Genomic DNA, 72,089 nt, shown 5'->3' with positions numbered 1-72,089 from the left:
ATCGCCTTTGGCTTGAACGCAATGTAAAAGAAAAATCGCTTTACTTACGTGTATGCGTGGCTGACAGAAAGAGAGACAAAGATTTGATGCGCAAGTGGCTCGATTGAAATAAAGAAGTTTGACAAAACACCAAACGCTTGTCACTACACGTATATAAATACGCTATTCTACAGGCACAAACATGCTAGGTTGTAATTTTCTTCGTGCTAAATTGTAAAGCCTATATAAGGAAACACAAATGCAACATCGGTTGCACTTCACTCCGACGTATTCGTTCATTCCTTTTTCTCCAAGTTGAAAATTAAGATATGGTAGTTTTATGCAAAATACGTTGGGTGAACAAACACTCGCATAGATCGCCTTTGGCTTGAACGCATTGTAAAAGAAAAATCGCTTTACTTACGTGTATGCGTGGCTGACAGAAAAGAGGGACAAAGATTTGATGCGCAAGTGGCTCGAATGAAATAAAGAAGTTTGACAAAGACACCAAACGATTGTCAATTCACGTACATAAATACGCTATTCTACAGACATAAGCATGCTAGGTTCCAATTTTCTGGTGCTAAATTGTAATGCCTCAGGAATGGAGCGCAAATGCAACATCGGTTAAGATTATGCACGTCTACATGCATGCCAAGCAGGTTGGCATGCTGCGAGACGTGCAAATATACAGAAGAGGGCTTAACTTGTGTGTATCTGTGAGAAAGGATGTGAGTGTAGATAAAGCTGAGAAAACGCGAATGGAAAACAGAATATGAAAAGTAGCCACGCGTGAAGGCGTGGCTAAACACTCACCAATATTTGACGTACGTACTCTTGTAAGATTCCCTTTTGTAAGTGGCGAACCACCGGCTGCTGAGTGGGGCAAATCATCGTGGCGATAGACAGCGTGGACAGGTACCGTGAGACCGGCATTATAGCCTACTCGAACGTCAGTGCAGTTTTTTGTAGCCGGAGAAACGAATACCTTTATGAGAAATTGAGTTCCATTAGTTTTACCTGTGCCCTTAGAAAAAGTTGCTGACAGTGAGCTGTTATTTATAACTTGACGCTGCCCACAGGCGATAAAAGACAAGACAGTGTATGACATCGTGACATGATCGCACAAACACAACATAGTATCGCGTGAACATGCTGTGGTGTCCAACATTATTGAAATGCATAGAACAACTTATCATTGTTACGGAGAAGAAAAAAAAGTTTTCTTTCAGAAAGAAAAAAAAAGCATACAACAGTAATGCGAATGAAATTGCTTTCGAAGGCGGAAAATTAAAACACTTCTACAGCTTTCTCAGGTCATAACAAAACTGACTTTGAGGCATTCAGCGAATCTCAGAATGAGTTTAGCAAGTCATTAAATCATCAAAAGGAGCACTCGCAGAATTACACCTCGAAGCTTCATGTTAAGTGTCTCGTCAGCTGCCAGCGACATTTTCCACTAAATGTTCTGCCACCAGTCCTTCCGCATCTGCATTCGGACACTATAGCACATGAGCTATGTGTTATCGCTGAGACTACAATGTATCCGGATTAGCACAAGACTAAAATATCTTGAAATAAAATAAGCTCGGCCATACGCGACGTTCGCACAGGTGACTTTAGAGCACGGTTTGAGATGTTTATTTGCCACTACACAACTGAGTCTGACTGCACCGTGGGCTGACGTGTAAAAGGCTTCGACATAATGCAGCTAATGAAGGAGAAAAATACGTCAATGTTGGAAAGGAGGAAAGGTGAGCATGATGCACGTGCTTCGGAATTGCTACTCCGCACTATGTGGGAAGGGGAAAATGGAACACGTAAGAGGAGAAGAGGTAGATGATGATAAGGAGGGAAGGGGAAGAAACAAGTGCATGAAAATACAATTTGTATGTCTGCTGGCTGTCGCAACAATTCTCTTACTATGCGGTGGTGTACACAGCCTTGCCTGATTGTTCGGTAAAGTTGACTTACATTTGCAAGATGAACGCTAATATCCGCTAGGGTCAACACGCTTACTTGTTATTACACTGGCGGCTCCTGCCACAATCGCTTACGTCGCGGTTTCTGGTCGAGCGATGGTGCTCAGAAAATGCCATGACCAGCGTAGTGAACACCTGCACAAGGAGCACGTAAGAACACGATTTGTATCAGTAGTTCATAGCGCGGTGTCATTGGCCGCAGTGTCCTTAAAAATTCACCGCAATGGTAATGCAACAGTTCACAACAAAACGCTATCGTGCCAATACTGGCGACGCTTCTATAACAGTTCAATATCGATGCAGAAGGAATTCCATATTTCCTCTATGTCACTGTATTCTTACGTGTGTTTTTTCTGGACTACGATGTCAGAACTGGTAGGTTAGTTGTACCATGACCAAGAGAGAGAGAGAGAGAGAAACTTTATTTTGGTTCCTTCAAGGATTTAGCGTCTCGAGGTCTCGGTCGTCTTGGGCGCCGGCGACTTGGAGCCTCTTCCAGCAAGGGAGGGCCCCTATTCCAGGGCTCCACTGAGCCTAGCTACCTGACTAGCGTGCTGCACTAAGGCCCTTTGGGCCGTGAGCTCGCAGCTGGTAAGCCGACTCTCCCATTGCTCCGCACTCGGGTTATTGTGTTGGTGGAATGATTTATTGTGTTTACATTCCCATGTGACATGGTATAGTGTGGGTGTGGCCCCGCACCATGGGCAGGTGTCTCTGTATTGTGTTGGGTACATTTTGTTCAGGATGTATAAATTTGGGAAGGAGTTTGTCTGCAATCTGCGCCAACTCGTTGCTTCCTCCTGCGTTAGAGCTTTGTGGGGTGGGGGATATTTCGCTCTCGTCCCTCTGTATAAGTTTAAGATTTCTGTGTATCCTCCCTCACAAGCGTGTGGGTGATACTCCGGGGCGCGCGACTGCTCTGCTCGGCACGTGGTCTCTCGAGCTAGGCTGTCTGCCCTTTCGTTACCCTGTATGCCTGCGTGGGCCGGAATCCAAATTAACTTGTGCGTAACGTTCCTCTCGGCGAAGTTGGCTCCGCCAAGAATTCTGAGGGCGGCTTTGCTAATCCTGCCCCTCGTGTAATTTCTGCACGCTTCCTTTGAGTCTGTTAAGATGTTTAGAGGCCTGCCTGTCCTATATCCTTCTACTGCCGCCAGCGCCACGGCAATTTCTTCGGCCTCCGCTGTGTCGGCTGCCTTTACCGTCGCACATGTGATCAGATTCCCGTCACCGTCCACCACCACCGCCGTGGCCGTGCGCTTCCCTTCTCGCGGGTACGTGGCAGCATCCGTGTACACCGTGTTCTCTAGTAGCGCGAGTGTCTTTTCCACGTATTCGGCTCGCGCCTGCCTTCTGCCCTCGTGGAGGTTGGAAAACTTGCTTCCCGTCAGGCAGGATGCAAGTGAGCGTCACTGATGTTCCACACTTAGCAGGAAGACAGGAGGCCCTAGAGGCCACTGCGTAGTACTTGGCAACGTCTGCAACAACTCCTCCCGCTGTGCGACAAGACGAAGATGGTCGCTGATAGCACGTTCGGTGGTGGAAACGCCACCATGGGCCCAACAAAGCATCGGTGAAAGTGTTACCAGGAATCCCGTGTGATGTAACAAGAACGGTGGATACCAAAAGGGTACCCACTGTACTTCTAGTGAGTGCTTCATGGTAAAATGTTCATTTACTTCTGTTGCTTCTGTTGATTATGATAGCGATATATAGGGGGAAATTACGCCTAATTCAGACACCTTGAGGAAGCACGCGAAAAGTCGTCAAGAGAGAGGGAGTGAGAAGTGAAAGTAGATAGAGGAAGAGAGAGAATGGGGGCTACTAGACTCCACCATTTGCAGAAGCCGATAGGTGGCCGTCTTGAGCATGCAGGCAAGCGTTGTAGCAGGCGCTAACAAAGTACCTACTTACAAACTACAAGCTACCTTAGCGGCCGCGACCTTAGATTAGACTAGACATTGGCTAGGGTGCCTACTCACCTCCATGTGCCCGGACCGCCGAGTGGTTAGTGGCAAGGCTCCCAAGACGCTCCCAGCGTACGGCCTTTCCAGGAGAGATCGTTCCACGCTCCTGCGCTTACGGACTGGCTGCACCTGGACGGCGGCCCGACTGTAGGCCATGGGTCGTGCCACGTCACCTGCCTGCAAGAAGTGATGAGACCCCGAGGCTCTGGTTTCCTGGCGCAACAACGCTCGACAGTCATCACCACCTACAGACGCCAGTGTTTTCCAACGGCCACAAAGACTCAATGGTATGGAATGGTATGGTATTCCTTACGCGATGGCGCACCCCCATTGTGGGGGATTGGCCAAGATTTGGATGAAATTAGGCAATCTTTATTAAATACTAATACTGGAGGAAATGAACAAAAATAAAATGTTTAGCAATTCAAGACAATCTCTTTGTAGCAATTATAGATTCCTCCACGGTTGAGCAAATATCCCTGTGGCACTTTCCAAGAGAGGAGGCTCGCAGAGAAAGGATATCTATAATTGAAAAGCTTTAACCAAGCTGTGTAAATCTTGATTCTAGAATATTTTTTCTTAAAGAAGTAAAACAGCGGAAGAATATGAAAAAAAAAAGATCTGTTGTTTCATCTTCTCCACCGACTGGGCACAGAGGGGAGGGCACTAGATGACCCCTGTGACGATAGAAGTTTAATTTTCGTATTCGACAACGAAATTGGGTAAAGATGACTTCAGTTTTTCGAGTGTGAAAGGAATTTTTGGGGCAAGGGAATAGGAGGTATCGATATTCTGAAAAATTAGCTACAGCTGGGTTCAAAATGTCTTGACTAATTGTATATCTCCTGAATCTAGTAGTCGTTAGGTAAGCTATTGTAGGAAGTAATGGTAATACAGGGCCACTGAGGGAAGCTCTCGCGAAAGTGTCAGCCATTTCGTTCATGACTAATCCTTAGTGTCCAGGCACCCAAAGCAATCTAATTACATTTATGTGGGCAGGCAATAGAATATGAAATGTGCGTAAAAGGTCAGTGACCCCATTTGATTTGAGCGAGGAACATAAGGATAAAGAATCTGTTATTATTACTACCGCCGATATTGACGAATGTAGTTTGCGTAGGGCTAGAACTTCCAGCTAGAAATTCTGCCAAAAATACGGAAAAGAAGTCCAGAATCCTGATTGCAAATGACCAGTCTAGAGCGGGAGAGAAAATGCCAATTCCAGATTTTCCTTCACACTGTGAGGCGTCTGTCGCAATGACCGTACTTATAAACTCAATAAGTGGTCCTGTAATAAGCCGTTTAGTATATTATACGAGAGAAGTTTTGTGTTTTTTGGGTAGATGTCATCATATATAATTTGTAGGTTCTCTCGCACATCACAAAAAGTTGGTACCTCCCAGAGACGTACATTTAAGGGATTGATCAATGTTTGTACGAAGACCGCCTGTGGTGTATGAAAACGATGCCAGTGTACTCCGAAGAAAAGTGCAGGCTGGGAAATGAATATGTATTCCAATCTTGTTATTGGGGATTCATGCAATTTTAAGACTGTTTGCACCATCAGTAAACGAAATCTAGACAATATTGAGGGCAACCTGACTTGGTGTAGTATACTATTGGCAACACATTTCGGTAATCCGCAACACAGTCGTAGGGCTTCCCGCTCAAGTAGAACAAGGGAACGTAATTTATAAGCAGGAGCACCAGAAAATAAAACACATCCAAATTCTAAAATGGGCCGCGCATACATTTTTTATATCATTAAAAGTGGATCTCTCCGCTTTTCGGACTGACTGTTGCACAGCTTACGTAGCATACCAACTGCTCGCACTCCTTTTTTAACTATATTGTCAATATGGCCGAGCGAGCTGAGGGAACCGTCATATACTACACCTAAGTATGTGACCGACTCCACTTGAGGTATAGTCTCGAGGCCTTTGGATATCGATATGTTAACGGGAGTGTTAAGAGGGAAAACCAATATCGAGCATTTTCTAACGTTGAGTGAAAGGTGAACTTTGTTTAACCCAGTTTCTATGGCGTTGAGGTAGTTCTGTAGTCTATAATATAGTGAGTAAATATCACTGTCTGATGCGAAGAAAGCAATGTCATCCGCGTATACGTATGTTTGTACATTTTGATGAACAGGAATGGAACACATCAGAATATTAATATTATAGTAATGGTGAAATGACAGCTCCTTGAGGAACAGCTCGTGATTGATTATATATACTCGAGGAAACGCCTCTTAGACTGCAGTAAAATGTTCTTCCATTTAAAAATTCACTAATCCTGTTTGAAAAATAATTTGGAATCTTCTAGATTTCGTAATATATGTAATAAAATTAAGTGTTCTACGCTGTCGTAGGCTTTGCAAATGTCTAATGTCACAAGAGCACCTATTTGCCTCTGTCGCCGTGCTAATTTTATTCTACTTTCTAAGTCCACGTGAGCATGCCAAATTGAACGTGATGGTCGGAATCCAATTTGGCAGGGGCTAAGCAAGTCTTTGTTCTGTATAAATTTAATCATACGGGCATATAGAATTCGTTCAATTAATTTTATCAAATTTGAAGTTAGCGCAATTGGCCTAATGTTATCGATTGTATGTCCTTCCCCATGATTTTTAATAATAGGGATGATTTTAGGAATTTTCCACACAGACGGAATTCATGAGAACAGAATTGAGTAATTTACAATAGCTAAAAGGTCATCAGAAGCTTCCTTAAATAAAATTCTGATCATAGTAGATGTTACTCCATCCACACCGGGAGCTGAATCTGGAAGTCGCTCCGCGATTTCAGCCAATTCTAACACGGAGATTTCTGTAAAATCATCTGATGCCCTTCGTAAGCGAGAACAACTTGACAAGACAGAAGAAAATCTAATTTCTAATCCCTTCGCGATTTCTTCTTGTGATTGTTTCATTTCATCGCTAGTTAAGAGAATAGAGTCAATATTAATTTGACGCGGAAGAACTTTTCTACCGCGGAGAAAACGGAACAATGCACGCTTATTTTTGTTGTTGGACAAGAAATCAAAATGCTTACAGTCGAATTCATCTTCGGCTTTAGAAACTGCATGTTTAAAGACAGCTCGAAAAAATTTATAGTCACTCCAATTTATGGCAGTCTGGTTATGCAAGAATTTTTTCCAAGCAGCTTTTCTCTTTCGGTAGTCTCGAGTGCATTCTTCATTCCACCAAGGACTGTAAGAATTTCTTTTATTCAATCTCATCGCAAATTGAGCCTCCTTTTTGAGAACTTTCCAAAGCGGAACAGATAATCGTGGTTTTTTGTTCTGTAGGCGCATCAGACAGAGATGAAAGAACATTTCGTAAGTATTTTTTTTAAATGTTGCAATTTATGAAAGTTCTAACCTGGTCACTCATAAATGTTACAGGACGTGCAACGTCAAATACTATTAGAAGGTGATCACTGCTTGTCGAACAATCAATAGTCGACAAAGAAGTTACGGAGAGACTCGGGCCACAGAATGTAAGATCTAGTGAAGAGTAAGATCGACCTCTCACAAACGTAATAGATCCGGAGTTTACACTCGTTAGTCGAACGTTTAACGACCAGTTCCACAATCGGGTGCCACACAAATCTGTTCTTAAACACCATGAGATATGGTGAGAATTGAAATCACCTGTGATTACAATGTCACGTCCACAAGAGTTAATAACACCATCCAGTGTGCTAGTGTCCTGTACGCCAGATGGAAAATATGCATTAACTACGGTTAAGGGACAACATCCCGGGAGAACCAGCTCTATCGCTAGGATTTCATACTCTGGAGTAGAAAGTTGAAATGAAATTTTAGCCTTATGGCAAATTTTAGATGAGATAAATGTAATGAATCCGCCACCTCTTGTAGGACGGTACAATCGAAATGATCTGTAGAACTTCATTTGAAAATATGTCTCAGAATTTAGCCACGTTTCTTGTAACATAATTAAATCAGGATTAAGTTCAGAAGTTAGACAAGTTAAATCTACTGAAGCAGAATATAAAGAGCGGCAGTTCCACTGAAGCACTTTCATTGACCCTATTTTTTGGAAAGTGCCGCAGTCGAAACTGCCTTCTGCAGAATGTTTTCCTTGAGCACAACACTGGACGGACTTTTCTTAGCTTTTGAGTGAGGACCGTTGGAGGAGTCTTCATTAATAGAAGACATGGTTCTTTTATATGCTCGAGCATTTTGTTCCACCTGTGTCATCTCCAAATCTGTATTAATCATATTACAAGTTGTAGGGCCCGCGGAAGAGGGAGTTGAAAGTTCAATATCATTATTGCAAGGATTGGCATCTGATCTTTTATGGTTGGTTTGGTGCTCAGGATCAGCTGTTTGCGTTGTTACAGGAGCTGGGCAGGTAGTTTGCATCAAATGAAATAAATGACTAGAAACGGCTTGTGAGATACATTCACCAAGGCTCATTGCCAACCTTTCCATAGCTTTTGTAACTGCCTATCCCTCAGCGGCCTCTATAATTGCAGTAAGTGACAGATCCGTGGTAAGATTGTCTGCCTAGTATCCCCGCATAGCCAGGTGGCCTTTTTTTCACAATGTTTATGGCCTCCATCCTAGAGCAGCGTCGTCGATCAATTATTTCAATCACCTGTAATTCTTGAGCCCTAAGAGAACAGCTTAAATAATTGGCTGGATGATTTCCATCACAGACACACTATCGCTCTTGGGCACTACTGTCACTTTGAGCGTGTTCTTCCCCACATGCGCAACAACGCTGTCTTGATTTACACCCTGCCATACCATGGCCGTATCGCCAGCAATTACGGCATTGAATCGGACGCGACGCCAGGGGTTCAACTCTGAACACAAGGGGCCACACCTTTAGTTCTGATGGGCAGGAAGTTCCAGCAAAAGTTGCGATCAGCGATTCTGTTGGGACCCGCTTATTGTCTACCTCTCGATTGCATCGGTAAACAGCAATTACTCCAGTCCCAGACAATCTCTCTAGTGTTTCAGCGGGAGAAAGATCAGCATCGACACCTCTGACTATTCCCTTAGTGCAGGCGAGGTGAGCAGGGATGTAGGCACTCACCGGTAATGACGCGAATGATGACCACTTAAGCAAATCCACGACACAGGACTGGTCTGGCGATCGGCACACGATACCTCCGCGGCCCAACTGCCTCACCTCCGTGATGGTCTGGTATGAAGAGGTTGCAGCATGCAGAGATTTCTGGATCGCCTGGGGGTTGGTCAGACGTATCAAGCCTCCATTTGAAGGAACCAGAGCCGCCGGGATGCTGCTCACACCACTGCGGATGAACAAATCTAGAGGTAATTCAGCCGATTCCAACGGCTGAATTACAACGGCTGAATAGAGGCCGCCCATGGGGAAAAACCCCTGCCGGGGAAGTTTATGGCCATCAGCCTAGGATGAAGTCGGCGTTAGAATCAGTGAGAGCTCAACAAATAAGATTAGTAAATTCTAATATCACCCAAAACCTGGCCAAGTGACGGAAGCCGCAGCGAACGACGCGGAACGTTCTTCTTCTTCTACTGCTCGAGCCAGCTCCGGAGGAGCTGTTGTTGTTGCTGTTGTTGTGGCCTGTGATGCGTGTGGCTCCTACCCACGGTGGGGGATTGGCCAAGAGATGGGTGGATTATTCGAAATTATTATGGAGCATAAATTTCCTAATAGTTATTGAAATAGCATTGAATAGCGCAGAATTGCCTGTTAAATAACATCAGGAAGGTAATATTGAATTGGTAATAATTAACTTAAAAGTAAAAACAAAAATAAAGGAATTTAGCAGGGCATTCGTTTAGATTCCATAAGGAATGTGCGGACAGCGTAGCATGCATCAGTGTGGCTGAATCCCAAAGTGGACGCTCCGAACGAAAGAATTGCAGGTTCTGTCAAGTCCAGGCCAATTCTTCGAAAAGGTATTTCCAACCATCTTTTTCTAAGCGCAGTAAAGCGGCGACAAGATAGAAGAAAGTGGTGTATCGTCTCTTCCTCATTACAAAAAGAACAGAGGGGGGAGGGAACCAAACCCGACCTGTGTAAGTAGAAATTCAGCGAGGGTATGCGGCAGCGTAATTTGGTGAGGCAGACCTCCAGCATCTTTGTGTCACAGGATTCGCTATGCCAGGGAAATGCCAGGTGCTTATACTCTGGAGAAGCAGTCAAATGTGGGTTTGATAAGGCTAATCTTATTGATCGCATCCGAAATCTTGTCGCCGTGATCTGTGCTGTCACTGGTAGAATAGGAAGAACAGGGCCGGATAGTGATGCATTTGCCAGTGAATCAGCAGTTTCATTAAAAAACAAACCTTTATGCCCTGGCACCCAAATCAAATGAACACATCGCACATGGGCAGGAACTAGTAAGCGGAATAGTTTTAGCATGGGTGACTCATTAGTAGCGGTAAGGCAAGAGCATACCGAAAGGGAGTCAGTCAGAATGGCAGCCGTTGTAATAATTGGGTCTAATTTACGTAAAGCTAGGATTACTGCTAACAACTCGGCCAGAAAAATAGGCACAAAATCAGGCAACCTTAAAGAAAAAGACCAGTCGAGCGCAGGACAAAATATTCCAATGCCAGCTTTTTCCTCGCACTGTGAGGCATCTGTTGCAATGATAACGTTTGTTTCTAGGCTGCTCAGGTGGTCTTGCAACATGGCGTTTAAAATGCCGTAAGGGAGGAGTTTCGCGTGGTTTGGGAAAATGTCATCAAACCTGATCTCTGGGTAATTTGAATGCGTATTATCATGAAGCACCTCGCGAATGTGCACATTTAGTGGTTCAAGTAATGTTTGCACAAATATAATCTGTGGTCTATGAAACCTGGGCCAATGAATAGGAAAAAATAATTCTGGATTAGAGAGGAAAATAATTTGAAGGCGGTTTAATGGGGATTCATATAGCCTTAGGAAAGTCTGAACCGTCAGAAGGCGAAATCGGCATATTATGGGTGGGATTCTTGCCTCCAGGTATAGTACGGCATTCGAAACGAATTTTGGGAGGCCTAAGCACATACGTAGCGCCTCTCGTTCCAACAAAACTAGCGGCCGAAGCTTGTATGCTGGGACACCTGAGAATAAAACGCATCCAAATTCTAACACCGGACGAACATACATCTTATACACCATCAAGAGGGATTTTCTCCGCATACCTGTTCTTCGGTTGCTCAACTTGTGCAAAATGCCCATTGAACGAGCTCCTTTTGTCGCAATATATTCAATATGCGGCCGCCAGTTAAGATATCCGTTGTAAATCACTCCAAGGTATTTTAGTGATTCTACTTGTGGGATATCTTCGAGATGATAGTTAAGCGATATGTATACTGGGTCTTTAACGGGAAAAACGAGGATAGCACACTTATTAGCATTCAGGTTTAAGTGTAAGCTATCCAGCCAGCCTTCCAGTTCCCTTAGATACGACTGCAGTATTTCGTAAAGAGAGTATATGTCGCTAGCCATACCAAAAAAGGCAATGTCATCAGCATAAACGTATGTACTGACAGCTGGGTGAACGGGGATTCTGCTCAGTAAAATATTAAATAATACTGGTGAAAGTACCGATCCCTGAGGAACACCTCTTGTTTGCTTATATTTACTGGAAGAATAGCCGCTTCGAAAACAATAGAACTCCCGGTCTTTTAAAAATTCATGCACCCATGCTATTATATAGCCTGGAAAGCAATGGCTCTGTAACCGATTCGTTAAAATTGTATGTTCAATGCTGTCATAGGCTTTGCATATATCTAAGGTAACTAGAGCCGCGTATTGTTTTTCCTGTCTGGCGATGTTAATGCGACTTTCAAGGTCTACATGCGCGTGCCATATTGAATAGCCAGATCTAAATCCAATTTGACACGGACTCAACAATCGATTGTCGTCAATAAACTCTAAAATATGTCCGAGAAGCACTCTTTCAATAAGTTTCACTATGTTTGATGTCAACGCAATTGGTCTGATGTTGTCGATAGTATACCCTGCCCCTGGTTTTTTAATTAACGGAATAATTTTGGCGATCTTCCATTCTTGTGGAATCCATGCATTACTAACAGAGTAGTTTAGCAACTTCAGAAGCTCACGTGGAGCTTCTTGAAAGAAAATCTTTAACATTGCATTTGTTATGCCGTCCGGGCCAGGCGCTGTAGTTGGCAACTGTAACATAACCTTTGCTACTTCCGAATAGGATATCTCCTTGTAGCCTGAGAATGCAGGAGAAAAAGCAGAAGGTTGAAGACGCGTTGCGAATCGACTCTCCAGTCCTTTAGCTAGTAGTTCTAAGGACTCCTGCATTTCCTGTGAGGTATATACGACTGAGTCTACATTAATGCTCATTGGGAGTTTGTTTCTAAAACGAAGGTAATTAAATAAAGCACGTTTGTTTTTGGAATTAGATAGATAATTAAAATGGTTTTTATCGTACTCATCTTTTGCATGTTTAATAGTACGTTTGAAGGTTGCCGAAATAAATTGATAATCTTTCCAATTTTGTGGGCTCTGATTATGTAGAAGTCTTTTCCAAGCAGCTTTCCTTCTTCTATAAACTCGTGTGCATTCGCTGTTCCACCAGGGACTAGATGAGGAACGCTTAGCTGTCTGAATTACAAATTCGGACTTTTGTCGGGACGTCTGTAATGCTGAGCAAACATTCAAGCCAATTTCTTCGTCATTATTATTATTTAGTGATGCAATGGTGGACCGCAAGCAGTCTTTAAATTTTTTGCAATTAACAAATATTCTGCCTTGTCGTTCAACTGATGTCAAAGGGCATGCAATTTCAAAGTATACCGGGAGATGATCACTGTTTGTACAGAAATCAATCGTTGTCCAAGATGTCACAGTGACACTTGTGCTAGAAAACGTCAAATCTAACACTGAGCGAGATTGTCCGCGGACAAATGTAGGTCCACTGCTATTAAGGCATGAAAGGTTTTTATCTATGGTCCAGTTCCACAGACGTGTCCCACCTGAATCTGTTTTGTAACCCCAAGACACGTGATGCGAGTTGAAGTCACCAGTAAGAATGACTTCATTTTTGCAGCTGGCAAGCGCACTATCCAATTGATATGTACTGTGTACGCCCGTAGGGAAATAAGCATTTATAATTGAGAATGTACGGTAGCCTGGGATACTAAGGTGCACTGCCAAAATTTCACATTCCGAAGACATTAACTTGAAAGCTATTTTCGCCTTATGGCAGAATTTAGATGACAACAAAATCATTAAGCCGCCTCCTTGTGTAAGGCGATCTAATCGAAAAGATCGAAAATCTTTAAAATGAAAATTTTTCTCAGGAGTAAGCCAGGTTTCTTGTAAGATTATGACGTCAGGATTAAGATGAGCTGTTAAGCAATATAAGTCCGTTGAAGCAGAAAACAGGGAACGACAGTTCCACTGTAGCACTTTTAAGGAAGCTATGGTGATGATCTAACTGATATAGTTACTTCAGCGACTACCGTCGCAATGAACTTTCTTGGACGCCAGAATGAGAAATTGGATTACCCTTTTTGTTTTTGGTATATGGACAAGAAGCAGTTACTGGAGACCCAGTTCGTTTGTGCGGCCTGGTATCATGACCTGTTTCCATGTCGACCTGCGAGTCTGACTGACGCGAAGAACAAGGATCGGATCCAAGAAATGTTGGATCCGATGTGGTACTCGGCACCAGGACTGAACTGGCTACCTGTTCTGCAGCACAAGCAATTGATTTTGTGATTGGAGTTGCAGCTGTTTGCAATAGCTGTGTCATCTGCGCAGTAAACACTTGGGAAAGACAGTCGGTAACACTTGTGACAATATGCTGCATAGCCTTTGTCATTGCTTTTTCTACGGCTGATTCAATGAGCTTCGATAAGTTGTCTTCCTGTAAAATAGATTGCCTCGCAGTGACGCCAGCGTATCCAAAGGCTCTTTCCTTGACGACTGCAATAGCTTCTCGCCGCGAACATCGTCGCCTGTCAATTACCTCGAGTACCTGTATTTCGTTAGCTCTAGCCGAGCAGTTTGCATAGTCAGCCGCATGGTTTCCTCCACATAAGCAGCAAGTTTCGGCTTCAGCTGTGCACTCATTGGGAGAATGATCGGCCCCACAGGCGCGACAGCGTCCATTTGATTTGCAGCCTCCTGCACTATGGCCAAAACGCCAACAGTTCCGACACTGAAGTGGACGGGAAGCGAGAGGTTCCACTCTAAAAATAAGCGGCCACACTTTCAGTTCAGAAGGGCAGGACAGGCCAGCAAACGTAGCGATAACTGATTCTGTGGCCACTTTTTCTCCATTTACCAGTCGGTTACACCGGTATACAGCTATGACGCCAGCATCAGACAGTTTCTCCAGAGTCTCAGTTGGGCTCAATCGAGAGTCTACGCCCCGGACAATGCCTTTAGTGCATGCTAGATGAGGAGGAATAAACGCACTCACCGGGACAGATGCGAAAGTCTTACACTTTAGGAGGTCTGCGACACAGGTCGAATCTGATGACCTACAGACTATCCCACCTCTTCCAAATTGTCGGACATCGCTTATCAGCTGGAAATGACGCGTCATGGCCTGGAGCTCGGCCTGAACAGCTTGTGGGTTGTTCAGCCGGATGAATCCACCGTTCGAGGGCACCAGCGCTACAGGGATGCTGCTAACACCGCTGCGGAAGAAAGATTGCAAAGGCAAATCATCAGGGGAAAGGGAGGCTGACCAAGGGCTAGGCCCTTGCCCAGGAGAGTTTTTAGACATCAGCGTTGTTTCAATTACGGATGAGTCCTACAAAAATAAGATAAGTAAGATAACAAGGTGAAATCCACCCAAAACTCAGCCAAACCCCCAAGTAAGTTCCAACTTGGGCACACCGGGGCGGAGATCGAACGCCGAGCACCGCCGAAGATCTATTGTTGCAACATAACTTGCCTTCTCGAAACAAAATTAAAAGCTGCTGCGGCTTCTTCTTCTTCTTCTTCCTTCAAATTTTGTCACGTACCCACGAGGGGGGCGGGGATTGGCCATGGTTCTCAGCGGAAACATAATATGAACTTCTTGCTTTCTGTTAATTTATTGATCTGTACTATTCATGTTTCATCAATAGTAAATACAAATTACTTTCTGTTTCCGTTTCTTCAATAGTGGTCATGCGAATTATGACGAAGATGCTATAGTATATAAATAACGCAACTTAGTGTTAATAATGAAGAAAATGTGCTTAACGTGAAAGTCTCCCAGTCGCAAACACGTAGTCGAGTAACATCTGACACAGTTCCTTTGGGGCTCAGCCAAGGGTACTTGCCCCACAAGATAAAACGCTAATCACCTAGAAATGGCGGCCCAACCGCGATATGAGATGTTCTAAATAGGTCTTTCTTTCGGAATTATATTTTTGACAAAATAGGAGGAAATAGTGCAGTGATTCTATATCCCCACATGATGCACAAAGGGTCGATGGTGCGATCCCACAAGTACTCAAGTACAGATTAAGTTGCGGTATTCGACATCCTAATAATGCAATGAAAACTTCGCATTACCGAGAGGGACAAGACCGAACATTCCAGGGGAACGGTAAGTGTTCGTAATCCGGTGCAGCAAGAAGGCGCTCATTTTTTCTACCTAGGACTTGTCACCATCAAAATCTTTTTATCACTAGCAAAGTAAGGCTGGGCAAAAAGAAACTCACTCGCCCACCAAGCGCTGCCTTTGCCTAGCGGTTCGCCATCTCTTTAACTGTTAGTCCACAATGCCCCAGGTACCCACAAAAGCAGAATTTCTTTAACACGATGTGGAATAAAAAAGTGTAGCGATCGGTGCAATAGTGAATTATTTCTACTTTATAGCGACATAAATTGGAGTGTATTAGGGAAGACGGACAGCAAAGCTCCGCGATAGTGTTTGGGAGTAAATGCCTGCTGCTGTTTTCTCATATTTTATTGAGGCGTCCGTGGGCACAACGTTGTATGAGAGAAAGCCTCTTAATCTTTAGAATGAAAACAGGAATAGTGCAACACAGGACGAGCGAGTAAAGAGCACAGGACCTGTCCTTGTCCTGTCCTCTTTACCTGTCCTCGTCCTGTGCTCTTTACTCGCTCCTCCTGTGTTGCGCTGTTCTTGTTTTTATCCCTCTATATTGTCGCCCACTTTCAATTTCCTTTCTTTCACAAGTCGACATTTCAATCAAAACTGCTAATTCAACCAATCTCTTCCTTGACGTGCTTGTCACTTTCCTTCACGTGATTGGGACTTGTGAAAACATGCCTACTTCGTTCCCCTTATCCCCGTTCCTTACATAACATTCCTAAAAAACAGAAGTTGAAAGGAAAGCTATTATAGGCAATTTTATTTATAGCACAATGATGTCATACAATATACAATGCTGTACAAGCAGCTGCATAGAGAAGAACAACTCGTGTGCCGATGGCCTCTGGCGCTCTCGCAGGCCTGCCCCTTCACCGCAGTGCCTACTATGATGCCCCCATCCTGTCGGAGAAGATGCCTATGCGGTAGATGACGAATACCTGCACAAACAAAGGCCGGTGTGATTGTGATTCAAACCAAATGCTGTGAATCTGGTACAGAAAACGCTCCTCACTTCATTTTTTTTTACAGATTTCGCACTTCTACAAGTAGGAATCAGCAAATTATGTTCAACTGTTACAGACAGGGCCAAACCCTGCTTATCGATGAATTTACAAGCGCAAAACGTTGTTGCGCCGATTTTAAAAAAATTAATAAATGTGAAACCTATCCGCCAGATACAAAACATATGCAACAAACAAATGGCAAGAAAGTAATCTGTGCTCTGAGTTATTGTGGAGCGGCAAGATTCCCAAAAGACCTGCGAACGGGATACAAAAAAAAGCATATGGAAGTTGTGTGCCATTTAATTGGCCGCTCTCATGCGATATCTCCAACGTTCTTTCCGGCTCGCGGCGAGAAGGTAATGAAGATGGTACTACTATCCCGGCAGTAGCGCTCTCTCCATGCTGCCTGCATAAATCGCGTGACGTATTTCGGCAGTCGTAGCTGTGTGGCTGTCGCATAGTTAAGGTATAGCACAACTCAGCAGAAATTCAAGCAAGGAAGAGGCTCCCAGTGAGAGGCATAACGAAATTATCAAGAGTGGTGTGACAACAGTTGGTGTTCAAGACATAAACATGCACATTAGGGTGATATATGCTTACTCATACGTACTAACTGTTACTTACGCAAGATACGCGCTCACTAATACTCAAGGGTAATGGCACTTCTAAGGCTAGGTAATCGCTCGCATCCAAGTGTGCTCACACTCGGTTCGCTCTGACTTAAGTATGTAATCGCGAACACCCATGCCCGCCAGTACTCACTAGCGTTCGTAGTCACTTTCATTCGCATTTACTCGCACACAATCCCGCTTATATCGCGTTCACTCACACACACCAGCGCTCATTCACTAGCATGCCTACGTCCAGTCACACTCGGCAAAATTCAATGCCGTTCACACTCATATCCACACACACCCTTCGTCGCTCATTAAAGCTCCGTCTCTCTGCTATGAAATTTGTGTAGAGCGAATATGAATCAGTGCACTCGTGAGTATGCCGACGTAAGCCCTGTGACCAACGTTTCGAATGGGGACATCTCTTCGTCAGGGCAAGAATTATGTTCCACAGCAGGATTTACATAACGCGCTCTCCCTCACCTGCAATGCAAGAGAAGGATAGGAGCCAGCTTATTCTTCTCGTAGGCATGGTTACAGTCTAGCAATGTGTGTGTGTGCGTGTGTGTGTCTGTGCGTGTGTGCGTGTGCGTGCCTCCATGCGTGCGTGCGTGAGTGCGCGCGCATACAATGAAGCAACTGACGGTGGTATGTTCCGGATGACCAGCAGTGGCACTTTCCTCTTCGAAAATGCAGGAGTTGTGTCGAATGAGCTCTCGATCACTTCGCAATGTGGTGAAGCGGGAACTCATTGATCTGGGAACTCAGTCAGGTGCGACGTAATCTTAATACATTCACCTCACGCTTACCGCTACATCGCCTCGATATTCTTTTTTTCTTTTACAGTCTCAAAAATTCTATCTTCACGAGTTTCTTGCCATCTGCAGTCGACATTAAAGCGCCAATTTGTCACGGGTGGTGCTGCACATTGACAGAAGGTGAAATTAGGCTTTTTACACGCTCTAAAATTTTGTTGCGTGTGACCTTGATTGAAGACAACTTGAGGTCGGACTGTTATGAGTATAAAATAATACGAGTGGGTTCCTAATCTCTTATAGAAAAAGAAGTGATACCTGAGCGATGAGAAGCATTTCGTGCGTGAGAACATAAGCGCTAAGTATGCGTCCTTATCTTAATTGCTAGACGATGAGCAAAACGAGAAGGAGGTGAAAGCACGAGCCAACGTCTCGACAAGTGGACTTGCCTTCTCCAAGAAGACGAGTCTACTTGTCAAAACGTTGGCTGCTGCTTTCGCCTTGCTCTCGTTGTTTACTCATCGTCTTGTATTTCCATCTCCCACTTTCCCCCTCCTTTCCCTGGATTTCAATTGGTAGATAATTTTCATAAAGGATAGTGTTATATGACCCCGCTGCCCAATTCTACTTCATCGTGGCTGCCTGTAAAATGAGCAAACGAGCTAAAACATCTTGCCTACACTAGTACACTGTAGATGCCGCATGTACAGACATCGTCATTTTTAAAAGTAGCGCGAAAGCATTATTGGGCGTGCGTCGTTCTGAAAAGGACGGGGCAGCAGACGACGCTTGCACTGGAGAGTGCCGTCTGCTCCCTACGGGTACTTCTGCAACTATCACTGATTATGGCCGTCGCAAGGCGCTAAACTTGATTACGGTTAGTGCCCCCGTGACATCGTTAAACATGTCGAATGGAGCACATGTTGGGTTGTTTCACTCCTGTTCACTCAATACCGTTTACACGAGCATCGTCTTCCAGGCTGTCCCAATATAACTACCATTCTAAAAAAAGAAACAGACTCTTCACGGAAACCTTCGAAGGGAAGGAATTTTTCATTTGCAGCACTATGAGGTACAAATATGGCTAAGACACAATTAATCTATTATTTGTTAATGAGGGCATGGTAAATTCAGATGTTTCACCTCACTAAAGCAATAAAATCTCTGCGCTGTCATGGAAACAGCTCTTCAAGGAAGATCAGTGAATAAACAATCGGGGAAATCGGCTTGTGATTTCCATTTGTCTTTCCTGTAAAACAAGAATAGAGTTTGTTCGAAAATACACCCATGTGAGATTTAGGTAGCATTAAGGAAGACGAATCGAATGATGAAATCTAGCTCAAGAGCAGGAAAAACTAATGAACACTACCTCAGTTAGCGTTCTGTATTGTTGGTGAACATGGAATCCAGCGCGATCTGTCAAGCTGTCTACCACAGGGCGAGCATTACTTCGCTGCTGTCATGCCCGACAGGTGCCGTAGCTCGAACAAGTACTTACGTCAATCATTATGTCAATGATCAGTTTTCCCATCATCCAAGTTGACGTGTCCTGCGGAAAACAAAGGATGGTTGGACACTCTTCCTATGTGCAAAACGCGGTTATGATCTGTCATAAAAAATCTCCTAAACCATTACCCAATATAAAAACAATTGTACGCAGAATTGATGCGAAAAAAAAGATTGATTTCTTATCGGTTTCTCAGTTGGGCAGTGTTAAGCTTCAGCAACAATTAATTACGTGGCTACGATATTCAGTCGTTCTCGTGATCGCAGCTTCGGTTGCCGGATGAAACCGCCGTCTTACAATAAATTGGAATAAAAAAAAGAACTCCTCATTTTACGAGCTTGTACAGCGAAGGAAATGCGGGTGTCGAAAGGTATCCAAAGCCAACATATATGAAGCGTTTCTAGTAGCATTTGCGTTGTTCGTGGTGTTCAAGAGCTCTGGATTGCTAAATAAGCCAAGAAACTACTCAATCAATGCGAATTGTTTGTGAAGAGCTTACACCACCATGGCATTTTGGACAAGAATTTGCGTAACACAAATATTTATAGCAGCGAAGCTGGTAGTAGAAATGTTAAAAAATTTATGGTAGTCTTTTCACGAGGTCACTGGCAGAATGAGATCAATCACCGCGTTTCATTTAGAGGGAATATGGTCATGTTAGGACTGATGTTCGGAAATTGATTAACATATGTAAGCGAAATAAATGTTGCTTAGAAATGCATAAACCATCGTTTTTTCCCTATTTCACTTTATACAATGCTAAGTTTCAACGGTCCCATGAGAGTACCATAATTGTCCAGAATTTTATATATGAACAAAATGGAGTCTGTTTTATGCGATGTGTGGGTAAGGTTCAAGGAGTGTGGGTTATTTACTGGCTTTAGGAAGAAGTACTAAATTATCACTTGCATTCTTTATTCGGGCATCATGCGAACGACAATATTTCCGCGTTATCATTGCAGAATAAAGCAATGCACCGGTAATAAATATGCATAGGTATATGTTGACACGCTGTTGCTGACATACTGCTATCAAAATTTAATCTGTTTAGCGCATTTACACGAGATATATAAAGAATGTGAGACCAGCGTTTCGGGGCTTGAGGAGAGCGTATTGCGGACCGCGTAAGAAGCTCTCCCGTTCTCCTGAAAGCCCCAACTTTAACTTCCTCATCAAGAAACCAGGAACCATCATCGGTCTACTTTTTGTGTCCAGTGCAGGACGAACGCTTTCCCGTTGATGTCAAGCCCTCTCTTGCAAAAGGCGAGCATCCAGCCCTTTCCCCCATCTTACGCTTGACGTGGTGACGGGGTGTTGGAAAAGAGCACCGCGGGTCTTTACTCGCGGAACCATGTTCAAATCACAGTACAGCATGCCACATTTTTTCTGGCTCGTAATGGCATCTCAAGCCGACAAAAAAAAAACGAAAAAGAAAAGGCGGACAGCACGTGGGGCTATTGTGTTCGAGTTGCAATCGCATTGGGAAGTTCCCCCCGAGTTTAGAGAGACTTCAACACCAGAACTCACACTGACCCTCTGGCGGAGTTATTGGCCACCACGGCCCCCATGACTCTTTCGATGCCTAAATAGGGGCGTATAATGCATGAGATGTGGCTATACATTAAAGAGCATTCGGTAAATAAGCAATATTCTGAGCCTATTTAATAGCTACTGCAGCACAATATTTGATCCAGACATGGCAGCTCAGCCTTGTCCTGCGCCTGCTGGCTGGCTCTGGCATATGCATGTGAAAATTTTCAACTGCTCCACAGTGCCAAATTCTTTGTCGTCATCGACTGTCACTATCGTGCCGGCTTGATTTCCTTTTCTTTGGTACCGATGATTTAGTTTTATAAGACTTCCAGTTATGAGCTCAATTAATTACAATGCCTGTCGCAGTCCAACACTTTTCACTATCCCCTGTTATTGCTTCTCAGCCACTATTGTGTGGCGTGGCCAAGCACAAGCTAATGGACTCGATGACAACCGCCTCGACCGAATTTCGATGAAGGCGGAATACAAGAAATGCTCCCCTACCGCGCATAGGCTGCACATTCGGGAAACCCAAGTGGTCAAAATTATTCTCGAGTTCTTACTACGGCATCCCTCATAACCAGGTTGTGCTGTAGGCACCAAAATGAACAGAGCACCATCAATGTTTATCTTCCTTTAGGTAGGACAATGCCTTCCACACTTTGCCCTCTTACCCATATTACCCGTCTCATGCCATGACGACTGTGATTTATTGATAAATGTGTAACATCAAAACATGCCTGAGCTGGGTGATCCTACCTGTATCCGATTGTGCAGTGGTATTCAGTGGCGTAGCCAGAGGGTAGTAGGCGCACTTCGAGGCCCCCTCGGCGTTCCCGAAATTTCTGTATACCACAAGAACACGCCATTCCTATTTCAAACGTGGGTGGCATTTATTTTTCGCTGCCCTTTGTGTTGATTTTATTTCGTCAGCGCTGAGCGCCATAAACCCTAGATGCGCACACAAGACACCCTGCGAAAGTCACGCCCTCAGGTATACTAACGGCCACTTCCCAACAATTCCTTGGTGATCAGGCAAGTACACAACATACAGAAAAATGTGGCTGCTAAAAGAACGGATGAAATAGCTCTGCTGCCTTTTTCCACCACTGGCGATATTGTCCCTTGGTTGCGCGTCTATTCTGTGGCGGATGTCGTCCCGGCTGAGGTAGAAAGTACCTTTCTGTGAACAAAGAAGTTTTACCGTGGAGCTTTGTATGTGTTCCCCTCCCATACGTTTCTCAATGTCCGCTCCTCAAAACACCCTCTCCCTCTATGAGGAGTCAAAGCGAACCAGTCTGTGTTGACACCTGGCGTGACAAGCTAAGAAACCAAAGAATACATAGTTTAAAGCAATATTTGCTAGCCGGTACACTGGAGCTAATTCCTACGGGAGCTGCAATAATCGAGCATGGGAATCATGGGAAGTAAATGGATTTGCCTGAGCTTCGTCGTTATGCCTTTAAATGTTTGTTGGAACTTGTAAATTCGTCATTTTCAACAAACTACTGTGCCATAAATAAGTAATAAGCATGTTAAATATCATTCCGCCGGAAGGTTTCGAGCTCAGGACTCCCAGCACAGAAGCCCGACGTAGAAACCATTACGCCACGGATGCATGCACCGAGAAGCGGCATAGAACGCCCTTATGAATTCCTTGTGGGCAAGCCGGCGACTTGAGACGCCTGGCACGTTTCAGTTTGGACAGCTGGACAGGTTGAGTCGCTTTTAGGAGTGATTGTACGTGTTCACAGAGTATTCTACAGACACGGAAGGGAAAAGCCCCCAAGAAAGTAAACTGTTACACTTAGTGGTGTGCTTTGTCTAAACGTTAGAGCGCAGCTCTTAATGACCCGTTCCTGCTGCGAGCGTCGGCGGTGGCCCCGGCGTAATCGAACGAACGAGCGCAACAGCGAAGGATGAAAGAGAAAAGCGTAGCGCCGCCTGGTATCGCGAACCTTGGTGCCGTGCGCGACGTGTTCTGCGACGATCGCTAAGAGATGGCGCCAGAGTACAGCCCGTCACCTGTTCATTTCTTTTATCTTTCTTCCGTCACTGCTTTTCATCCGCTCACAAGCGTTAAACGTTATCGATCGACGCACGACGCGCCGGCATGTATCAGAAAGGTATCGAACGTTATCGATAGTTCTATCCGCTGGCTCTTGTAACCAAAGCTTTTTGTAATCGGATTATATGGGCTACGCCAATTGCGTTGTACTTTCTGGAAATCACGCCGGCCCCAGCGATTAAACTGGAACCTTCCACGAGTCAGGTATGAAAGCTGACGCGTTCACTAGCCGATCAGAGTTTGACGATCGACGACTGTGCTCACCGCTATTGTTGTACTTGTGTGTTACTCGCTCTGCAGCGCTCCGCTCCGTTTAAAACGTGCCGCGCGAGACAGATATTCCGCGCCATCCAATAAATCTCGATATGAAAGCACGTGCAGAGCTGCTCTCAAATTTCCCATTAGGGATTATGGTAATGGTCGTTGAAAGCTGACATTCATGGAGTAGAATGGCGGCATCTGTTCTCGTTCAAGAAATGCGTTCCTGGGTATATAAAGATGCATTTTGTGTAGCTCCAAAACTTGATCTAGGTGGAAGCAGTTACGAAGAAAATAAAGTATTCTGTTTGCTTTTTCGTGAGACCACCACTGTCTCTGTTTAACGAGTCTCCGCCATTACATGCGTGTCAGTCTGTAATATGCGTAGGAAGGTACCAGAAGAGGAAAACCGACACCTGTACACTTACCTCGGCCAGCACCTGCTTGAACTTCTCTTTCTCCGTTTTTTCAGCAAGCTTCGTTAGAATAATCTGAAAAGCATAAGCCAAAAACACATGCGCGCATTACTTCCACGATATGCGTTTACATCTCAAAAACGTGTTTACTAACTTAGCATCTCAGGGCACAACAGCCTTACTAAAATTTAATGATGACAGTTGATTGAAATCATCAATTATCAAAATAATGTCACTCGCTTTGTTTTCACTACACAAATGCAAATTTGCCTCAGTTTAAACATTACCTCATAGAGGTTTGATTGAACAACGCGACCACGAGGCCATCTGGTCGCTTGCGCCGTCTCCACTGTATACAACAGAGCGCTGCCTTCGTGATCAGTTTCTTGTACCAGAACGGAGGTGCGATATGCACTGAGCCATAAGCAATTCGTATTTTCAGAGCGTAGCTTTTAATAGAAGGTTCCAGCAGCGAGCGTCTGCTGCGTCGGCGTAACCGAGTGAACGAGCGCCGCGAAGAATAAAAGCGAACGCCGAGCGCAGCGCGAGATGAAAGAAGGCCGACAGCGAAGAGAGGAGGATGAAAGCGCAGGAGGAAAGCGCAGCAGCGGAACCATGATGCGGAAAGCGGAGGAGGAGCGATGGGGAGAGGGGCTGCGCATGCGCTGAGTTGCCATCGGCTACGGCATCCGCAGCTGCGTGAGAGATCTCATCTGGGCTCCCGTAGGAGGGGGAGGGGTGGCAGAGTGCCATGAGGGGGGATATGCTACGCTTGTCCACAGCGTCAGCTGCTGAGGTCAGTCCGCGGTACCAGCGTGTGTGATGTGGACCGCTGCTGCTGCAAGGGGTGATGGCGAGCTGCTAAGAGTAAGGCTCTATGTGACTTTCCCTTGGGTTCTGTGGCCGCTGACACTGGTGGGACGATTTTCCCGCGACGAAGGGCCGCTCTGGTCGCTGGCGGACCGAGAGCGTGAGAAGAAAAAAAGCATGGTGGCTGACGACGATGGATACGAGATGGCGCCACAGTAGCGCGAGTCGTCTGTACGGAAACAAAGCGCTGCATGAGCAGAGCTCTGCCTGTGGCAACGGCAGTGAATCACACCCACGCGTCACCCACGCACTACGTCTCGCGATCTCCCGATTAACGAACGTGCCGCACAAGATAGGTTGTCCGTGCGAGCCCATATTTTGCGAAAGGAAAACACGTTCGGAGCTGGGCTGATATTTTGCCATAGTGATCATCGTAACCGTTTGTGAGCGTTTTTCTTGGCAAACCGGGCAAGTAAGTGGGCAAAGCACTAGAACGAATGTTCAGGATTATAAATCGCGACCTTTTTCACATTTCATCAAATACTTTCTTCCCTACTACTTGGTTCATACTTGAATCATAAACGAGTTGCGAAATATGCGCAATAAAAGTGAGAGTACAGGGCATAGTGCAGACTACCAACTTCAGTTCATAAAACGACAGAAGGCCTATATATAGGCAATCTAGTCACATGCGGCACCCTTAGGGTCGAAAATTAGACAATCAGATTGCAACTACCAACATGAAGTGTGCGCACTCTGATCCACTGGCTAAAAAATTTTTCAACAGGGAAAAGCTCCTTTTCAATGCCATTTTGAAAACAGATCAGCAACAAAACAGCGAAAAATCCAAGCAACGCGTAAGTAGTAAAAAAACAAAGCCCTAACAGAAATGATTCGACAAAACGCGTATGCGAAGTTAATAATTGATGGCAATAAGAACAGAAAACTCGGCGATGATGAAAAAATTTTGGAAGACGCTTAAGTTCCGCTTTTAAGCTTGGAAAGCGATATCAGTCAAAGATACCTGAGTGCTTCCAACGCTTCCCGGCAACTGGAGCTTATGTAACCGTAATGTTTACCGGGAAATGCTGGCAGCGAACTTTATGCATGAAGGCGACTTTTCTAGTAGAAACACGCCCTCTTGCGTCGGCCGCGGATGCGCGGAGGCGAGCGCCATCTGGATGGTGTTGCTGGGAAACCAGCCACGCCGCCCTATGAATTATACAAATGCTGGTTAAGGGGGTTTTCAGTTTCGGCGTAAGAAATTTACGTTTTCTCGTATATTCAAATTACAATGCGACACCATCATTTCTGTAGGTTGTGTGTAAGTCGTCCTTTAGAATTTTTCTGGCGAAGTTTATTTCGATGCATTCAATTTGTTCGGTAACGCATTTGAGGCACACGGAGGGCCCACGTGGCTGGGCTTGGGGGGGCTGGGACATGGGGCGATTAACGGTATCACGTTAATACTAAGACCGAAGGAACGCAAAATACTTTAAAACTCATATATGGCCTTCGAGTAAAGCAACTTCCTTGTCCGAGAGTAAAATCAAAGGCGTGCTCATGCACTTGTCCCCATTTTGCCTGATGAAGAAAGCTTCAATATTCTCCATTTCTGTCTTATCACGAGCTCGCGCCATCATCCCGATTTGATGGAGCTCTGTAAAGGATGATCGAAGCTGTATAAAGGCTTTCTGCCGTTTCATTAAATAAAGTTGACAGTCTGCGCCCACCCGTCCTGTCCGCTTTTTCTCTTTTCTTGTGCATCTTGCTCAGAACGTTTATACTTCAATAAACTTAAAACACTTGGAGACGTTGAGCAATTTGTTTTGATGTAACTTTTGTGAAAAAGCAAACAAGCTTGTAACCTCGTATATGCCTTTGTGTTTCTATGCATAGGGTTAAAAAATATGCAAATAAATTTCTGAAGAATCTATGCTAAATATCGGTACTGAACGCCAGGCACCGGCAAAACGCGAACAAGTCTAGGACAAGGACGACGACATGAACGCCGTTCTTCACGTCCTGCTTCGTCTACGTATCACGCGTCTTGACCTCCCGTCACATTGATCTCTACGAACATGCTCGAAATTCATCATTTGTAACCCTTTGGTGAATGTTCCAGCTTTCTGCACGACCTTTCATTCGTCAAATCCACAAGTCTCGCGAATATCGCACGCTTCAAAAATTGAGCAATACAAAAGAGAACAGAAGAAATAGCACCCACGAGACAAATTTGACTCGATACAAAATAAGCCTAACTGGCAAGCCAAACAATAGCACGCCGCATTTCACAGAGCCACGTAATACTGCATACATCTTCGCCCAACAATTGTGCGAAAGGCACTGCGCATTGTGCAGCTGTATGTCACACGGGGTGCTCGTACAGCATTGTGCAACCCTGTGTCCTTCTTACAACAGTGTTTACCGTGCACTACGCAATGCGAAGATCATGCACCCAACAAGCGCGAATATCCACGATATAAAGGGAACTATTGCGCGGGTATGCGCATGCACAGGTCAGTCGAATATGGCGCCTCAGCAGCAACAAGGGAACAACAATAGGCGACGCAGTTATTAGTACAAAATTTGTCTTTCTGGCTTCCAGCGGTCTTTCGGCATTGGAAATTAACCACATTTAACAAATAAGGGCGTGGTGCGTGAAAAACAATATTCCCAAAGGTTACGCTTGTCAGCTTGCACTTATTGCTTTACCATGCCTAGAAAACTACGGCTGCTTGGACACTGAGCAACATGAAACACCGAAAACAATCCGCAAGAATGACTCGTCCCTTTAGTCGGTGGACAAGCACACAAGATTCTCGGCAGTGCCCGTTTTGCAAAATACCGAAGACATTCCAAAATAATAAACAAACCACACGCACAAAGGATGCAGACCTCTATAATTTGCTATCCATCGTCCCCGTATGAGTTGAAAGACAGCAGCGCCACATTTTCCTCAAGGAACGTTTCTTTGAAACCATATGAACACAAGGGGGATCGTCAAACTCTGCATACACACACATATTGTTGAGCATGATTACGAGCTCAGGCAGGTGAATTACCATTCATTTTCATTGATTAAAATCAGGACCGTGTTTGGCGTAAGAATGATAACGGTTCTCGAAGTTCACCGTCTTGGTGGATGAGAACTGCAGAATTCTGAATATTGCTATTAGGCTTAGCTTTTGTAAAATCCTTTGATTGCGAACGTAGGCTTGAGATTAAACTCGTTATCCTGTACAATAACAAGACGCAATCCTCCTTACATGTGCTGTGTCAAAGTTATAATTTTACATATAAATCACCTTCGTCCAATTCGAATGTGCTGCTTTCTTCTAACAAAACCTTTTTAAGGAAACTCACTTACGTTGAGACCATAGGTGCCAATGATCTTGTGGGCCTGGAAAGTTTGAACGAAAAACAGTGCAAGGCACGCACAGATAATTACATTTTGCTGCATGGTTTTCTTCAAAACGAGAACCTCGTTCTTCTCATTTGAATATGCAGGTGTTTTTAGGCAACTGCTTAATACATTTTAATGAATAATACACAGACAGACAGACAGAGAGACAGACAGACAGACAGACAGACAGACAGACAGACAGACAGACAGACAGACAGACAGACAGACAGACAGACAGACAGACAGACAGACAGACAGACAGACAGACAGACAGACAGACAGACAGAGATAATAGGTCAACAACCACTGTGACCTTATATATTCAGAGACCCGCTGTTGACGCTTTCTTGGTCACCTAGCTGCCGCATTCGACTTGTCTACAAAATTTACAACACCGACATTTGCGGCTTTCTAGGATCATTTGTGTCCAGCTTTATTCCCGTTTCTTTATATGTGCTTATCCAGGAAGCTGTCATTATTTGTTCATTCTCTCTTCTGAACGTGCTCTAACATGTGATCCGTTGAGAAGGGGATTGTTGCAAAGCTGTACGCATTTACACATCGGCACAAATTCGTTGACCCAACTTGGTCTGATAGGAGGATAAAGGCGATGTAAGAAGGCAAGGAAGCGCTACTACCAGACACAGCAGCAGGTTGGGGCAAACAGGATAAATTTATATTCATGGTACGCTAGGATATGTTTTTACTGCTTCTCAAAAGTAAACACCGAATATATTTGTCAAGTGGACAACTGACGTAGGGCGTGCAGACGCAAAGACGCATTTACGAAACGAAGACATGACGGAAGCGGCCGCTCACGTAATCAGCAGTTCAACATGCAATCAACATTTAATCAACTACCGACGCGGTAGCTTTGTGGCATCGACAATTCTCAACGTCGCGGATTCAATCCCGACAGCGGCAGGCGCATCTCGACGCAACCGAAATGCATGTACACTCCCCTACACCGCTTTAGGTGCCCACTAAAGAATCCGAGGCCGTCGAGATTCAAGCCGAGTCCCCCACTGCCGCGTGCTTCATAATCAGTAGAGTAGTTTGCTGGGCCAGTTGAGGCATGGTGAACATATAACGGTTTCCAGGAAATAGGGACGCGAGCGCAAGAAGTAGAAACGGACGGGACAACACTGGTTGCTGCTCAACCAGCGCTGTCCCGTCCGTTTCTACTTGTGTTGCGCGCGTCCGTACTTGTTGGAAACCGTTATATCTTCAGAATCAGATTGCGAGCTTGGCACGCTCTTCAGGCGACTTTTGCCACGTTGCTTGCGTCGTGTGCGGTGACAGTGGTTAACCTTCTCGAAGGCTATGAACAATGGCGCGCAACAACACCCCAAGGAAACATGTCTCGCTGTGTGTTCTGTCTGTTACGTAGATAAACACGGAGGGCCCATGTGAGCACTGTTTAACATCAGCTCAGCACTCTACGTTGCAATAAACGCAGATGAACTTAATCATTCGCCGTAAACATCCCCGCCAATCAGCACCCACGAGCGCAAACACAGTGCGTATTCCCACAGTGCGTAGGATCCGCATATTCTTTTGCAGGCTTTCATTTTATTTATTAACAATTTGTACATTCAATTAAACAAGCAAGCAATTTCTGCTATGCTTTACTCGTTCTCATGGTCTGTTGGCTTAGCACAGTTGTGGCTTACGAAAAAAGGAATGCTCAGTTCACCTTGTTCTCCTTCATTTTAGTCAGCAAGGACTTCCCGACCTTGCTCTAAAGATGAAGCTTTAACTTGAACTTGTAATGGGCGATCGTGTCCCTTCGTTCGTCACGCTTCAATTCAAGTGCACTGCGCTATAATGTAATGCAAAAATTTTTTTGAGAATGTGTACCTCAATCCTTACCACGGGTCGGTGATTTTAACCCGAGGCTTTTAACTAATCTGCGACAGCAGCTACATGAAAAGACATTCTGGTCTTGCGAAATTTGCCCTCATATTATAAGATGTGCATGATAAGCAAAGCGACGGAATTCTAAAATTTGTTTTCTGCGCCATTGCGCCAGATGAATAGTGTGAGTAAGACACCGGACAATTTCGCTACACCAATTTTTTGATGTAGCGGAGACTTAAAATATATATCCAGTTTACTGCACACTTTAAACAGACCCTGAACCACATTTTATCGAAGTGGAGAAAGGTATTTAAAGAGAAAAGAGGCTATTTCAGAAATACTTTACCGCGAGAACGTACTTCAGTGCGTTCAGCAGAAGCGGAGTGATTGGCAATCAAGCACGGCCTCCGCTGTGCTCCCTTTCCTCCTTCAATTCCTCTCACTGCGATGGCTACTACGCAGTGGGGCGTGCCCACAACGCTCCGCCTTCGAAACGTCACCGTGGCGCGCAGTTCTAATTTAATTTTGGATGTTAACGTAGGCGCCACGACATGAGATTTTGGCGCCTACGACGCGCGAAACGTAAGTCAACCGCGGTTGCCTTCAGCGAGTCGCAGTGCGCTTAGTCAGCGGACTGGTGGCGGCACCCCGCGGCGGCCGCGGTATCTAAGCAGCGTAGACGACCGCATCTAGGAATAGCAGCCGCGTATGGGAATACGCTTCAACGCAAAATAAAGCGTCTATAAGTGAGTGAAGTGCTGGCTTGTTTGAAAAGAGAGTGTTTGGGAGAAAGGTGACTTCGCGTTCCGCTTGCGAGCTACATGTACTGTGTGCGTCAGCAAAACTTGGCTGAGATGTTCATAGCAGCGTATGCTAACCGCGAACCATGTTACTCCACCAAGTCCGAGGGGTGGTTCACGGCCCCTTTAAATAAACCTTACTACGAAAATGAAGAAAAATGCCTGTTGAAATATCCTTTCGTTGTAGGCTGGGTATACTCATATTTGTATCTTTGAAAGGTACATGAGAGGAGGGTTAGTTATTTGTAAAATAGTCATCTTTAAATTTATCAGTGAGCAAGGGTGCCTCTAGTGAGATGTTCAATAATCCAGTTACGAGAATAAAGAAAAGTCAGTGGCCAGTGGAGTTTGCGGCGTGCCTTCTTTTTTCCGTCTCGTTGTGTGAAGCCCGTTGCAACCTGCCTATTGATTTGTGTCAGCCACGTCATACATCAGATCAGTGTTCCTTCTAGGAAACTGATGTTCACATGAAACCGACATCAGATTTTTGCTGCGTGCAGCAACGGCCGCCTGACCACTTCAAGGATTTGCTTGCACGTACCTAAACTCAGAAAAATACAAAATGATTGCCACCTTTATCACTGAGCAACGTTTACCAGAGTAACATTTACCTTTAGCTAAATTAATGTTGCCATTATATCGAAACCCGCCGTGGTTGCAGAGTGGCTATGGTGTTGGGCTGCTGGGCACAAGGTCGCGGCATCGAATCCCGGCCGCGGCGGCTGCATTTCGATGGGGCGAAATGCGAAAACACCCGTGTACTTAGATTTAGGTGCACGTTAAGGAACCCCAGGTGGTCGAAATTTCCGGAGTCCTCCACTACGGCGTGCCTCATAATCGGAAAGTAGTTTTGGCACGTTAAACCCGATAATGAATGAATGAATTCATATCGAAGTAAAGACAATCTGACGCAGCAAATCAACAAGTCAGACTACACGCTCACGAGTCGGATATGTAATCTCCCCGGACACTAATCGGCTTCAGTACATGTTACTTTCGCACTGGAAGGGATAGACCGTCTGGCGAGTTCTATGGGAACCACATTCCATCACTGAGGCCGTAAGGGAAATGCTGCAGGAGGCTTCTGACAGAAGAGACCCGAACCGATACGGGATCACACTTTGTGTTTCAAACAATGCTTTAAATTTGTTTATCAAATTATTCATGACAATAAACAATACAAAGAAAATATATACAGGCAGGAATCCAGAACTGCTTTCTGGGATGTGTGACGGGTCAGGAGACTCGAAAAAAAATATATTAGGATGTTCTATTGATGACGCAAACCAAATGCGTAAATGAAAAGACAAATAAATGGAGCATACGTGCACGTTTAACAGAAGACAGGAAATAAACAATAACACTTGAAGGGTTAAAAGTCGAGTAAGTTGGTATCCAATTACATGAAGCAATCAAGAAAACATGAAAAGAGAATGAGGATATTACAAATGACCACATAAAGAACGCACGGAAGTACGGTGGTAATTGAAACCTGATTATAACATATAGGTGATATTACAAACAGTAAAGAAACGATAACAACTAAAGCAAGTTGCAAACAAAGCATGTAAAACAATCTCGAAAACCTGAATCAGTTGACGGTTGTAGGAGAAAATGCGCATTGTGATTAATGTTGTCAGCATTGCTGTGATTAAAGTTAAAATCTACGAAAGGGTATTGAATGCACGAAATGTTGCTATTGAAGTAATTGCGTGTGTTAGATTGTTTCATAGTTTTGTTGCGGGAAATGAAAACGAAAAGAACCCATAATTTGTTCGAATGTGTGTCGCTGTTATAGAGAGCTAGCTGGAGACGATGGTGCTGGAGATGAGGCTGCAGGATTGGGGAAGCTTACTGAAGACCTAAAATGTGTACGATTAAGAAAATTGTAGGTTAACGCTGAGACGTAAAAGTCAATGAATGACTTGACGGACTGAATGTTTAGCAGTGAATATACAAATGACAAGACATCACATCCCAGAAATTTTGTCTCTGCTAGTCTTTGCAGCACGTTCTGTTTAAACTTGAAAGGGCCATAAAAATGAGATTCAGAAGAATAAGGCCAATAAAAATTTTAACGAACATAAGTCAGTGTTGCAATTCTTCGATTGGCTGTAAGCAGATATTCGATACATTTCTTCACAAAATGATTCAACAATGAAAAAAATTAGCGAGACAAATTCAGTACATATTTACGGCAATCTCGTCAGTTTTTTTTAGGATCAGTTACTTCATTCTTATGATTGAGGTCGCGGGATCGAATCCCGGCCACGGCGGCCGCATTTCGATGGGGGCGAAATGCGAAAACACCCGTGTGCTTAGATTTAGGTGCACGTTAAAGAACCCCAGGTGGTCAAAATTTCCGGCGTCCTCCACTACGGCGTGCCTCATAATCAGAAAGTGGTTTTGGCACGTAAAACCCCAAATATTATTATTATTCTTATGATTGAGGTAATTGTACATCACACTTGCTCAGGAAGTGTCTTCTATATATCTATGGCCGCACAGCATCATTATACACTGAACTAATGCTACCGCTAACCTTCGGTTAAAATTTATGATTACCAAACAATACTTAAATTTCTTAAGTTAATCTTGGAATTCAAGTCATTTTGCATGTACTGCACACTGAGGGTATGCTTTGAATGCAGGTTTTTTATTAATATTTATCAGTAGTAACGCACAGTTTGCCACGTCAGCTTGACCACATGAAGCGCAAATCAATTTCTGCACCAAGTATATTTGGCCCTTGTATCTGAACTGTTGTATTCTGCAAGTTCAATATAAGTGGAAGACTTGTATTTTGATGGCGAAGACTCGTTATCTTGCAGTGATGGCTTTCCACTTAAGGTCCATAATACAACTGACAACTTTGGTTAATAAGCAACCAATACTGCGGAATGGAGGTTAGCAATATGCGCGAAGGATCCTTTAACCATGAACCATCGGTTATCCATGAATGATAAAGAGTGTCTCTCTACGATGAGCAAAACGTGAAGGTGAATGCAGGAGCCAACGTTTCGACAAGTGGACTTGTCTTCTTCAAGGCGACCTACTTTCCTCGCCACATTATATATAGGTGGGGTTCTTCTAAAGAGGAGAGGGTGTGAGGCGGGAGGGTGCGGAAACGAGGGAAGGTGTGTTAGCGTGTCGAATTGAGAGTAAAGGTACCCTGTGCACAAGGTCAAAGCCAGGCCCACCCTCCTCCCCCCACACCGGTCCTTTACTCTCAATTCGACACGCTAACACACCTTGGCTCGTTTCCGCATCCTCCCGCCTCACGCCCTCTCCTCTTTAAAAGAACCCCACCTATATATAGTGTGGCGAGGAAAGCGTACCTCGCCTTGAAGAAGACAAGTCCACTTGTCGAAACGTTGGCTCCTGCATTCACCTTGCTCACGTTTTGCTCATCGTCTTGAATTTCCATCTCCCGCATTCCCCGTCTTTCCCAAAGAGTGTGTCTGTTACGTGTGGTTCCGCTTCCGCACTACGTACTCTAAGGTCGCACTGCAACTGCTTTTTGTGCAAGTCCCATTTTGGTAACCGGTACATAAAAATGCGGTAGGAGAGCTTAAAGGGACACTAAAGGTTACAATTAAGTCAACGTGGACTGTTGAAATACCATCCCAGAAACCTCGAAACGCTTGTTTCGTGCCAAGGAGAGAATTATTTTAAGAGAAAATGCGTTCTGAAGCGTCCGCGTACCTCTAGCGCAGTTCAAATCGCCCGCCCTCCGATCGAGGAGTACTGACATCATGGTCTCATAGTGAAGTTGCGCCGTCGGTGAGTAAAACGGCGTCCGCAGACGGCGCTACGGCTTTTCTGCGCAAAACGCAAACGCGCGGCCAGAAACAGAGCCAAGGCAGAGCTGACAGCAGAGCGAAAGCGGCAGTATGGTGGCTAGCGGAAGGAGAAATGCGCGACCATAAGCTTGTACTTCATTCTATGACGCAAACTTCGATGCTCGTCGCAATGGACCCTGACAACGACAGATTGGCTCGCGATGCTGGGCTCAACTTCAGCGATTTGAGCACTGACGAGCGCGACCTGCTGCTGAGGGCTCGCGCTGCCGGCTTCGTTGCGTACTACGACAGCGGCCTCGACACCGGCTCTCCGGAGCGGGAAAGCAACGAGGGCTTCCCACGACATCACATGGACGTGGCATTCTCGCTGCTTGTCCCAAATGAAAGTTTCGCGAGCCAGCAGAACCCGCACAGCACGACGCAATAACGAAACTACTGAAGCACCAAAGCGTGCGCGGCGCAGAGTCGAGCGAAAACGAAACCTTTCGACCACCCATACTACTGAAGGGTAACGACAAAATGTCATTTTTTCTTAGAATCGAATAGACGTAGTGAAGTAGCATTTTCGTCCATCTTATAATAGAATGAAATGATATTTTTAATACGAGTAGTTGAGTATTAGTTACACAAATTATGAGGAGTGCTTTCGTCATCGGGCTAGTACCGGAATGTCGCTGGGGGTCTCAAATAGTGTCATGCATTTACCTCAATTTCTCGGTTACTAAAGCTCTGTTCGCGATTATATTGAGGCCTTAGACGTTGTAGAACATTGCTCTACCACTTTAACTTGACTTTCTGGTAGCCTTTAGTGTCCCTTTAAAGCGAAAGCAAGTGTTCGATATGTCTATAGTACTGTATTGTAGGTTACATACGAATCCCTTCCTCATCAGATTTATCGTTGGACAGATTGTCATCTCTTTCACGTTGATCATACTTACACGTTTGTTATCCGAGCCGCCCTTGAATACCTGGAACGGAAAAAAATTCGAATTCCAACTTAGTGTGCATAGTGCACAGACGAACTTTTGTGTGCTATTCCGATTTCCATATCTAATTATACGTAAAAAAACACAAATGCTTTTGCAGAATGCGTGAAACTGTTGCACAGTTAATGAGCATAATTCTGAAGTTGTATACGCAATCGTACATGCCTCACAGGACCCCAAAGTTCACACTGTGTAGCTTTTAATTACAACTATCAAACAATGCTTGTTGACTTCAGTGTTGTAGTTATTGGGCTGAACGATTTCGTTGGTACCGTGTGCCTGAATACAAAACTGAAAAGGCAAAACTTCGTGCTAAGTAGGAGCTTTTCCTCTTACATCCGTTTCTCTGCCGCTGACGAGAGGAGTCGTCACGAACAAAAATGCCTGACACAGCAAACCCAAGACGACTATATTCGTCCAATTGCGAACAGTTGCAACATTCGACACTGGATGGTCACCCTTGTGCATGTTGGGGCCACTGTGCCTTGCCTTTCTCCTTATCTGCGCCTGCGCTGATACCTGCGCTGGAAACATGGCTGCATTTCAGCCACATGAGAAATAAAAGTGCGACGCAAAATTAGGTATTGTGACGGCTCCTCGCCAGAAGAGAGCTTTGTAGAGATTTGTTCGCAAAGGGAAAGTTATGCGCTCTCCTTTCAGGATTGGCACGACGGCGATTCCACGAATGGACCAGCAATTCTCGCAGCCGCCTCTGAGCTATTCCCCAAATTAGTAACTATGCTTTTGGAGCTGCGAGAAAGTAAGCACTATTCATGCACATGTCTTTTGTGCCGTTTGAATCATCTTCGCTTCGCGTTCTGTTTTTCGTACTTTGTCGAGACCCACAGGGCGCTGTGCCATAGGAGCTCCGTGGCGCAGCGTCATGCAGAAAAGCCTTCTTCAAACTTTGGTTTCATGAAATTGGAGAAAAACAGCAACCTCAATTAATTGACAAAATGGTACCGCTTCGTACAGCGAAAAGAAAAAAAAAAAGTAAGCTCTATAAGCTGAGTCAAAAGTAGTCCTGATAAATCTGGTACATTTCTCGTCATGGTGACGCCAGTCAATGCACTCTCATAGTGACACCAGTTATGAGTGCGATGATAATCATCGGCGTTCCAGTAACTTTCTTATTTCAGCGCATAAAAGAACGTTATCTCAGAAAATTTAACTACAATGACAGAGCATTTTTACCGAAAGTTAGACGGCGCATTTCCCAACATCAGTGCCATCCTGAGAATTCGTTCCAAGTCGGTACGCCTTGCAATTCACTAGCTACACTGCATAAATAGCGATATGTGTTGCATATTATTTCGTAAGAAATTCAGTTGATGAAATTCTGCTATCTAGTCAACTAAAGATTTGCTTGCTTGTGGAAGTAATTCTCGGCTTATTGAGTAATTTACTTAAAAAGTTAAAATTGAGCTCTCGGCGTCCAATATTTTTTGTTAAGCTAAATAACACTCTATTTAACAATTTCATCAACTTGAGCTATCTGGCTAGTGACGCTCAGGAATTATTGCGAAATTTATGGCAGCAGTTGCTTAGCAACGCACATGCGCGAGAGCGAAACAATTGCACGAGTGCTATAAATTATTACATCCAATTTTTTCTCTTTAGACAATCTTGAAGGCGGAGCATAGATAATGATGATACATCTGTAAAATTACAATGTTCCAGATACTGCGCTTTCTTTTTATACATTTCGATTGTTCGTCAAATCATTGAAAAAATTTCTAGTAATTTTCATGACATAGGTAACAAGACTGAGGCAGGAACCGTCTGACTAGCCCTGTCGACGTTAATGCCGTCAGCATTGCAGCAATGTAGCGATGCACCCTAATCTGAAGTACTATTCTGAATAATCATGACATGGCCGCGCCAACAAGGGACGTCACCTCCTGAATCAGCTGCATCAAGAATTTTTCCATTCCCTCTGTTATAAGCGGAGTTAGATGTAGTTATGACGAGAATCACCGTATCTCTCTCTCTTTCTCCCCTTGCGTCTCTACTAGCCCACTGATAGCTACCAGACCACTACTAGACTTTCGGCTCCGGCCAAAAGTTGTTGGTCTCGTCCGCTGAGAGGGGTTCGTCGCAGCAGCCCCTGGCGGCCGCGGTGCGCCACGGAACGCCATTACGCAGAGCGCTACGCTCATCTCGGAGGCCACGCCCAGCAGAGGCAGCTATGCAGCGTACAGCACGTACGCCTCCAATGCAAAGCTGAGTACTTTTACGTCATTTTTTTTACATTGTAGGCGCACATAGTTTTCCTTATTTACCTACAAACAAACCTTAAATTAATATTGAAAATGTTATTGCTGTCCTGAAATCAGCCAATAAATGTTGGTGGGCTTCGCTGTTTCCGATGTCGCTTCATGATGACATTCCAGAGGCGGAACTAAGAGGTTTTGACACGATATTTTATATTCTCTGCTGAGTGCAATCATATTTGGCTAATGTGTTCACAGGCCCTTCTACAGACCAGCACTGTTTTCTTAGTAATTCTGAAAAATGATTTAGGCCACTTGGAAATACACTGCATTTTATTCATTTTGAAGGCTACGCATAAAGGAGGAAACGGAAAAGGATGCTAAGTTTTATTTATGAATGCATAACCACCATATTGCACACAGTAAACTGAGTGAGCACTCCAAACAGTAAACACTTGAAAGTGAACTGATGGCATTCTTTTGCAAAGCCCACCGAAATTCCTTCGAGAGGGCAAGGGATGGTGTTTAATTGAGAAAACTTTCTTTCACATAGTGTATAACTCACCAAAAAGGAGACGTAGAACAACATGAGGCAATACAACAACACTCGTATTTTTGCAAGAAATACGAATGTGTCCACCAACTTCTTGTTGCCCTGTATGGAAAATTTAAAAAAACTGATTTGAACCATTTGTTCAACACATGATGGAAAATGACCCCACCATAACTCTGCGGCGTATTAGCAGAATGAAACCCCACTATGTAGATACACCTTTCAAGAATGGGTCACAAGACATGGCTACAAAAGCGGTCAACCACACTGCTCGCACTTGTTCAACATGGACAGTTGATTGAAAAACAAAGTGCGGCCATGAAATGTGGCATGAATGACACCAACAGTAGAAAGGAATGTAAATTGTCAGAAATGTGAAATGACCAGAAAGCTTACACTCCACACCGTAGATCTGCTTAATTGAAGATTGCATAGCGACATATTCTGGCTGCTTGACTGTATTAACCCAAGCGCTCTTCTAACCCCTCATTTTAAAACGCGCTCAGGCGGCAAATAAGCATGCATGCGTTTTCTATGCTTTGCATAAGCGCCATTTAACGCCTGAAAAGCGCGATCGTCTCAACTTCATGTGAAGGGTCGCCACAAGTTCGCTTCAATGTTTGTACAGCCACGCGCAGTTTCGGGTGTAATCAGTTTGTTTGTGAGCTCCAGACCACTTCTGAGCGGTGGCACACACACGTACACTATCCGCAGACAACTGTGCACATGGTTCCAGAGTCCAGATTCGTCCTCCTTAGCTATCACATCCAGATTTAAAGGTCTTAATTCGTCACGCTTGCAATCACAAAATAACACTAGAGATGAGCAGCTGCTCCGCATCAATCCATTCGGCCTGCACGAAACGGCACACACACTTTAAAAGACAACCTCTTCGTGTGTACACCCTCATTTGGCCGCGTTCTTTTCTCGCAATTCACTTGGTGCAAACTGCTTAGGACAACTGCTTAGTTTCAAAGCACACTAAAGAGAAACAATATATCAAGTTTGGGTGCTGAATTTTTTCATTTTCTTCCGTACTTGGGGTGCTACAACGCAGTTAAACTTCTTCCAACTCATTAAATTTTGTGCTCATAACTTTTGGTCTAACAATGTGTTCTATCTCAACGGACAAAAAAATTAGCTTCACCAAACGCCGTCTATATTTATGGCATAACGGTGCCAGGAAGACTCTTTTCACGGTAGGGTAGCAATTATGTTGTTCTTTCCAGAAAGATTTAATAATTCAGCTCTACTTCATCCTTGTCCGGCGTCTCCTCATTTGAATAGACTCGCTGGTCGCAGCGACACGGCAACGTATCACGTGCACTTTCGAAATCACACAAAAGTGCCGAAAAAATTCTTACAGTCATGACGCCCACGAGCAGGATCGAAGCATGAGCCACAAACGCGCCTGACACAATTGCACCTGTGATCGTCTCAGCGTCGTCTGCAAGGAAATAATAATAATAATAATAATAATAATAAGTACGTGCAAGAAAAAGCGCCAGTGCCTCTGTTCCTTTATTAGGCAGTGAGAATGCTACGCGAATGGCAGCAGTACGCTGAATATAATGATGCTGATCAGTACAAGAAATCAACAAAACTGAGTCGGTGATATGAGCAAGAACATTGAATCGGAGTAATGGCTGCCCACGTGTTTACCTTTCTGCAGCTATTTGGAATGCTCCTGTGATTTAGGGTTTGTGGTAAAAAGCATCGAATCTGCAAAAATTTTTAAGCCGATGCTAAATTGATGCGAAATGTAACGTTCCCAGCATTGTGTCGTTTTTATATCCTTTAAACCCCCAATAGTCACGTCAATCTACACCAATCACCCTAATAATCCGTTTACAACTGTGGATACGAAGACGTCAAGCACGTGAAATTTCTCCTCATTTAGCGATGGGAGTACACATTGAAATGTACAGGAAGTTAGTGGTCTTCCGACTGACATGTAGCCAAAGGTAGAAGCGTGAGTGGAATTTTTAAAGTTTCGTTTTATTCAAGGAACCTCCGAGATTCCTTCTGCTCTGGATTCTTTTTCGCCGACAGCGAATCTCATTGCCTGTGTGTGTTCTAGCTGCAGTACTGAAAAGTTATGTAACCGCCTTACTTTATTTTTGTTGTTCTCCTTTGAGATGCACACGCTATCATAGTCCGCTATAGGTTAGCCTGCGGTCACGTCTCAAATATATACACAAGCCCCATGGTTATTGATAGAGTTTGCGTATATATATATATATATATATATATATATATATATATATATATATATATATATATATATATATATTCTTTAGCACTCCGTGACTTACCTAATCCAACCGTAATGAAAAATAGAAGCTGCAGACCGTTGACTAACTGCAAAAAGAAAATAAGCATTTCAAATTTTAGCGTCTAGACGTAGAGACGCACACGTAGAATAAAGCTAGAGAATTCTACAATATTCTTTTGAAACTCGATGCCCGTTAATGGGCTTTATGGATTTGAAACTGCATTCTTGGTAGTGACTGGTACGATAGGATTGCGAAAAAAACTTTTTTTTTTACTATTCCGGTTAGACGCCTGAAATAAAACAACTACTTGTGGAGAGAAACAGATCAACCTTTCATAATGTATATCATTAAAACAAGTTCTTTTCACAGTGTACGAAAGAAGCAAAGGGCAATATCGCGTCGTGGGTTGCCATGTTTGCGCAGAGGCTTGGAGTTTGATGTCATTTCCAGGTATGCAAAACACACTGCATTGTTGATATTTGTCTTCAGTGAAGATACAACAGCGTATGCCAATTTAGTATATTTTCTTAAGCCCGGTGACAATCATACAACTTAAGTATTTCCATGCATAAAAAATCAACGGCGTAAAATACATGCGGACAGAGAACGCATGCGACAAGATGGCTGCCTGCCCTAGTGAACTCGAAGCATGCGTGACCAATCCGCGTCCAACTTATGCCGCTAATTTCCATATGCATGACAAACCAACTCGCTCAAACTGAAAATCCACTTCCATGAACTTTCGAAGGCACCTGAGTTCACGTTCGCTGTGGACCCCCCCCCCCCCCCCATTTTACGTAACCAATACAAAATTATTTTTCAAAAGCATTGAAGCCACACTGAAGGAATATAATAGGCGAGAGGTGTCGGAAGGATGCAGTTGGAAACACATCAATAATCATGATGACCACGCATTTAGTTTAGAAAAAAAAAAAAAGGATTGCACTATATGCCTGCCGTTTGAAGTGGATTAGGGAGTCGGGGTATATCTTCGACTAGAGAGGCTGCATCATAGAGCAGTGTCTACGAAGGCATGAAATGAAAAATTCCCTGGCAAAAGCAAAGAGAGAGTTATGGTTCGCCTGACGGTTCTGTATACAAACCATTCAACAAATTTCCTCCTGGCAGTTGGCGATCATTTCCTGCAGAATGTTTGGGTTGCATGCCATATCCTGGGCTTTCAATTCCCAAACTAGATGGCGTTGAGCTTAAGCGTCGCGGTCTCTCGTAAGTCGGGAAAAGTGTAACAGAGACACCCGTTACTTGCTGAGCAAACGCACCTCAATAGACGTCTCTTAATGCGCCCCAGACATGTCGTGGTCACTCAGAAGTGCTCTGTCCGAGCATGCTTAAGCATCCTCTGTATCCAATTCTCACTTTTCAATCAGATATTGTCCCTGGCAACGTCACTCTTTCTCTCTGCCGGACACGTGATGGAGAGCGCTGCTGATAGACGTCAGCGCCACTTTCTAATGATTTCACTAGACGGCATCCACCATCTTTGTCAGAGCTATTTTAGGATATTTGTGCCAGATCCAGGTGGTGTAGCGGTTTGGCAGAAAGGCGCCCCATGTTCAGTCTTCCTTTGTCTGTGCATTTTGTCTGTGAGAAGTAAATCTTATTGCCCTTGATAATGTAAAATATGAAGTGAACCTACCATTCACACTCTTTTAGCGTCTCTTTATATTATAAAACATGGCGATACAAAGGTACTCAATGAGCACTTTGTCTCGGACGTAGGCAACTGCTTTAGATATGGTTTTCTTCTATTTGCGGCATTTGTATACACTATAACTACAAGATTTGGTAGTCCTATAGACGTTTTTTTACTTCTATTGTCCAAATTTTTTATAGGTAGTGCCACGACTCTGTACAATAAATGTTGTGCATTAATACCAGTTTTATCTTATCTTTGACAACTCGGTGCTTAACACTCACAACGCGACGACGCCATCTTTCGGAGTCTCTTGACCGTCTGGAGTCAGTGCTGCGGTGGTTCAATGCGTTTTTTGTGGCCATCTGCACAGCGATGTTTCTTCCTTATATATATATATATATATATATATATATATATATATATATAATACTGCTGAGCCAATGCAGCGCTTTCTCTTCGTCTCTGAGAGGCGAGGGAACTTTCTTTTCTTCTGTGCGTAAGGAAGGAGATCGAACACAGCAAGTTTTTGAAAAGCTTCTATCCTACTGACTAATTGTAGGTGCTTATGGCTATCGCATCGGTCAGAAACAAAACTGCAAAATTACGGGACAGTGTAGCGGAAACGAGGAGGATGAGGCGCTGAGTCAGGACAGAGCATCATAGGCCTCCTGGACCAGAATGGTTTTGCGTCACATCCCTCGCTGCGGAGCTCCGTCGTAACGAGATCTTGCCCAGCACCTCCTCCGTCACAAAAGTGTGACGTAGTAAGAGGAGGCGAAATTACATTTACAAAACATATACACAGAAGTCACAGCCAAGATGGCAGAATAACAAGCACCGCGAATGTGTATTTGCGATAGTAATCTTCTTCGTCTTGCTGAGCGCCTTGTTCAGAATGTGGGCACGGCCTGTAACAATGTTTTCTGGTAACCAACGACAAGCAAATGCGGCACGAGGAGCAAATTAGCAAAGATCGCCGGCATCGCGAGCATCGCATAGCGCCGGCGGCCTGATACATTGCGACGCCGATATTCGCTAGGGGAAAGAGTAGCGCTGTCATCTGCAGGCGAACAAGAGGTTGCGAGATCCATCGCGAACCTACAAAACACAGTTAACCCAAAGCAGTAGCCAGCTACTTCAGTGAACACGGCCATATATTCAATGAAGCAAGGATTGATATTCTTACGTGTTACGAAAATATTTTTTCGTTCCCTCCGTGAGAAGAAATAGGCGGATTCATAGTTCACACACAAGTTTGACTCCTCGCATCAGACGGGAATCAATTTGGCGCGTGACAACTCAGAATCGCTAAAAGCTGCAAGTTAACTTCTTCAACATTTATATCATCAACAACGGCACAGAAACACGTTACGGTACCAGCTAGCGTCGACTCTAAAGCTCAACTATTCCTCATTCCCCGTCCCTTCCATACCAGACAATTTAATAGTTTCTTTTCACGCTTCCATGCATATAACAGCCAAACCAATCCATTTGCCCATGAACATTTGCCACCTCCCACTTCTTTTGCACTTTTCCTTTTCTTTTCTTCTATTTTATTGCATGCATTGTTTTATAATAACCGCCCCCGACATGTCCCAAAAAGCCGCCGTATATTTTACGGCCCCTCCACCACGTAGTGCCATGCCGCTTCCGTATACCGCCACGACGACGCCTACGCCGCTCAACTGAGGTTATGTCCCTTCAAGGACCGACCCGATCCCATGCACAGCCTCTGCTTCCTCCCCCCCTCCCCTTTCTTCCCCACAGACACCATATCACCATCTTAATACCTTTAAAATTTGCCGGTACACTGCTACTTGGCAACTCAGGTCCTTCTTTCAACTCATGCGCCCTGGGTTACTACCGCTTTGCCTGGACAATTCTTCTAAACCTACCAACAGAATTCAGCCACGTCATCTACTGTTTCCGTCCAGTTCTCTGAAGGCTTCCCACCTCCTCCCTCCGCCAACAATCTACCCGCCCTGTTCAATGTGTTTTTAGCGTGAAAACACTACCAGCCTACCAGCCTGGATTTCGTTTCTGACTGTGAGAAGCCTAATCATGCAGCCCCGCGCCTTTCCCGCAAAACGCGGGGAAGGCGTACGTGCCTGCGGAACAGCCGGCTCCGCCTTCATTCTCCTGGGACAATGCTCGCGCGTGACGTCATCGAAATCTAGTGCGCTCCCTATAAAACGTGCACGCGCGCCGCACCGCTGAGTCACTGCCCCGCACGCATCGCCTCGTTCGCAACGACGCCCGCGTGCCTATGCGTGAAATGAATGTATAATGTGAATGGGGATCGTCGTAGGCAATGTGTAAAGATGGCATTCGTCGTGCCAAGCGCCGCGAGCGACAATGAGCTCGGCGACAGAGGCAGCGGAATTTCGCCCAAGAAAAATGTGCTTTCGCACCATACTCCGTGGTTGGCGCAGCCTGTCAATATTTTTATCTCCGGCCAGCTCCACCCTCATCTACCCTCTTGCCCTAGTTTTCGAACCACGTCCTTCCAGTAAGGACGCCTAGAAACGCCAAATGAAAGCGCTCATTTTATTTTCAGCTTCTTCGTTTACAGCCAGCCATCGCCGACAAAGAACGCATATGACGTCGCCTATACTGGCCCGTTAAAGCTAACCTACCGAGGATAATAAGGTCGCCTTTGGCAAACAGATTCCACCTATTGAAAGGTTGGCCAACCTTACATAGGCACTTTATTTCTCTTTATGTGTCTTCTATACAATATTCTCTTGTTACTCGAAGCCAGCTTAATCCCGGCCACGGCGGCCGCATTTCGATGGGGGCGAAATGCGAAAACACCCGTGTGCTTAGATTTAGGTGCACGTTAAAGAACCCCAGGTGGTCAAAATTTCCGGAGTCCTCCACTACGGCGTGCCTCATAATCAGAAAGTGGTTTTGGCACGTAAAACCCCAAATATTATTATTATTATTATGGGCTTAATCTCTTAGCATGTCGGTTTTCGGTATTGTCTGGTACTATAGAAACACAAGAACCACTTTTTTTTAAATATTCCGGTTAGAGCACGGTAGGAAATCTCAATCTATCTGGACGAAGTCACAATCTTTTCGTCTTTTTATTACAAACATTTTTGGTCTTTCTTCTTCTTTACGTAGACAAGTAAGGCGAAGATGCAATATTGTGTGGGGGGTTGTGTTTGCGCTACATACCGGATTTTCATCTCATTTAGAGGTATTCAAGACCCACTGAACCGTTTCTTTCGTTGTCTTTAACGATGCAATGGCCTATGTTAACTAAGTGTTTACTTTCTCGAAGCCTGGCTGCTATAATACAACGAATACACATTGATACATCAGGAAATCAACAACGTAAAATACGCAAGGATAGAGAACACACACGACAGGATGGGCGCCTATCCTACAGAACCTAATTGACAGTCCGCGTCCATTATGCGCCGTTGATTTCCTAATATATGGAACACAAACGTGTTCAAACGGTGATTCATACTACAGAAGCTTCCTGATGCATTTCATTTCGTGCTTTGGATGAATATTTCATGTAATCGTTGAGGAATTCATTTTGACACCGGAGTGAAGACAAAACCAAATTGAAATTATTGAATTAAATAGGAATACGATAACAGAGGGGTCCTAGAAGGATGCAGCCAGAGAGATATCAATCATGACGATGACAAAGCATTTATTTAGAAATAACGGAACTAGAAAGGCCGGCTATTCTAAGGTGACAGAGGGATCGGGGGGAATCGTTTTAAAGAGGGGTTCATACATCGAGGGGTGTTTAGGAACAAATGAAATGAACTAGAACTTTTTGCATCAAAGCGTGAAAAAGAATCGTAGTCCTACGAAAAGTCCGCCTTGTAGCCGGTGATCTCATCCTGCAGAAAATGTGCGTTTGCATGCCATATTGTACAATTTAAATTCCCAAACTATGTGACGTGCCATACTGCATGCTTAACCCTGCAGCACGTAGCAAAAATGGTAAGCTTGCTTAGTGCGCGAGTCTAGTGGGACTCACCAGGCAAAATGAGGCCAGCATGGTGACCTCAAAAGCAGTCTCGCAAATACACATCCTTTCACCAGTTCTTTGGAGCTGGGTTCTGAAAAAAAAAATAATTCCAACGATTCCTTCAGACGCAAGATTCACCCTCTGAAACAGCAGCAACAAACAAATGCGGCATATTCCATGAGCTAGTTACAGTCAAGTGTATAGCTGAAACTTTCCCGAATAGATCTGCGAATACTATGTTGAGTGCATTCTTATTTTTCATTCCCATCACACATTTATGTCGCACTTGGCTTCACGATCTCGAGCACGTAACAGTTGGTCGTCTGCACCATGTTTCGCAGCATAGTAACTACGCCCTTGAAGGACAGATTGCCAATACACGGAGACACCCCGCCCTGTGCCCCACGAGAGGCCACGGGAACTGTTCAATCGCGCGACACATTTCCTCTGCGATCAGCCTAGTTCTTGTGCACAATCCCTTAATCTCGATTTATAAAGCTGTGCATAAAGCATTGAGCTCTGTACAGGCTTCCTAGAAAAGGTAGTCCTTGACAAAGACATGTCACTTTAATCGAACGAAGCGTTATGAATTGCGTTAGTTCATCGCAAGCGCCATACTACATTGCTGAAGACCACGCGAGGAATGCCATAATAAGAGAACAATGTGGAATGTTCGCTGAGCATGCACCAGCAACTATATGCATATGGAAGCGTAACTAAATATACTTTTTTGTGTATTTAGCACGCGGAGAAGCTAATACATTTACGTCTCTGTAATTGCAATCTTCTATATATCAGCCCGAAGTATTAGGGCTGAATACTTTACAGCTTCGTACTAAAGTTGATATGATTATAGAGCTTCCTGATATACGAAATGAACGTAGCGTTGCACATGTCCACCCGCAGTGAAGGCTAAATACCATAGGTCGTTTCTTGCATGGCTTTAAATGGATACTTCTTCAAACCCCGTTTGCATCATGACTGCAAATGTTTGGCTCAGACGACACGCGCATAAGAAGGAAACTCATACAAATGCAAAAGGCAGGGACGTTGAAAAGAAAAGCACCATGGTGGTCGTCATACGCTGTCCGTAGGGAATGGGCAATAGGGAAATGAGAGAGGCGTGGGTGAAGGAAGGACGCGGTGAAATCGCACAAGCGCGCACAGCGCCAGTATGATGTAAGAAACTTCCTTCACAGCCTTGTGGCCCCTAGAGTGACTGGAATGCTGTTCGAGTAGCGCCTTCACGGACAGCGGCCTATCGCCCAGTCGGCAGTAATCAAAGCAGAAACTTGGCGTATGATGACTTACCGTTGTTCGGCGGGCTTGATTGCTTGCTTCTCCAGGCACTGCGGCTCACGAACCACGTTCGATCTTCGCCTTATCTTCCTCTATCCGGGCTGCACGAGCGCTTATGCCAGCGCTGCCATCTATAGCGAAAATATTTCTAGGTTCGATGCTTACATGATAATATCTACTTGTCATTTCTCGCGGTAAATGCAGCACCGAGCATGATAAATTGAAGAAAACATCATAATCATTATCAGAGCGTCGAAAACGATTTATTACATGTTTATGCGAACCATGCTTTCCTTCGGCACCAGCGAAGTGCATGCATCATGGCGCTATGGTGGCCTCCCTCGGTCTGTTCCCGCTGTTTTTACCACATCCGCAAATCAGCCCATGCGTGGGTGTATTGACAATAAGCGTATTCAGTATTGCTGTATTTTTACCTATGATCAATGCCATCATATTAACCCTCATTGGTACCCTCCGCAAAAATTGTTCTTTATGTTGTGACGTCACCGTAGTGTTTAAGCTTATAGATATGACATTCGAGACTTGCTTTATTATCAAAATGCAAAATATAGATGTAGCTGTATTATAGTCTTTCCGTTAGTGGCACATACCCATTATGGGTCTTTCGTAAAACAAGCGGATATTTTAGAAAAAAATTCCAGATGTGAGAGAGGAGATACAAAAGCTTGGTAAGGATGCTTTGGTCCAAAGAAATATATTGGAGAGAATGAATACATCCAAACGAAGGAATAAGGGAAACCTAATACGGCACAAATCAAAGTTGGCTTGGTACAAAGAGAAAGAAAGGCAGTAGACCAGGTATTCCTTCGGCTCTGAATTCATTTACAACAGCAGCAGCATACTCCCACAGTGTATGCACCTGTCTGATTTTCGGTTGCTTGCTTCTTCTCAACTGCCATACAAAATTTTAGCAAGGGAAGGATCTCGCCCTTATCGGCCATAATCCTAGGCCAGAGAAAGTTAAATAGAAAAATTCAAATAATTTGGACTCCGGCGCACGAAGCCATCCCCGGCATCGAGGCGGCCCACGAGCTGGCTCGAGATCTCTACCACAGAGCCGCTATGGAGCCCCTCGATGACCTAGGGAGCGGAGAGCGCATGCTAAAATATGGGGAGATCACGCAGCATGATAGATTGGCTCGTAGACTGGTATCCCCGCCAGACCCAAAATTAAACAACAGACAAGCAGTCGCGTGGAGACGACTACAAACTCATACGTATCCGCACCCAGTTATGGCGAACTACATGTTCCCCGAGGCCAGGAGCGATAGGTGGAATCTTTGTGGGGCGAGAGGGACCCTCGACCACATAATATGGGAAGGTCCGTACTCTCCCGGAGGAATGCACAACATAGGTAGTAGAGACACCTGGAAGACCCTGCTGCGCAGCTCGGAATCTGAGCTCCAGCTCCGGCTCGTCCAACTGGCTGAAGAGGCGGCTGGGATCCAAGTCCTCCCAGCCTGCATCTGAGGGGGCGGCACTCGCCCCCTGACTTGCGTGGCGGGGGGTGGGTAGATCACCTAATCCGTCGGAAAATAAAGTTTATTCTATCTATCCTCAAATAATCGGGTTCATCCACAACACGTAACTCGATAGAGATAAAGAGGAAAGGCAGGGGGCTAAGGAGAAAGAAAAATTCTGTTTGCAAACCTACATGGAGAAAAGAAGATAGGGGGCGGTAAGGAGAAAGAAACTATAGAGTGATAAAGGCAGCACGGGCATACAATCACAGCCACAACTCGCGTCGCCAAATAGCAGTTGTAGCACTACAAACATTAGTTCAGGCTACAACCGCTTTTGCAGATCTGTTGACCTTAAGAACTGCAACAGTGTTCTCGTCGTCCTCGGCAGCGATTGAGCGTCAGGTCAGCAACCACAAATGAATTCGTGTGTTGAGAGTTTATTGCCATATCAAATATACGGGCAAAGTAGACGTACTTGCGCAGTGCGGTCGCGCACCGTGTCCTGTAGGTGCGAGTTAGCTGAGGATGGTGGCTTGATCTGGCGCGCGCAAGGAAGGCAGGCGGCGAGGACGCACGCTGTCTTCCACTGCGCGCAAAGCACCGGAGGGAGGAGACGGGCGTTCTACTCCGCCGCCGGCTGCGTATGACATGGCTGAGCGCGGCCACGCGGGTCTTATCTATAGAAAGCGATCTGCGATGAATAATTCGCGCCGTCCCTATCTTGAAAGCGTTCTGCCACGAGTACAGACTCTAGCTGCGCCGGGGGCTCACAACTTCGTGTGCGCTGTGTCCTGGCCCATTAGTTCGCGTTCAAGCGAGAGGCAGGGCGATCGTCAATTCGCTCGGTGCTGCTGCCACTCTTCCTCAGGCCATCGTTTTGACAGCGAGTGTCAGCGGTCATCGAGTTAGATGAGTTTGTTTCTTAGTGCGCGTGACACAATACTTTGTGAAATTAATAGGATTAAGTTTATTCTGCAACAAGATTGCGAGGATGACCGGGCAAAAGCTGCAAGTAGCAGCTTGAGGGCAACCTGGTCTCCAGATACACTGGGCAGCTTCATAGTGGTTAAGCAAAAGCCGAGATTATACATAATGAATAGCTTATTATAGTAAAAGAAGGAGCCGCAGTGCGAATTAATAACCAAGTTATTTTGGAAACATTTCGCACAGCTTTACGAAAGAAACTGCATAGTGATGAAACAAAGAAAAAATGAAAAGTTACATGCACTTGTCACGACAGCAAACATGATAACACGAATATATCGCGTAGATTTTTTACAGGAAGAATAGATACATTGAGACTATTCTCTTTGTGTATTCTATTTAGCAGTGTCCAACAACAAAACTGTGGCATTTGGAGCATTTGGTCGTCTGCTCGTCTTAATATTGCAAGGTTCTAGCTGATGTAACTTATAAAACAAATATGCAGCTGCAAGGATGCCAGTTTTTTACTCTTTGCTCACTCTTAATTTTTCCAATTCTTTATAGGCGAGAAAGCCTATAACTGAATACAAGGATTCAATTTTCATAGGTCCAAGCTCTGAAAACAAAGGAGTGGTGCCTAGGAGACAAGGCGTATTGCTACTTTTTAATATACTGCCAGTTTATACATGATCTCCGATGAACCTGTTCCCATGACACGAGTTCCGTATTGAACTAAACAAAGGCATTGAATTATATAAAATCATAATAATGAATGTAGTCCAATAATTCCAATGGCGATGCATAGTACCTATTGCTTATGACAACTTATTAACTAAGTAATTTACTTGGCGATCCCATGACATTGTTTCAGAGAAATACACGTTAAATGATTTGAAAGAAGGCACTATCTATTTCAGTGCTTTTTAAATTATTTTAAGGTCGTTGAAGCTGTTACTTCGCTTTCCTTCAACATTCTTTTGAAGAAATTGACCTCATGCAATCTAAAACAGTCAAACAACAACACGTCACACGCCTTATACACAAGACCGACCTTTCTCCCGACGCACTCATTGGCATACTTAGGAACATACATACAACTCCCGGTACCTCAAACCCCCTGCCCCCCTATGCAGGCATCCCGAATGCCAATCTCGACGCGGAGATTACGGAAGCAGAAGTCAGAGCTGCCGTCCTGACTTTCCGCTATAACTCCACTCCAGGAGTTGACCGTATCTCCAGTAGCATGCTCCGCAATTTAGACGATCAGTCGATTGCCCAGCTCACGGAGTACTTCAACACATGCTGGCAGGAGGGCACCCTTCTGCAATCCTGGCATCACGCCAAAAGCCTTATTCATCCCCAAGCCCCACAAACCCCTTACACCTGCAAATCTTCGCCCCATCTCACTAACCTCATGCCTGGGCAAGCTTTTAGAGCATGTCGCACTCGCCCGACTCACCCAACACATGGTGGAGCAAGACCTCTACCCGCACAGCATGGTGGGCTTCCGTCCCCACCTGTCGGCACAGGACGCCATGCTCCAGCTCACGCAGGATATTTTCGAACCCCTCATACCAGGCCACACAAAAGCCGTCCTCGCCTTGGATCTCTCCAAGGCCTTTGATGGCCTAGACCATCGAGCGATAATGGCGGCGCTCTCCCCCTTGAACATAGGTGAACGTATATGTACACCTATATTCAAGCATTCCTTACTAACCGCGCAGCCGAAATTCACTTCGGTCCCCACACATCCCGCCCATACACCCTTAGTGGGATTGGCACCCCCCAGGGATCTGTCCTCTCCCCTTTTCTCTTCAATGTAACTCTCATTCCCCTTGCCCGCAAACTGCAAACCATCCTTCACCTTCGGCACACACTCTTTGCTGATGATATCAGTCTATGAACCACCCATGGCAGTGATGGAGACATAGAGAATACTCTGCAGTCGGCAGCTACCCTCACCCAAACACATGCGCGGAGTATGGGACTCTCATGCTCTCCGGAGAAGTCGGAGCTCCTCATACTCCGCCCCACAACCCGAAACTGCCCCACCACCCCTATAACCGTGACACTAGAAAACCGCTACATCCCTGAGGTACACACTCTCCGGGTACTGGGCCTCCACATCCAAAATAACGGGAAAAACACTCTCACCGTCCAGAAACTCAAGCGGACAGCGGTGTCGATATCCCACCTAATCCGCCGAGTTTCTGCACACTACCGCGGTATGAAGGAGCATGACCTATGTCGTCTCATTCATGCCTTCGTCCTCAGCCGCTTTCTCTTCACGCTCCCCTACTTTAAACTCCAGTGCAGAGAAATCTCCACCGTGGATGCCATAATCCGAACAGCATTTAAGACAGCACTACACCTACCCCTATATACCTCCACCGAAAAACTCCTCCAGCTAGGCCTGCATAACACGATAGGTGAGCTTATTGAGGCCCACCGACAGACACAATACATGCGCCTCGCGAGAACCACCACCGGCAGACACATCCTACACACCCTCGGTATCAGAATACCAGCCACGGATCCCACACAGCTCCAGGTCCCCCACCACATTCACCGCGATCTTCTTATTAAACCTCTCCCTAAAAACATGCACCCCACCTACCACGAACTCCGCCGCAGAGCTCGCGCACAGGCGCGCTCCACATACACTATGGCACGGAACCGGATGCTGTGTGGGTGGATGCCGCATGCACAGGTGATGACGCGGTTGTTGCCATCACGAACCCCTCCCTACAGCCGATTACCACCTTTCACATGTCCCCAAATGCCACTTCGGAGGAGGCTGAAGAGGCCGCCATTGCCCTAGCTATCACGCGCATGGAGGCCCGGTATATATTATTGGACTCTAAAACTGCGATACTAAATTTTGCTCGCGGGAGAGTTCACGTCCCTGCATTTCGCATACTGAACTCCCTCGCTGCACACCCGCACTGCCACATGGAGCTCATATGGGTGCCTGCCCACTCTGGGAATCCTGGAAACGAGGCTGCCAACGCTTTAGCCCGAGGTTCTCTCAACCGGGCACCGGCTGCCTCCGATCCAGGGTTCTCACGGGAGTGCATGCATTCATTCAGCGAACTGACGCAAGCCTGCAAAGCCGAGCGTCGGCTCTACCCCCCACCCCATCCCTGCCTCGACAATTGTCACCAGACACTTTGGAGGCGGCTCCAAACACGCACCTTACCGTCCCCTTATATACGCTCGCGCTATCACCACGTCCCCACCGACCCCTTATGTACCCTCTGCCACCACCCCGAAGCCACTCTCGATCACATCCTTTTCCTCTGCCCGGCGGATGCTCCCTCGCGGGGCCTGGAGCACCTTACTACTTGCAAGAGGCTTGGGAGACCCTACTGCGCTCCGAGAACCCGGCCAAGCAAGCCATCGCCACAGGCCGGGCTGCCAGCGTCATGAGGCTCCGGGACATGAACGTTTGAGTGCAGTGGGGCCGTGCGGGGGCACAAGGACCTGCGTGTCCGCAACTCCCCTGTGTGCAATAAAGTTATCACCCCCATGTTGGCACGCTACAGGTCAAAATAAGGCTAGAGGATAAAAGGTTCCTTTGCGGCAGCTACACTCAACTGCGCCCTCTGCAAAAAATCTCGTAAACTAGAGAACTCGCATTCACAGGTGGCTCGGATCCAATGTTTCTTTGGGACGTTCAGTGCCTGCCACCCTTGCGTAAAGCTTGCGAACGCCGGCCGCCAGGGCTGCTCCGAAGCCACCCAGCGACGTCTAACGGTAGTGGCTGGGCCTGAGATTAGGTACGTCGCCCGAACGCGCCCTGACAATTCTTAATCTCGCGCCCAGCACCCACCGTTAGACGTCGCTGGCTTTTGCCAGAACGCACGGGAGGCCACCGTTTCCGCGCTCTACACAAGAGTGTTGCGCACTGTACTCTTGAAAAAGAACTTCCCCTAACACCGCACGGAACTAGATCCTTGACTGTAGACAATGAGGACGGCGTCTCCTACGACACTTTCATTGTCGTCGGCCTTCACAGTGTGTGGTAAAGAAGGATGCAAGTGCGTCTCGAGGATGTTAACGCACATTCCGCAAGAGAAAAAATCTATTGAACGCGTTGCATACATCCGGTAGGCCTACCGAACTCCACCTGAGGTGCCTTAATGGCTCGCCGTATTAGGTGAACTTCCATGTTTAATAAAGTTTGAACTACAGCTATTTCTTCTTTTTTATTGATCTTGGCGTGTGTGTCTAAAGAAGGTCACTCGAACGGAAATATCACTGTCATGATAGAAGCACTCCCTATAGTGGAGCAGCTCGTTGCGTAGCTCAATCTATGCATTGCTCCACCGCTATGTTTTATTCGGCAGCTAGCGCTTAGAGATTTCATGTAGAGTTTCGTCAGCACAAAATAACGCCCATGGTTGCCTAATGCAATACCATCGAGGTCGAGACAGTACTGCTTCAGAAAGGTATTATACAGGACAAAAGCGATACGCACGTAAGCGATGATCATAACGCACAGTCATGCATATCGCTCTCAAGACTTCTCTAGGCAGCGACGTGCAACGATTCGACAGCGGTACAAATCAGAAAACTTCAAATGAAAAATAAGCACAAGGCAAAATTATACATAGCGTACAACGAAATAGTATGATCGACCGCTTAGCTTTAGAAATTTCTTCGACGATAGCTGAACAAAATTTTATTTATCGTCTAAAGCGCATTAATCAAGTTTATACATTGTCGTAACCGTTGGAATGTATGCGGTTGCATCGTTTTTCTTCAATTCGCCATAACTGCAGCAGGTCCACCGCACTCGGTTGTCGTAATCATTTTACACTGCACTAATTTTCAAAGCTTTATGGGAAATATGTGCTTGCATTTTTGATTTATTTCGTTACCCACTTCGCCAATCGATATTACATTAGGAGTGGCGGGATACAAGTCACGACAGAATGCAGGTTAAGAAAAATCGCATTTAAGGAATCATACAATGTACATAGCAAGGATGCAATTTAACATGATTACGTACAAAATATCGTCACTCATATTCAAACAGCTTACTTACAGCTCTCTTTTTCAAAAGGAAATGATAGGTGCATGGCTTGACAGAGTAGTTTCATCATCGCCGCGCGGTTTGTTCCATTCACCAATTGTACAGCAGAAGAAATACATTCGAAAGAACATAGTTCTACATCTAACTTTATTTACACGGTTTTACGAAGGGGCACATAATAGGGTTCCAACAAGTACCGGTCTCTGTTGATGAATGTTTTAGAATAAAATACGTTATGAAAAACTTTTAATCTTAGTATTTTTCTGCGTTCCCGTAAACTTCATTTTAGAGTTTTATTGTCCTTTGACACACTGAATGCACGAGAGTAGTTGTTATAAAGAAACCTGACTGCTATATTTTGCACTAGTTTTATTTTTACTATGTCAGCTTTCGTCCACATATCCCCTGCTGTACATGCGTACGCATGTACTGACAACAAACGTCTCATAGAAAAGTTGTGCAGTATCCTTTGTCGACCACTTACTATTTCGTCTCGGTAATTTCAAAACACCGCATGCTTTCCCTGCGATGTCATCGGTATGGCGATGCCATAGAAATTCTCATGATAAAAATACTTCTATTCCTTAGCTGTATTCAGTTTTCTTCTTTTGATTTTGTATGCGCAACGTTTGCTCAGCGACATTGTTTTAATGGCATTTGCTGGTACTTCTCACATTCTGTCATTTTGAAACGCATCCAAGCAAGCCCGAGCTTGAGGATTCAAACCTAATTGTTTACATATCACATATAATGCGAGGGCGTGGGTTCGTATTCCACTTGCTTTCAGTTGTTCAACCACTTTCATTTCGCTCATTCATTTCAACATTTAACTTAAAACAAATAATTCACCCAATACTGTTCGCACCTCGAACAGTATAGCTCCTTATGCCCGAATAAAGAATGAAAGCGATAATTTATTACTTTTTCGTAAAGCCAGTAAATAACCTATACTCTTTAAACCTTACCCACATATCGCATAAAACAGACTCCATTTTGCTCATATGTAAAATTTTGAACAATAATGGTACTTCCATGGGACCGGTGAAACTTAGCATTGTATAAAGTGAATCTAAACAGGGAGAAAGCGTCGGTTTATTCATTTCTAGGCAACATTTATTTCACTCACATATGTTAACCTGTTTCCGAACATCAGTCCTAACATGGCCATTTTCCCTCGAAACAAAACGCAGCGACTGACCTCATTCTGCCAGTGACATCGTGAAAAGACGACCATAATTGTTTTAGCACTTCCACTAACAGCTTCGCTCTTATAAATAATTGTGTTACGCAATTTTTTCTCCAAAATGGCCGAGTGGTGTAATTTCTTCAGAAACATTTCGCGTTGACTGAGTAGTTTCTTGGTTTATTTATCCATCCAGAGCTCTTGAACACCCTGAACAACGCAAATGCTACAAGAAACGCTTCGAATGTTGCTTTGGATACCTTTCGACACACTGAATTCTTTGGCTGTGAAAGCTCATAAAATGAGGAGGGTTTTTAAAAAAATTCCGATTGATCGTAAGACGGCGGTTTCATCCGGCAACCGAAGCTGTGATCACGAGAGCGACTGAATATCATAGCCATGTAATTAATTGTGTTTTAATTAACTAACTGTTTATTTGTTTAACAATTAAATAATTGTTCTTTAAGAAATGCGTTGTTTTTCGCATAAATTGTGCATACTGTTTTTATATTGGGTAATGGTTTAGGAGGTTTTCGATGGCAGATTGTACGCGCATTTTGCACACAGGAAGAGTGTCCCACCATCCTTTGTTTTCCGCAGAACGATTTAACTCGGAGGATGGAAGAACTGATCACTGACATAATAATTGACGTAAGTACTCGTTCGAGCTACGGCAGCAGTCGGGCATGACAGCAGCGAAGTAATGCTCGACCTGTGGTAGACATCGGGACATATCGCGCTGGATTCCATGTTCAGCAACAATACAGAACGCTAACTGAGCTGGTGTACACTTGTTTCTCTTGCTCTTCAGCTAGATTTCATCATTCGATTCGTCTTCCGTCAAGCTACCTAAATCTCACATAGGTGCATTTTCGAGCAAACATTATTCTTGTTTTACAGTAAAGGCAAATGGAAATCGCAAGCAGATTTCCCCGATTGTTTATTCACTGATCTTCTTTGAAGAGCTGTTTCCAAGACAGCGCAGATATTTTATTGCTTTAGTGAGGTGAAACATCTGAATTTACCATACCCTCATTAACAAATAATAGTTTAATTGTGTCTTAGCCATATTTGTACCTCATAGTGCTGCAAATGAAAAATTCGTACCCTATGAAGGTTTACGTGAAGAGTCGGTTTTCTTTAGAATGGTGGTTATATTGGGACAGCCTCAATGACGATGAGCTCATGTAAACAGTTTTGAGTAAACAGGAGGGAAGCATCCCAACATGTGCTCCCTTCGACATGTTTAACGATGTCAGAGGAGCACTGACCGTAATGTATTTTAGCGCCTTGCGACGGCCATAATCAGTGATAGTTGCAGAAGTACCCGTAGGGAGCATACGGCACTCTCCAGTGCAAGCGTCGTCTGCTGCGCTGTTCCCTTCAGAACGGCGCAGGACCATTGGCAGGGCTTTCGGGCTACTTTTAGAAATCACGAAGTCTGTACGTGCAGCATGTACATTGTAGTAGTGCACATAAAATGCTTTAGCTCGTTTGCTCGTTTTACAGACAGCCACGATGAAGTAGTAGTGGGCAGCGTGGTCATGTAATGCTATCCTTTATGAAAATTACTTAGCAATTGAGATCCAGGGAAAAGGGGGGAAGGAAGGCGGGCGATGAAAATACAAAGACGATGAGTTAAAAACGATCGGAACCAGGGGAAAGCAGGAGCCAACGTTTTGACAAGTGGACTTATCTTCTTGAAGAGGACAAGTCCACTTGTCGAAACGTTGGCTCCTGCAGGCGGATATGTTTCACTTTTTGTTAATTTTATAATATCAGCGCAACAACGTTTCGGGCTTCTAAATGAATCGATAATCTGGGTTTTGCCCTGGGCGCAATAGTTGAACATAATTTGCTCATTCGCACTTGTAGCAGCGCGAAAGCTGTAAAACATAAAACAGAAAAATAAAGTGAGGTGTTTCTTGTGCCAGATTTACAGCATCTGGTTTGTATAACAATCATACCGGCCTTTCTTTGTGCAGGCATTCGTCATCTACCGAATAGGCATCTTCTCCGACAGGATGGAGACATCAAAGTAGGCATAGCGGTGAAAGGGCAGGCCTGCGAGAGCGCCAGAGGCCAGCGGCACGCGAGTTGTGCTTCTCGATGTAGCTGTTAATACAGCATTTTATTTTGTGTGACATCATTGTACTCTAAATAAAATTGCCTATAATAGCTTTCCTTTCAACTTCTGTTTTTGGGAATGTTATGTAAGGAACGAGAAGGGGAACGAAGTAGGAACGTTTTCACAAGTCACAATCACGTGAAGGAAACTGACAAGCACATCAAGGAAAAGATTGGTTGGATTACCAGTTTTGATTGACATGTCAACTTATGAAGTAAACGAAGTTAAAAGTGGGCGACAAAATAGGCGGATAAAAACAGGAACAGCGCAACGCAGGACGAGCAAGTAGAGAGCACAGGACGAGGACCGGTAAAGAGCACAGTAAAGGCACAGGTCCTGTGCTCGTTACTCGCTCGTCCTGTGTGGCGCTGTTCCTGTTTTCATTCTAATGATGAACCAACCAGCCCTATTGAACACTCTGGTAAAATAGGGGGCTTTAGATGGGATAGAAGCCTACGTTTTCGAATAGGGTGCGCGAAACTTTGAGCAATTTAGTTAGCCTGGCACCGATTTGCCATCCCTATTCTCCAATATTATACGTGTACGAGATCTAAGCACCGGAGTGTCAGCCTGCATACAGCTTACCTTCGGTATGGCCGATGTGGAACATCGTTTCTGCGGCAAGACGTCGCATGATACGTTAACGTTGTAGTAGGCGACCAGCTTAAAGATACTACGACCCGGAGCACGTCTTGGGAGTTTTGAAGGCGAAAACTTTAAAGTTCAATTAAACACGGCTGAGTGTTCCGTCGGGGTGTGTCATCTAATTTTTCGACTAATTTAGTGCGAGTTATTTCTTTTTGTAATGTTGTAATGTAATGTAATGTAAAGTTAGATGAACTAAGCTGTTTCGGATGTCTTTCTTCCACCGTACAATGTCTGAATGGAAGAAGGCGCCTGGTAACATTGATACTATTGCGTCAAACCATGTATTGACTACATCTTTATAGGTAAAGCTATGTACGTAAACTATTGTAATTTTGATGACATTTTGTACACAATTCTGTTTATTTGTATGCTTGGTACCTAGATCGTTTAATTTCTGAACTGGAAAGGAAGAGGTCCGGACACCGTCTAAAAGGGTTTAAAATAAATATGTACGTTTCGGCTCCCCCACGGAAGCCTTGTTCATAATGATAGCGTCATTTTCATGGGCCGCTCAAAACATGACTAAAGCACTTGGCATACACGAACGGCAGATTACCTTCGTTGTTATTAGGAGTGTGCGCCGTAGTTTCGGTGATTAGGGACTCGAGAAAAAGACGCGAAGAATGATTTCGTTCCTTGGCAATCACGCGAGATTTTGCCTAGTTAATCGTATGTGACCTGGTTTCGCAGTGTTCGGCCAGGGCATACGACGCAACGTTTTGTTTCTGGACGTAATTCCTGTGCTATTTAAGTCTTGTTGTTTGAAGTTGCCAGTCTCTTCGACGCAGACGTATCGACAGTCTGCAAACCGAATGACGTGTACACCGCCTGGGCAGTTGTCCTTTTCTAAAGGGCCTTTCAAATGCACGAGCTAATGTCTAAGTTTCTGGGAGGCAACATGCGCAGTCTGCACGTCATATGACCGCAGGACGCGTGCAAGGGTATCGCTTATGCCGGAGACGTACGGTATCGAAGCCCGTGTTTTGGGGGGTCCAGGCTGGGTGGGCACTGCGCGAGCCAGTTGGCGCACTACCGAGTCAATGAAGTACTATGGTATACCCAAGAGCTGTCAGTTCCCGCCGCACAAGTGCATTGTCCGCCATGCGGTCTTGCGCTGTTGTGCCCACGTTTTTCACCCGACGAAGAAGAGAGCCGACAAGAGAACTTCTTTTGCGAAGCAGAGTTCACCGATGTGTGGTTGAGGTAGCGACCTGTGGCAGCTTGCTTTATAAACACCTTGAAGAACAGGTTTGACCCATCGCGTTTCCTTTCCCTGCATTGTGTCCTGACTTGTATTCCTCCCACCTCCCCTCACTAACTTAATACCGATTTGCGCTGCGGCTATTGAAATAAATAAAATATACAAGCGCGCAACACCCATAGAGCTTGCAGAATTAGCACAGTGTAAAATTATTAAGATAACTTAATGCTAGGCACCTTCTGCTACTATAAGGAATAAAAGATACTACAACTGCAGCAAGCTCTTCAGTTAAGACAAAGTAATATGCTTGGTTAATGCGCTTTGAGAGAAAAACGAACTAAATATGGTTGTACGTCGCTGCCTAGCGAAGTCATCAGAGCGGTAAGCGTGGCCACAGCTTAACATTGTCGCTAACCATGTGTGTAGTTTTTGTCCTGTATAATAACTTCGTGAAGAGGTACTGGCTCGACCTCGATGGCATTGCACTGGGCAAACACGGACGAACTTATTTGCTGTATAAATTCTATATCGCGTCCGAAAGCGCTAGTTGCTATATAAAACAGGGATAAACAGCGTGCTCTTAATCCTGTCAATATAGATTGTTGCTATGCGAGGGAAAGAGCGGTAGAGCAAAGCACAGGACTGCTTCACTAGGATCGCTTCTATCATGGCAATTATATGGACCGTCCAGGTGCATTCCTGCCATCGTCGTCACCGTGGCCGTGATGTTCCATATAATCCAAGAGCGATAACACCGCCGCCACGAGCCTTATGCTGTATGTGCGAGTGAAAGCGTGCGAGGGGGGGCGACGATAGCGACTCAATCTCTCGCGCATAAGGAAGGAAAGCTGGGAGGGAGCGTGCCGTTTTCTGACGCGCACAAGACACCGGGAGGTTAGATGAAGGGGAGGGGGGGGGGAGCTGGGGCCGTTATTCTCCGGCGGCTGCTGGATATGGCACATTCACACTCAGCCGCGCAAGCCCTATTTTGAAAGCGATCTACGATCTACAAAGCACACCAAGTGCTGATAGCTTCGTGTAGGCTGTGCTTTCACCTTTTAGTTCACCTTGAAGTGAGAGGTCACAGGAAGGTCTGTTCGCTCGCTGCTGTTGCCGGGCTTCGTTACTACAGCGGTTCGAAGCAGTTTGCGCGGTCATCGAGGGAGGTGTGTTCATGTTTGCTTGCGTGCGCTTGACACCGTGCTTGTTAAAGGGACAGTAAAGCGAAACAATAAATCAGTTTTGACTAATGAAGCATTTTTTGAGAGCCCTGCAGGCAGTCATTTTAAAATAATAGTTTGATTATTAAATGAGAAAATGAAGGTACAAGTATCAGTATTTGAATTTCGCGCCGAAACCCAAGCGCCGGTACGTCAGCGTGACGTCAGGGATACCAAAGTATGTTTCCGCATTTGGGCCGCGTTGGCTGAATAAAGGTTCCCGAAACTTGCCATGTTTGATATTTGGTTCCTTTAGAACACATTGTAGTAAATCTGTACCGGTATACATAATTAGTAGGCCCTAGAAGATTCCATAAAAATCCAAGACGTCACAGCCCCCACGTGCGGGAACTTGAATAGGCGTCGCCACCCGTATTTCGTTCTTGCGCTTTTTCTGGCTTACCAAACATCTTATCATTGTGCGAGTGGTGTTTCTGGTATTGTAGAACGGTAATAAACTGATGCAGAAGAAATCATTTTTCACTTTAGTGTCCCTTTAATCTAGTAAGTGAATTTTTACACGTTTGAACACCCGATAATACTACCATCCTTACTTAGTATATTTGTATACTAATTTGCTATCGCAATCGATGGTTCGCCTTCCGGGTGGAACTGCAATTTTTGGGAAAGTGGTAAACTGCATACCGGTCAACTAACATACCGGTCTGCCAAAGGAGAAAGCACTCCAACGCCTAATCCCTATTGGATGCTTCTAAAGTGAACCAGAGTGACTGGACTTTACCCGTAATGGTAGCAACCTAGATGTTGGTGTACAACCAACTGAAGGGTGAATGATTTCCTCAAGTTCGCGAATTTTTCAATCAATAACGTATCAGTAGCGTAAAACACCAACGGGATCTTCCCTCAAAGAGAGGAATACTACTCTAAATAGTGAATGGGATAACACAAGCTTTCAGAAAGCAACGCCGCCTAAAGGACGCTACGCACAGGCGTCGCACTCGGGCAATGACGGAGAACCAAGATAGGGCCATCGTAGCCGCAGCAATATTGAGTCCGCGGGCAACAGTTGGACAAATACAGCAGCCCCCGTTTTCAGAGATGCATCTTAAGCTGAAGCACATGCTTGGCTTAATCTAAGTGACGCTGGGAGCGGACTGTTGAAGCTAGGTTGAAGAGGCGCATCGCCAGCGGATAACAGCTTCGTAGTGAAGAAAACAAAGCCAAACGCCTTCAGTTTTCGAAGCATCTGCGAGGGCTGGATACCAGTCGACTGGGAACGCGCCGTGTGTTCCGATGAAAGCTCGTTCACGACTCAGTGAGACCACAGGCAAAGAGTGTGGCGCCTTGGAAACTGTCGGTAGATGGCGTTGCATGTTCAAATGTTATTATACCGCTTTAAGAAATATGAACTAAAGCCCAACATAATGATTACCCTTATATCTTCATTTTACATGACCTTTACCCGAAGGCCTTGACTAATATATAAATATAGCCATTTTCAAATAAGATAACCGTTATTTCGGAGACATGCCGTCAGCGGTGGCGGCGACCGAGAAGTGACGGCTGATACCGGGCTATTAGTCGCTAATTACCGAGAAATCAGTAATTAACATTTCAACGGGCTCATCGTAACTGGGATATCGAAGGGAGCTTCTGTACAAGTGACATCAACTTTTGCATCTGGAAATATGCGGTTACCCGTGAAACTATGGCAAGACAAATTTTTTGCTGTTTTAGTGCGCCAAACCGAAACTACAGCGACCGCGAAGCTGCGGCCGTCAAGTTCTGCTTACGTCAGCCAGCGCACTGCGGCGTCGAGGAGCCCGGAACCGCAACCCGCTGGCTGCCCCCTGTTTGAAAGAGAAATAATTTATTTGAAAGAAGGCAGAGAGATGGGCCTCAGCTGGCGCCCTCCAGCTTTCAAGTGTGCACTAGGAGCCATTTGTAAAGCATTGCATTTTCAACCCACCAGTAGATGATCGAGTGGACGTCACTGAAGCAGCACGTATTTCTTATAGTTTAAAGATAAACTCCGGCGTTTTTTTTCCCCCCATATTAGGATATTTCCATTTTCAAATGGCATTGACAGTCCTGTCACCGGTAAGGCCGGTGGTTCACTTTGCTTCGAAATTCATCAACAATTTTAACTAACCAATAAACGAGACACCGAAACCGGAGCGGGTAGCTGCTTCGTTAGAGATAAGGTCCGCGTGGTTGCGCTCAGCCACGCCAAGCACAGCCGCCGCCGGAGTAGAACCCTCCCCTTTCCCCCTTTCCCCCAATACCCCCGGTTCAATGCGCGCGGTGAAAGACGGCCTCCTTCCTTCCCGCCTTCCTCCCTTGCGCGGGTGAGATCAAGCGACTTACTTGGGCTCACCCTCGCACGCTTTTGATCGCACCTACAGCATACGGCATGCGACCACGGTGTTATCGCCCTTGCACTTTACACGGTGCCTCACGGTGACGACGACGGTGGAAGTGCGCCTTGAGTGTCCGCATATATTCACTAGCGCAATAAGACTGTCAACAGAGGAAATTATTTGAGAATGCCGACTTTACAAGCCACAGTAGCCGAAGGCGAGGAGGACAGCCTGCACAAGCGTGTGTAGCCTCAACTAATGTTTGTAGAGCTACAAGTGGTCTTGCGCGGTCTGAGTTGGCAGCTGGGATTGTGTGCCTGTGCTCCCTTTACCGCTCTCTGTGTTTTTTTCTTGTCACCTCCCCTCCCCTCTCTCCCCAGTGTAAGATAGCAAGCTTGAGTTTTTCCTTCTGGTTAATCCCCTTGCCTTTCCGGTTTCCTGACTCTCTGTCTCTCGAGTTACCTGTTGTGGATGAAGCAGATTATTCGAGCAAGCAGCCGGCAACCGAGAATAACATAGTGGTAGTCACTGTGGGAGTATGCTGCTGTCGCAGTAAATAAGTTCATAGCGGAAGGAATGGATGGTCTGCTGTCCCCCCCTTTTTTTTTTGCTTTCTGCAGTCTAAGTTTCATTTGTGACGCATTAGCTTTTCATTAAACCTTTATATACATATATTCATTCTCTCCAATATCTTTCTTCGACAACCAAACTTTCAGGCTTCTCAAGAGGATAGCAATTAAAAACGCGGGGATGAAGGAGGTGAACCTACTTAGGCGAACCTACGTCCACTCTTTCATCATTAGCTGAATCACCTACGCTATCCCGTACCTAAAGACAACTAAAGCAGAGAGAGACAAGGTAGACACCCTCATCAGGAAAGGTGCGAAACCTCCCTAGGTTTACCACGTGCACATCAACCGAGATGATCCTCAACCTAGGAGTGTTGTCAAACACCCTAGAGGAAATGTGCGAGGCGAAACTCACGGCACAATATGTCAGTCTAACTGGCAGCAAAACTGGCAGATCCATCCTTAGTAAACTGGGCTACCAGGGCCCAGAATCGCGAGAAGGGATAATCGCCATCCCCAAAGAAATTGCCAACAGGTTAAGAATACCCCCTGTCCCAAAAAACATGCATCCCATACACAGCGAGGAATGCAGGAGAAGTAGAATGTAAAGACTCCAAAGCTCCCTCTTCCAAAAACAAGGGGTAGTGTACACCGATGCGGCAGAGTACCCAGTAAGGCACTGCGCTGCAGTAGTAGTGAGCGACAAAGGCGAGCTAATCTCAAGCTGTAACGTGAGACACTCTTCACCAGAGGAGGCAGAGATGGCGGCGATTGCCCTGGGAATCACAAACCCATCAATCAGAAAAATTATCACCGATTCGAAAACGGCAATCATAGCCTATGACAACGGTAAGGTGTCCGAAAAGGCCAACAAAATTCTGCAAGAAGGCAAGTAGAACGTACGCAACGACCTAATTAGAATAAGATGGGCGCCCACCCATAGTAGACTCACAGGGAACGAGATCGCCAACGAGGTCGCCCGAGGACTCACACACCGGGCCCCAGCGCAGGCAGACCACTCCCTGTCCAAAAAGCGACTTAACTACATACCGAGAAATTCTAGAACACTTTAGAATGAACAGGAGAACCTCCCCCCCCCCCCCCCATATATCTCTCACAAAGAAGGAAGAAGTAATCTGGCGAAAACACCAGACGGGTGCCTTCCGAAACCCGTATATCCTACACAAATGGCATCCTGAGGTGCACTCTTCCAAATGCAAAAACTGTGTAGGCACAGCAACCCTAAATCACATGCTCTGGACTTGCCCAGCGCTAAACGGTCTACACGGGAACAAAGAGTCATGGGAATCCTCCCTGCATAGCCTGGAAGAACAAGCCCAAAAACAAGCCATCGGTCAAGCTTAGGGCGCTGCCGGAAGCAAACTGATTCCGGCCGACGTCTAGGGTCGAGGTAGACGGTGAAAGAGGGAGCTGCGTCTCACCCCGATCACCCATGCTCTCTGACGCGTGCAAATTAAGTGCTTTTTCTCTCTCTCTCTCTTTTCGGAATCTAACATACTTACCCAACATTTGTATCAGTTCTTTCACAATTGAAATTTTATTTTAAGCTACCCGCGTTTTGACCAATGCTCCAGGAAGGGTATACCATCAAGTGAAACGCTACATACAGATACATGTATATTTTGTACTGTAATAATAAAGTAATTCTCGAAAATCGCACATATACGTTTTAGCACTATCGTTACGTCACGACACGGAATGTGTAATTTGCTATGCTTGGTGTTTCATTTGCTGCAAGAAGTGGCAAGTACATAACATCATGCAAGCATTAAATCTAGAAATTTTTTTCAGTGTAGATGGCACCGCTGTGACGAGCTCACGCGGAGCCCGCACTGAAGAAGATAACGAAGCTCGAAGGCGGTTGAAGGACTTTTTCAACGTCTATGCTTTACATCTACAAGCGAGCAAGGCACCAACAGCCAGCGTGCACCCAAGCAGCACACCGGTGAGCGATCGTACGCTAATTTTCTGCTTTGATTACCAACGACTGGACGATGGGACACTGTCCGTGCAGGCGCCACTCGAGCACCTTTCCTATTGCTCGCCGATCCGCAAGGCTGCGAAGGAACTAGTCTGTTCCTTCATAGCCTTCTGACTTACTGCCGCTGTACGCTCGTATGCGATTTCACCGCGTCCTTCGTCCCCCACCCCTGTCTCATCTGTCTATTGCCCTATCACCTACCCCCAGCGTGGGGCAACCACCTAGGTACCTTTCTGTTCAGTATCCCCGCCACCCAGGCGCCAGCGTCATTTGGGGCAAACGATTGCAGTCGTGATGCAAAGCTGGTTCAAATAAGGATCCATTTCAAGCCATACAAGAATCTACATATGGAAGTTGGCGTTTACGGTGGGCGAACGTGTGCCACGCTATGTTTATATAATGAAGCTTACAAGTACGAGATCGTAGGTCAACTTTAGCACGAAGGCGTAATGTTAGGCGCCCTAACAATTCGAGTTGATCTACAGAACATTACAGAGCTTCAGAGGAAGAGGGACGATTGAGGCGAGGATCAGAATAGAAGCGCTGGCGACAATCACAGTATTCCATTCGTTAGCTTCCTGACTGGCTAAGAGACACAGAAAAGCACATTTCGTTACGCTTCCATCTGAAAACAGTCGCTGGTGCCTGCTGAGCGAACCTTTCACATTCTTCTATGATTCTAGGGTTACTCGCATGGCCTTTAGCACTGTAGCGGTGGCGCTAGCGGCGAACTAACGTAATTTATAACACCTCTTGCGAATAAAGTGGTATGTCCTTGTCAAGGACTCGCTTTTCTTGCAAGCTCGTGTATGTATGTATGTATGTATGTATGTATGTATGTATGTATGTATGTATGTATGTATGTATGTATGTATGTATGTATGTATGTATGTATGTATGTATGTATGTATGTATGTATGTATGTATGTATGTATGTATGTATGTATGTATGTATGTATGTATGTATGTATGTATGTATGTCCCCCCATTCCCCCACCATATAGAACAATGCAGGAGGAGAATAAAGCGGTGCATAGACTAGAAAGTCGAAATGTTCGAAAAGAGCGAGCACACTCTGCTACAGACAAAGGCACATAAGAAGTGAAATCTTGTTGAGTGGGTAGTAATTCATACTTTAGGTCCCGCAATAAGCACACGCACGAGAAGAAAGGCGTGTCGTCCTTATCTTTCCTTCTCGTCGTTTTGTTTGCTGCGCAATTATTTAATTAGATTCTGGAGTACTATATGCGAAAGCCACAATCTGACTCATAGGCAGGCCGTAGGGAGAGAGTCTGGATTAATTTTGACCATCTGGGGTTCTTTAACGTGCACTCAACGCACGATTCACGGGTGTTCTTTCATTTCGCCTTCATTGAATGAGGCCACCGCGACGGGGATTCGATCCCGAGACCTCGTATTCAGCTGCGTGAAGGTAACGCCACTAAGATATATTGCACAACCCACAATGTGTGACCGAGAAACTCTTACGTGCACTGACACGTCCTTGTTTATTCAGCTTGACTTAGTCCGTGAGCCCTACTTCTTCATGCTCCCAGACTTTGCTAGTCGCTGCTGCTGCTGCCGCTGTCTTGTTGAATAGCTTACATACAGTAAGCCACGTGTTTAATGGAAACGCTTATATTTCTGCCTGTAGTACTACTACTACAGATGTGACCGTTACCGGCTCGGTTCTCCAAGGCATTAGGCAATGAAACAGCAAAAGCTAAATAAATATTTTGACGGCAATAATTATACGCTTTCAAACGCACAGAGTCCTCTATAAAAACCTGGCTTTCTATGAATTACTCCCCGTGGATATGCCTCGAAGCGCATCATGTTGTTTATCAAAGGGATGGTTTCTATTAATCCCTCCACGTGGTTTGGGGCGTGTGCGTGGTTAGTTTTTCGTCAGTAGGGGGCGGCATTATCGTACAGTGTGACATAAAGACAGACAGATTTAGAGATCCGTAAAATAAAGAGCCGACCATCCCGGAGATTGTGCACCAAAACCAGGCCAAGCGCTCAGGAAATGCGTTCCGCGGTCCAATAGTTCTCGCGGGCTTTCGTGGGTCACGGGCTGAGGTGTGTCCGTGTCTTGGTGCTCTGCGATTCAAGGGCACAGTTGGTATGTTGCGAAACATGGTTAAGAAGATGAACGGTCACTTGCTGGATACCGAGAAACCAACTGACCCCGAAAAAGTGATGATCGGAATGAAAAATAAAAATGCACGCAACATGTCTTCTTCAATAGTGATAGCGTGCGTATTCTATAAAGCTTCACCTACGATTTATTGAAACTAGATCTTTATATGTGCCACATTTGTTTGTTACTGCTGGCGCAGTGAGCGAGTCTTGCAAGGAGCCGTCTGAATGATTTTTTTTTCTATTTCAGGACCTAGCAAAACAGTACTGGCGAAACGATGTGCATGTGCCAGACTCTTTTCGAGATCGCCTTGTTGGGCCTCATTTGCCTGGTGAGTCCTCCTCCACTCGTACACATAGCGAGCGTAACGTTTTTACTACGGGCGTGAGGGCAACAAAAGACGTTCATAGTCGCCATGATTTTATGCTTGAGAAAGCGTGAAGAAACACGTGGAGCCAAAACAAGAGCGTGAACAACTGTTTAACATTCTGATTCGGGCAAGGTTATCACTGGCACGAATGCTTAGGGCGTCCGTAAACCTATGTGGCCTTTCCCCACATATGAGTGGCCTTGATGCCCTGCTTATATGCTGTACTCATACCCTATACAGAACGAAGTTGCTAGCGCTTCCTCATTCGGTCTGTCTTTGGTTCAGAGATTTTAAATAGGTTCGCAGTAGGTGGTCTGCGCACAACAGACGAAAAGCAAAGCACTACAAGTAGTGCCCGCGAATAGCGCAGAGCAAGCACAAAGCAGCGGGCAGCCAGTCCCACTGCGGCGTCGAGGAGCCCGGAACCGCAACGCGCTGGGTGCCCCCTGTTTGAAAGAGAAGTAATTTATTTGAAGGAAGGCAGAGAGATGGGCCTCAGCTGGCGCCCTCTAGCTTTCAAGTGCGCACTAGGAGCCCTTTGTAAAACATTGCATTTCTGACTTCTTAAAACTTTGTTGGCTTCTGGTGATAGGACTAATAAAAATCGGGCGCCTCGCTTAACCCCCTTTCTTCTCGTATATTACATAAGAGGGTCCCGAATCCGAAAACATTGATGCCTTCAGGCAGCACGCGTGGCTTTATTGACCAATTACCTTCATCCTAAAGGATCGCGTACTCGTCACGCCTACCGCAGACAGGATGTTCCACATCCGCCGCCAAGGATTGTGAGTGGTTGGTGGTGACTAACACTCCCAGGGTTAGCTAGCACCTAAGAAAGTTGATGGCGAAACGGCACCGGGGTAGCTCAGTTGGTTAGAGCATCGCACGTGTAATGCGAAGACGTGGGATCGTCCCCCCCCCCCCTGCGGCAAGTTGCTTTTCCATCTTCTTTGCATTCCATTAATTTAAAATTTCATGATTTTTGATTAGTAAGTACAAGTAAGTTCCCTTGCGTTTTCGTTGGTGTCTGTGTTTGTTGGCTTCTTATGATAATCTTGATTCTGGCAATTTATCTTTTTTATGACATATGTGTCGTTAATAAAACTTTTAAACTTTTAAAACTTTTATCAGATTCCAACTACAACTGCGCATCTGGGAGCTGAGCGTGGTCGCGCGGCGTATCTTTAGAGCCACCTGTGTGGAGGTCAGCGTCAAGGTGCGTCGGCGGCGCGTGTGTGTGTGCTCTGTGTCCTCGGCGTTCACTTTGCGTTGAAGCACAAGAAAGCACGCGGATCACTTCGCTCGCTGCTGCTGCCGCGTTTCCCCATGCCAGCGTTCTGACAGTGATTGTCCGCTGTCATCGAGTGTGATGTGTTCATGTTTGCTGTGCGCGCGTGACACGATGCCTGTTAATTTAGTTTAATTAGTTTTAGTTTTAGCTTTTAGTTTAATTAGGTAATTTAGTTTATTTAATTTAGGTTTCTTTTGTAGCAATTGCTACGAACGGGTGGATGTCTGATTTTCCCTTTATTAATTAATTTAGTTAGCCAACTAATCAAGTACAACTTGTTATGGCCGATGAAGGTACAGGCCTTACTTCGTATGGCTGTCTGCTAATTTGCTTTTGCAATCAACGCTTCACCTTTCGGGCGAAAGTGCGACCTTTTTTTATTGAGTAAATGTGTTCGCGTAAGGGCTTATAAGGGATGCTCGCGAACCCAGGCGTGCGGCAACTGTTGCTTAGGCGAGGGCGGGTGAAGGGAGCATTCCGACTGGGCTTGCTTCCTCCATCGGCCATTCGCTAAGAGGAGGCCTCACGTAAGGTTAGGAAGCGGTCGAAACAAGGGAAGCTTTCATTGTTGGGGCATGAGAAAAATTGCCGCTCACATGGTCATATAAAGAGCACAGAATCACAGCAGCGGCGACTCGAGTCGGTCAGTTCATACCAAAACTTGGCGCCATTGTGCTGCGAGTGCTAAGGACCGAGTACTTCAGGACTCTGAAAGTATCCCGAAATGAGATCAAAGCTCGCTTTTATACACATATTTTTCGCGCGCACTCGAGGTATTGCGTATTAAAAATATCGACAGAAAATGTAACGAAACATCTATAAGATCGAAAATATTAGTCATATTGTATACGGATGCCGCAAATACAAGAAAGTCATAGCTAAGGAAATTGATTATGTTCAAGACGAAAGCTCATTGAATACTTTAGTAATGTCAATATCTTATTAAATAACTAAACACTAAAACAGCGTGATTAGTAGCTTCACTTCAGATTCTACAGTGTGATAGACAGTAAGATTTAATATCTCTATGCGACTTTGAACAAAGTTGAAGTTCCTGTGAATCCTTAATATATTCTTGTGAGCGCTTTAAAATACTTTAAAGCTTTCATGCAAAATCCATTCAAAAATCAAGACTGAGCACGGGGCGCCTTTCTGCCGAGCAGCTACGCACCCTGGATCGGGCAAAAATTTCCTAAAGTAGCGGTGACGTAGACGGTGGATGCCATCTAGTGAAAGCATTGGAAAGTGTCGTTGCCGTCTATCAGCAACGCTCTACTTCACATGTCCGGCAGAGAGAAAGAGTGAAGTTGCGAGGGACAATATCGGGTTGAAAAGTAAGAATCGGACACGCAACATGCTTAAGCGTGCTCTATGAGGGAACGTATGAGCGGTCACGGGCTGCCGGGGGCGCATTCAGGGACTTCTGTTGATGTGCGTTTGCTCATCTAGCAACGGGTAGCTCTGTTACGCCGGTCCTGACTACAGAGAGACTGAGACACTTAGGCTCAACAGCATCTAAGTTTGGGAATTGAACGCCCAGGATATGGCAGGCAAACCAAACATTCTGCAGGAAGTGATCGCCGGCTGCCAGAAGCAAATTTGTTGAATGGTTTGTCTACAGAACCGTCCTGTGGACCATGACTCTCTCTTGGCTTTCGCGAGGCAGTTTTTAATTTCATGCCTTTGCAGACACTGCTCTATGTAGCAGCTTCTCTATTGGCATGCCATAGTGCTATCATTTTTAAATAAATGCGTCGTCATCTTGAGTACTGACGTGTTTCCAAACGCATTCTTCTGAGACCTCTCCCCTATTATATTCCTCCGGACTTCCTCCAATCCTTTTCAACCTTCATTTTGAAATGATTACGTAAAATAGCAACACCTAATATGAACTCAGGTGCCTGCGAAAATCCATGTAGGTGGATTCTCAGCTTGAGCTCGTTGGTGTTTCATACAACCAGAAAATCAATCGCGCAAATTGAACCCGGATTTACTACACATACACTCGGTTCATTAGGACAGGCAGCCATATTGTCGCATGCGTTCTGTGTCCGCACGTATCTTGTGCCGTTGATTTTCTTATCTACGGAAGTGCTTCAGTTGTATTATTGCCGCCGGGCTTCGAAAAAAAAATATGCTCAATTGACATAGGCTGTTGTGTCGTTACAGACGACGATCAACTATGGAGTGTGCTTCGCATACCTCGAAAGACATAAAACTCCAAGACTCTGCGTAAACATGGCAACCCACGACCTCATATTGTTCTTTCTTT

General features: G+C 45.2%; 1 protein-coding gene across 1 annotated transcript; it reads right to left on the bottom strand.

Annotated features, from left to right (window-relative positions):
* Positions 1–16,235: 16,235 nt before the first annotated feature.
* LOC142558105 (uncharacterized) lies at positions 16,236–46,082 on the bottom strand. Its single transcript, XM_075670266.1, has 9 exons — positions 46,006–46,082; positions 40,379–40,424; positions 39,428–39,510; positions 38,076–38,165; positions 35,250–35,279; positions 27,813–27,845; positions 23,645–23,707; positions 19,349–19,399; positions 16,236–16,415 (listed from the first exon to the last, which is right to left on the bottom strand). Exons 1-9 carry the CDS (start codon positions 46,057–46,059, stop codon positions 16,362–16,364), a joined length of 504 nt encoding a protein of 167 aa, XP_075526381.1. The 5' UTR covers positions 46,060–46,082; the 3' UTR covers positions 16,236–16,361.
* Between the last annotated feature and the right edge of the window lie 26,007 nt (positions 46,083–72,089).

This window comes from Dermacentor variabilis, chromosome 9 (genome assembly GCF_050947875.1).
Source record: "Dermacentor variabilis isolate Ectoservices chromosome 9, ASM5094787v1, whole genome shotgun sequence".
Classification (NCBI taxonomy): Eukaryota; Metazoa; Arthropoda; class Arachnida; order Ixodida; family Ixodidae; genus Dermacentor; species Dermacentor variabilis.
The sequence above is the reverse complement of the archived record's forward strand: the minus strand, read 5'-3'. Positions and strand labels throughout refer to the sequence as shown.

Excerpts from the sequence above, each read along its gene's own strand:
- LOC142558105 (XM_075670266.1), bottom strand. The coding sequence starts at position 46,059 with ATGTGTATTTGCGAGACTGCTTTTGAGGTCACCATGCTGGCCTCATTT. Across the intron at positions 27,846-35,249 it reads GCGGCTCGGATAACAAACGT|GCCCACAAGATCATTGGCAC; the intron begins GTAAGTATGATC and ends CAAACTTTCCAG. Across the intron at positions 16,416-19,348 it reads TCATTGACATAATGATTGAC|GTATTCGTCATCTACCGCAT; the intron begins GTAAGTACTTGT and ends TTGTTTGTGCAG.